This window comes from Ascaphus truei, chromosome 3 (assembly GCF_040206685.1).
Source record: "Ascaphus truei isolate aAscTru1 chromosome 3, aAscTru1.hap1, whole genome shotgun sequence".
Classification (NCBI taxonomy): domain Eukaryota; kingdom Metazoa; phylum Chordata; class Amphibia; order Anura; family Ascaphidae; genus Ascaphus; species Ascaphus truei.
The window spans coordinates 356,728,322-356,800,410 of NC_134485.1; positions in this window are offsets into that span (position 1 = coordinate 356,728,322).

Below are 72,089 nucleotides of genomic sequence, written 5' to 3' on the forward strand. Positions count from 1 at the left end.
CAAGCTCATGTTGAACCCCAAAAATAACCACAACATATATATAAGCATATAAGTTTCACAGAGGAGTGCTACTGAGCATGGCAATATATATAATTAAAACCAGAGACATAACATAAAACACAGACAAAGCTCAGTGCACACCCAGAAAAACTTATACACGGTACAGTGCCTAAATATACATGTATAAATAACTAATAAATAAAATGGTCTTTTAGTTTAACATTTTGGCCAAATTGTTGTAAGCCCTTGAGCCAACTGCACGGCAGACCATGTTTCAAGGGTCCCTAACACTAATATAGATTCTTAATAACATGTGCATTGCCAGGAAGAATGATTTATAATAAATCTGTCAAAATTAGTTGCAAAAGTTCTATGATTCAAAGTCAGCGATTTTTTCACACATTAAACAATTGATTTAAGTCTTTCATTCAAAAATACACACTTACTGTATCTGCTGTTACAACATCTTTGCACCAAGCAATCACTGCTGAGGACTATTCACAAAATGCATCCCACAATGCATTTCACAGCATCATTCCACTTTTGCAGAGGAACTAAGAGATAAGAGGTTAATGCAGACTGACATTTCTTATGTGTATCAGGGATTATTTAGTATAATAAATTCATTTGGCCATTCAGTTTCTTTGCTTTTTAATAACGGGATTACTTTTCGGCACACATTAACATTATACGTACATTAAATCACTTCAGGTATGTCTAATAGTCAGGGATTCATTGCTGTTCACTCATTACTAGCAACCCACTTGAGCCGCGCAATAATTTCATCATAATTACAATGCCGTGTCATATTACCTAGTTTATTACTGAAAGCAATTAAAATATGGCAGTTTAATTAATGAAAGATTAAGATCATAAAAGTTTTTCTTTTACAGCGTAAGAGGCACAAGATGAGAGAGACTATGCTAACATATTTGCAAGAGGGAGCAGACATCTTAAACTTGTATCTTTACTGTAAGCGCCCACCATATTAGTTTGAAGTGGGAGCACGATAGATTAGGGGTGCTCAACTCCAGACCTCAACCCCCCCCCAAACAGGTCACTGTCTTTGACAGAGCCTCTGTTTGAGCCACCTGTGCTGAAGCAGGGACTAAGCCCCCTGTGCTGAAGCAGAGACTGATTGAGCCACCTGTGCTGTTGAGGTGTGGGACTTGAGGGCTGAAGTTCAGCACCCCTGTGATAGATCATTCACATCATTCCAGGGAACTGGGAGAAGCACTAGCGAGATTAAACCCTTGGCAGCGAGTTTGCACATAAAAGTGGTCCATGCTAATTAAATAAATATATATCCTATTGCTTTCTAGTGGATGTAGCTTTTTTGTTCTGGACCAGGTCTGCTGTTTGGTGACTATAATGAATAGACCCTTCCTGGGGTCTTTCAAATGAATGAGGAAAGAAAAGAGGCGAACATTTAAAATAGGTTAAACTCCTTCAATGGAGGGCAATGTGTAACAGGCTCCTCCGCTAGGAACGAAGGGTTTCATCGCTTGTAAAATGCATGTGCAAATATCTAACTAGAAAATAGAAATTCCACAGCGCAGAGCAATGTATGCTGCTTTCATTAACCCTTTGTGTCGTGCGCATAATTATATTCCCGATCTTTGGTCTCAATTGCTCTGTTGGAGCTGTGGGAACCCTCCTAATTGGAAGAGAAGGAGTGAGACTTATTTGCCGGTTAGGGCAGGCTCAGACTGGCCTATAGGTAAATCCCCAGTGGGCCTCAGGAATCACATCGGCCTACAAAGACCAGAATGGCTGTCTCCTATAATGACTGTGAAACTCCTAAAATCGTAGGTATAATTAGGATAATCTCAATTTTTCCCATGGCACCCTGTCTGTGAGTGCAGCGGCAGGGAAGGACAGGCTGCTGTTTCAGTGCATGTGTCTATCTGAGTCTGTTTGCTTTGCATCTATCAATACATTTGAGTGCATATATGAGCCTCTGTATGTATGCCTAAGTGCAAGCCCACATACATTGTTGGGCTGTAATAGTCCCTATACTCAGTGCATCACTGGATCAGGGAGAGGGATTTGGAGTGATCGCTGTACTAGTGATGACATTTTGCCACTATACAGATTTTAAATAGCTGTTTTATACAATGAGCCGTGTACATGAAATGCTTTCAACTGCTTTATAACAAATGCACAGTGCTATAAATGTTTAGTTTCTCACCCCTGGGAGTAAACAGATAACATATAATGACAGGGTTATGAGACGCTCAAGCTGCATGTATTGTAATAAATGTCTGTGTGACGTAGCTATAAAAAGCATCCGTCTGCAGGTGTGTCGCTTGCTAATCTCTCCCAGAGGAATAGAAGTTCCCGGGTAGCATGCAGATTGCTCAAAAATGTAAAGCATGTTTTTCAGAGATATGTCAGTGTGGGGTTGGAAATCCCCAAGCCATCTCCTTTCAGTCTTTATATTTTGTAGAATCAAGGTGAAAGGGTCCTCTCTCTCTCTCCTTTCGTAGAACATAAGAGCAAACAAAGCTGCCGCCATGGTGCAGAACACTTTAAATTTATAAATGAAAAAATGTACGCTGTAAGAAGTACACTCACAAACGTTGAAAAGATACCACATATAGTGTCTTTTGATGGCTCTACTCAGAACGGATCCTGTTCATTAGGGATTGGCAAGTTTTTTGGGTTGACTTGGATCTGCTTCAGATCGGCTGGTTCCTTGGGTCTGTGTATTTCCCTGGATCAGTCTCAAAAAGGCCAAGCTGCAATTTTTTTTACAGACGGAGAACATGGTGGGTTTTTAAATATCCGAAGAGCGGAGAGAGAGAGATTCAAATATAATAAGTGTCTCCAGGTGTATATACATCCTCTCCAAATAAATTAGGGAGACATGCCTAAAGAAGCACACCTGAGATACCTGGCTGAGAGATATGCGAAGGACAATGCAAAGTATATTTAAATGAGACCTATCCTGCACTTCCTAAAAGTATTTCCATACCAATTACATAATATAGCGTTGATAATATGCCTAACATACCAACCTAATAGCTGGACTGATGACAGACCCAACAGGACTAAAACCCAGAACCGCGGCTTTTCTAGGCCACAGCTCTAGCAGTGTGAGCTAAACTAGTTGATGGGTAGTATCACTGTCTCATCCTACTTTTGAGCTGCTCCCTGCTCTTACATGTAGCTAATTCAGCTATTAGTGTATCTCACAGGTATCTCAGGTGTGCTCCACAAGTAAAATTAAACTGTCATCTAAGTGAACCCGATAGGAGACTCCATGAACACCCAGACCACAGCCTGAAGGATGTTAGGGTCAGCGGGGCGGGGAAGGCACACCCTCTCATCCCCCACCCCCAAACCCCCTCCCCCCCCATACCCTCTCCCCCCCCTCTCTTTTTCAGACCTCTCGCTCCCCTGGTCACCCGGTGACCCAGAGGTCGCGCCACCCTTGGCGGTACACACCCCCCCCTTCCCAACACGGAAAACCAGAAAACCAGATTGTATTAGGAAAGTGTGACGTGATACATGCCTGTAAATTTGCCTGTTTCCTAATAAAAAAAGTTATAAAAAAAAAATTAAACTGTCAACCAGGAAGTGGAAGGGATCTGCTTTAAAGGAAGCCAGGGAAGGAGCTACTGCAGGTAATGTACTCATGTTGGTGCAACATGAAGGATATGCACACAGGTGGCTACGTTATAAGAGACCAGGGACAAAAATATTCACTTTGCTATCTGCCAGAGTGCTGGAAACATACTGAATTAATACTGCAATACTTTATTTTAAAATAAATACAGCTATACAAACTGCAGGAAGTGATTCCACTTGCTTCCTACAGCATACACAGTATTTTTGGGTTGACAAGTCTAAGGCACCTTAGGAATGGCATATGGTATCAGACCCAACCAGGTCAGAAGTTGAACCCACACAATATCTGTTATTCAGAACAACAGCTCTAGCAGTGTGAGCTAAATCACCTGACGGGTTGCAGTGCCCACTGTCTATTAACAGCATACCTCCAAGGCATATCTATGTTGTGGATTGTAACCTTGAAAGCACTTTAAGCTCAAAGTAATATGTACTTAGGGCTATGAGTTACTGAGGCCAGGGGACATTAAAAAAAGATGAACAGAACATGGGTAACCTCGCTCTATTGGGTTAAAAGTACATTTGTACCTCCACCGCTGCTCTAGGGATCACACAGTTATAACAGCTGTTCGACAAGCAAGGACTATTATTATTTGTAGATAAATATTCTTAGTACTATCTGGATGTTATACATTTTCATCTTCTTAGACCAGATCTGTGCAATCTCATTTATAGAGATTGCACAGGGGTCATTAATTTGCTTCTATGTACCTATCTATTTAAGCAAATAGGATCTCTTACAGGGTGATTGCACCTGTAAAGAAGTCAACCTGTGATTTAATACATTTTGATCTGCACTATCAAACAAGTCTTTTGTTCGGCAAATATAGATGTACAGACTTCGTTCATTACTTATTATTTTGCTTAAATTACTACTAAGTACTAGGTCTCAATACTACGACTAGTATACATTGTAGTGTGTTGATCACCCTCAGATCTTGTGCTTTTTATAATTATGTTTTCTTTTATTATTCTCTTAATTCTGTCTAAATATATTTGACTTTTTTAACTCACTTTTTAACTTAGGTTATTACATCATGGATACATTGTATTATGTTACTGATCCTCTATTTTGCAGCTCTTTGGAGGTCCTTTCTCATTCTGTATTAAAAGTTACTTTGTCCAGGTCATTTTACATCTCTACGGGGTATTGTACCCACTTGGAGTATTTAGGAGTATACCTCCTCTAAAGGATTGCCTTTTCTCTCTCTTCATATTTTAATAGAGATTAAATAAAACGCAGGTTTTCTGACACACAGATGTAAAAACAAGGTGAAGCACAGAATATAAAGCTGATGCAGGGAGAAAGTGCAATAAGAAAGTAATCTGGTGATTTGAGTTAGTACTTCTAATCTTATAAAGAATAAAGACAGTGGGCCATACTTACTAAGCAGTGATCTGACATAACATTCAGTGCTGGAATACATTAAAGCCTATTTAAATAAAAGGATAGCAAGGTGTTTCCTATGCCAGAAGGTGTCTCATGGCAGAAGACTGCTTATTAGATATTCTTCTCTAGCCCTGCTTTATACAGGTCTGAGCACTCAATGAGAAGTAGAGCTCAAAACTAAGTACAGCTAAACCCCGTTATAACGCGGGTCTCGGGGTCCACCCCGAGACCACCGCGTTACTAACGGGGTCGCGAAAAAAAAAATGGCCGCCGCTTTAATGCAGATTCATCCCGCGGGACAGGAGATGGGAGCGGGCATGTCCCTCCGGTCCCCGCTTCCCCCTGTCACTGCGTGACAGGCCGCGGGGCAGGAGATGGGAGCGGGCATGTCCCTCCGCTCCCCGCTTCCCCCTGTCACCGCAGGACAGCCCGCGGGGAAGGAGATGGGAGCGGGGATGTCCCTCCGGTCCCCGCTTACCTCTGATCCCTCCACGTGCCTGGTGCTCCCGCTGCCTGCACGGAGGTGGTAGCAGGGGGTTTCTTCTCCCCACCGCTGTCCCTGGCGCTCCCGCTGCCTGCGCGGGAGGAGGGGGGGGAGCGGGTGGTGGTGCTGGTCGCGGCCTTTCCTCTGCTCCGACCCCACCCCCCGTCTGTGTAGAGTGAGAGAGTGTGTGTGTGTATGTATATATGGGAGAGAAAGTGTGTGTATGTGGGTGTGAGTGTGTGTAAGTGTCTGTGAGTGTGTGTAAGTGTCTGAGTGTGTGTGTAAGTGTGTGTAAGTGTCTGTGAGTGTGTGTAAGTGTGTGTAAGTGCGTGTGAGTGTCTGTGAGTGTCTGTGAGTGTCTAAGTGTGTGTAAGTGTGTGTAAGTGTCTGAGTGTGTGTGTAAGTGTGTGTAAGTGTGTGTGAGTGTGTGTGAGTGTGTGTGAGTGTGTGTGAGTGTGTGTGAGTGTCTGTGAGTGTGTGTAAGTGTGTGCAGTGTGTGTGCAGTGTGTCAGTGTGTGCAGTGTGAGCAATGAGCAGTGTGTGTGCAGTGTGCAGTGTGTGTGCAGTGTGTCAGTGTGTGCAGTGTGAGCAATGAGGAGTGTGTGTGCAGTGTACAGTGTGTGTGCAGTCTGTGAGTGTGTGTAAGTGTGTGTAAGTGTGTGTGAGTGTCTGTGAGTGTCTAAGTGTGTGTAAGTGTCTGAATGTGTGAGAGTGTGTGTGAGTGTGTGTGAGTGTCTGTGAGTGTGTGTAAGTGTGTGCAGTGTGCAGTGTGTGTGCAGTGTGTCAGTGTGTGCAGTGTGAGCAATGAGCAGTGTGTGTGCAGTGTGCAGTGTGTGTGCAGTGTGTCAGTATGTGCAGTGTGCAGTGTGTGTGCAGTGTGTCAGTGTGTGCCGTGTGAGCAATGAGCAGTGTGTGTGCAGTGTGCAGTGTGTCAGTGTGTGCAGTGTGAGCAATGAGCAGTGTGTGTGCAGTGTGCAGTGTGTGTGCAGTGTGTCAGTGTGTGCAGTGTGCAGTGTGTGTGCAGTGTGTCAGTGTGTGCCGTGTGAGCAATGAGCAGTGTGTGTGCAGTGTGCAGTGTGCAGTGTGTGTGCAGTGTGTCAGTGTGCGCAGTGTGAGCAATGAGCAGTGTGTGTGCAGGTTGCAGTGTGTGTGCAGTGTGTGTGCAGTGTGTCAGTGTGTGCAGTGTGAGCAATGAGCAGTGTGTGTGCAGTGTGCAGTGTGTGTGCAGTGTGTGCAGTGTGTCAGTGTGAGCAATGAGCAGTGTGTGTGCAGTGTGTCAGTGTGTGCAGTGTGAGCAATGAGCAGTGTGTGTGCAGTGTGTGTGCAGTGTGGCAGTGTGAGCAATGAGCAGTGTGTGTGCAGTGAGTGTGTGAGTGTGTGCAGTGTGCAGTGTGAGCAATGAGCAATGTGTGTGCAGTGTGTCAGTGTGTGCAGTGTGAGCAATGAGCAGTGTGTGTGCAGTGTGCAGTGTGCAGTGTGCAGTGTGTGTGCAGTGTGTGTGCAGTGTGTGTGCAGTGTGTGCAGTGTGAGCAATGAGCAGTGTGTGTGCAGTGTGTCAGTGTGTGCAGTGTGAGCAATGAGCAGTGTGTGTGCAGTGTGCAGTGTGTGTGCAGTGTGTGTGCAGTGTGTGTGCAGTGTGTGCAGTGTGGCAGTGTGAGCAATGAGCAGTGTGAGTGTGTGCAGTGTGTGCAGTGTGCAGTGTGAGCAATGAGCAGTGTGTGTGCAGTGTGTCAGTGTGTGCAGTGTGAGCAATGAGCAGTGTGTGCAGTGTGCAGTGTGCAGTGTGCAGTGTGTGTGCAGTGTGTGTGCAGTGTGTCAGTGTGTGCAGTGTGAGCAATGAGCAGTGTGTGTGCAGTGTGCGTGCAGTGTGTGTGCAGTGTGTCAGTGTGTGCAGTGTGAGCAATGAGCAGTGTGTGTGCAGTGTGCAGTGTGTGTGCAGTGTGGCAGTGTGAGCAATGAGCAGTATCGCGGTATAACGAGGCGCGTTATAACGGGGTTTAGCTGTATATTGTGACAGTGGTGATCCTGAGGAGGGAGAGATAAAACTAACTACCAATAATATGCACTCAAGACACCTATGGATATTGGAGAAAATCTAAAGATAGAGCCTTAATAGGGCTAACCCCTTAATTACAATAGCGGTTACTAACCACTAAGGTAATGAAGGAGTTAGTGGCCAGTAGTGCAGTTTTTATTTTAATGTTGCTGCCCACGGAGGACCAGGAGGACGGTGATGAGAACGAGGATGGCCTTCATCCTGGCAGGGGTAAGTAGAACTTTCATTTACTTTATGCTGGCTGGATAATGTTTTATTTTTAATGGGTAAATGAACTTTTATTCAGATCTGATAATAGGGATTTTGCCCATTACTATACTGTATGTGTTAGGGGTTGGGGGGGGGGGGGTTGATGGCGGTAGAGGGGGTGGGTAGTAGGTCACTATCATTTTATGCATTAATATATATGGTGATGCTATATCTAGCCAGCGGTTTATAGGGACTCCCTTTTTACTCATTCGCACTCTCCCTGATTGACCCCTTATTATAGGGAATAGATACTAGGTGCTATCTACTCAACCACATTCTCCTATCCATGCATTATATGTGCTGATGCAGCACTTAACCTGCAAGTATTGTGCTATTGGCTCTTACTCGTATCTATAGACACTACTGGTTTTAAGCTACAGTATGTGTTAACACATAATTATTTTGTGTTTGTTGGCTGTTATTACAACTAGATCCCAGGTACAGCCATGGGCACAGCCTGTGCACCCATGTATGCCAACCTGTACCTAGGCTGGTGGGAACAAATCCATGTATTCTGTGATGAATACTGAACACATTGATATGTGGATCAGATACATAGATGACATTCTTATTCTATGGAATGGTTCGAGTACGCTATTCTCAGCTTTTGTTGACTGTCTCAATAATAATACGCTTAATTTGAAACGTACCACTGCAAATAGTCGTACATCAATCACCTTCCTAGATCTAGATATCTATGTCAATCAGGACCATAATTTAGAAACAAAGGTCTTTAGGAAGAGCATGGCTATGAACAGCCTTCTTTTGGCTCAGAGCCAGCATCCTCTATCACTGGTAGCAGGTATACCAACTGGACAGTACCTCCGCCTGCGCAGAAACTGTTCTACCTTACAGGAGTTTAAGATCCAATCCAGAGAATTGAGGGATCATTTTCTGGCGCGTGGTTACAGTAGCGGTTCTCTCAAGCGATCTTGCCATCGTGCATTGCTCAGTAATAGGGAAGAGCTACTATTCCATAATACTAAAAAGAAGAGCGAAAAAACAATAAGATGCATTGGTACTTACAACAAAAGATGGTGAGCCATCAAACATATTTTGTCACAGCCATGGCATGTCTTGCATTCTGACTCAGACCTCAAAGAAGTTCTGGGACCAACTCCGATGATCATGAGCAGATGATCTAAAAATCTACGGGACCATTTGGTCCATAGTCACCATCAGTAGCCCAAAAGCCTAAATTGGCTGAGTATCCCAATTAAGGGAATGTTTAAATGCCAAGGCTCTAAAGCTTACAAACATGTCCTTCCAGCCAAGATATTTGCTAGTCATGACAGTACACAGCCATTCTTGGTTAATACATTTATTAACTGCCGTACCACCAATGTCATCTATCTTATCAAATGCAAAGTGGTAAGAGATACATGGGTAAAACCACACGACAGTTGCGTAGACGTATCCTGAAGCATGTTAATTCCATCAAGCACACTACTGACACTCCAGTAGCTAGGTGCCAAGGGTTGATCAATGGCTTGAGTGGGTCCCATTGGCAGGAACAGCAGGGAGCGTGGTCAGGGTCACAAGCAGAGGTCGGAGGCAGGCAGCAGCAGATAGTGTTGTTGAGGTCACAAGCAGAGGTCGGAGGCAAGCGGCAGATAGTGTTGTTGAGGTCACAAGCAGAGGTTGACAGCGAGGAGACAGAAACAGGACAACAGCAATAGCAGCAAGCTGGAGGAACTAGTATAAACAGGCACTGAAAGACACGAAGGGGAAATTTATATAGGCATGCTGAGAGGTAGAACACAGGTGCAGAGGTTTCAGGGTCTGGAATGTTCCTTGAGAAAGCTAGCAGAGCAGCAGCAGTCCTGGTGGAGAAGCATGGGTATTGCAGGCTGGAACATGACACTAGAACATGACATGTTACAGAACGACATAATGGTGACGTTAATTGCCTCACCTTCATGGGCATCTACCACCTAAAGTGCCCGAGTAGAGGAGGTAACATAAACAAACTGCTTCGGATTGAGACCAAATGAATTTATAAATTAAAGACACGTAGTCCTAAAGGCCTCAATGAGGGGTTCACTTTCACTCCCTTTATTGACTGATCCTTGCTCAGTCCATTGAGATTTGTCCATTTACACTTTACAAATTTATGTTGATCATGGACGTCACATTAACCTTTTACCTATGTGTATGTTTGTCATACACTTGTGTTTTACACGCCATGTTATGACCATTGAGTATTTATACAATTATCTATATATATAAATGTATGTTTTCAACTTGTGACTATATCAAGTATTATATAAGATATACTGTTTAATATATACTTGAAAGGGTAAACAGGGGCATACTAATATATTCGGTGTTCTATTGACCCACACATTCTGTTGATGCATATGCTCAGTAATCGTGTTATACATTACAATAGTTATTTGACACCAGAGGGGTACATCCTTGAATACACTGGTATTCAATGTTATTATTACATTTGTTCTACACTATATCAGCCAGCGTAATTAGATCTTTAGCCTTAACAGTTGTTGTGAAGTAATATACTCTACTTATACTAAGGACTTTTGTCTTCATTGCAAAACAGTTTATCTTCCTCAGTGGCTTAACACCATGACTATGTGAACTCAGTCATGTTGTGTATTATACAGCTATATGCCAGCCCAATCTTACCAACATACAGATTTATTGCAATCTAATTGGGTGAGCTATGCCACATCATCTCTGAGTTATGATGTTTATTTATTCATCATGATCTTCCTAAATTAGGTATTATTTCAACCTTAAATTTAGGACGTTTTTGAAAGCGATACAGCTAATACGCCTAATATATTTTTAATCGGTCTTTCTAAATAATACAGCGATATATGTTTTATGTAACTCCTTTCACTCAATAAAATGTATAATTATAATTATTTCATTTGGTGGTGTGCTACACAGTGGATTCTTTTTGAGAGCTTCTCCTTGCTCTCTAGTTTTGGCCTAAGTATAAAACCTACTGATTGATAATTCGATTAGACAGACTAACATTCAGTGTACAGCTTCCGACAATACAATTCAGAGGCGGGTAAGATACAATAGGATTGCACACACAGATCAAGTGCACAGCTAATAGCAGAGAGTATACTTCAAATATTTAGCAGTTATGCTACATGGTGCACTAGGCATTAAAGTATTGTCTGCAGATAGGAGTAAGAACCAATAGCACTATACTTGCTGGTTAAGTGCTGCATCAGCACACATAATGCATGGCTAGGAGAATGTGGTTGAGTAGATAGCACCTATTAGCTATTCCCTATAATAAGGGGTCAATCAAGGAGCGTGGGAATGGGTAAAAGGGAGTCCCTATAAACTGCTGGCTAGATATAGCATCACCATATATATTAATACATAAAATGATAGTGACCTATTACCCACCCCCTCTACCCCAAACAACCCCTCCCCCCCTAACACATACAGTACAGTAATGGGCAAAATCCCTGTTATCAGATCTGGATAATAGCTCAGTTTCCCATTAAGAGTAACTCTTTGACAAAGTCCCGAACGGGATGAAACGCGTGAGAGTGCGCTTGGTGATGTAAAGTTTTTTCATTAAAACAAGCCTTTTTTATTTAGTTGCGTTTGGAACTCTTTTGCTGTGCACCGCCTTCTTTTTGTTTCTCTCCATACTATCTAATACAGCTGGAAGCACGCTTCAATTTGCAGACAAACCATGGCCGTCTTCATTTTCATCAGTGAATTCATTGCTGGAGCCTAAAAGCACATTGATCCTCGGTCTCCGCGTGACAGCAGGTAGCGTGGGTTTAGGGGTTACTTTGGAGTGAGCCAGGTTGCTCTTTATCGGGCGGTTGGCGGCTCCTGGTTATACCTCAGTTATCCCCCCTCCCCCTAGCCTGCATACTGGTCCGCTTTGCTTTTAGACCGAGGTATTTAGGATGAGCCATTTTTTGTGTGGTGGGTTGTATACCCTCATTTAATACAAGGATTTTACATTCTATTGTGCAAGCAGCCCTTGAGCACTGGCTGTGGGATCACTAGCCCAATTTTTTCTATTCATTTGCCCATTAAAAATAGAACATTATCCAGCCAGCATAAAGTAAATGAAAGTTCTTCTTACCCCTGCCAGGATGAAGGCCATCCTCATTATCATCACTGTCCTCCTGGTCCTCTGTGGGCAGCAACATTAAAATTAAAAAACGCACTTCTGGCCACTAACCCTTTCATTACCTTAGCGGTTAGTAACCACTGTAGTAATTAAGGGGTTAGCCCCCCTCCACAGATACCCACCCGGAAGGCCTAACCACCCTCCCCGGGGCAACTACCCCCACCCCCTGTATCCCCATCACCACACATACAAATGGGCAAAGGCACTAGTAGCTAAAAATGGCAAATAGCCCGTTTTCCCATTTGTTTGTAAAACAAAATAAATACACAATAAAATAACATTGACATAACTGTAAAATACATTCACTTGATAATAAACACGTTGATTGCTACTGTGGTAAACCATGCCCACAATATAGGCATGGATTGCCACATGACAATGAATGGGCAAGCTAAAAATAATATAACAAAAATACAATACAGTAAAAATTAAATAAAAAGAGGCATTTGCCAAAAATGCATTGATTATCACTGTGCTTATCTATACACAGAAAGTGGCATAAATAAGCACTTTGTCAGTCAATGGGCAACCAAAAAAAAAATGCACAATCAAATAAAAACCAATCAATGTGTTTCTTGCCATTGCCGTATTCACCCCTGTCCTTCTCTGGCACCATCTCTTTACCCTCGACGCAATGCTCAACAGCCTGATGTCTTGGTGTAAACATTAAACACTATCTATTTTACTTTTAATCAGGCTCTTGTTGTTTTGGGGGTTCCGTGTTACCTCTGAAGGTTCCATACTCCTGTTACAGCCAAAGAAGCTATCCAAATGCTTAATTAAAGAGGTGTGTTTTAATATGTTCCTTAAGGATTTAGAGAGAGAGTTTTAGAGAGAAGGAGCTAGTTACTGTGGGGCAGTAAGTGAACGGTTTTAAACGGGAAAGGGATTTATCTACAAAAGGGGTGGACAGAAGAAATCCTTGAGCAGAACACAAGCAGCAGAAGTAACCTGATAGGCTGCTGGGTCGCGTAGGTGCGCCCTATTGTGCAGCCTGATTAGAAGTGAGGGCGGAACTCCGTGTAATATATTGCACCCCGCGGGTCACCAACGTCAGAGCGTGGCGACCCGATTGGAGGCCACTTACGCACTGCGCATCACCGACGTCAGAGCGGGAACGAAGTCTGGGGGCGGCCCCGAGGGAAGACTGGCAGATTGCACACTGTCCGCGCACCGCACGCCACAGACATCAGAGCGGGGCCGGAGTCTGGAGGTGGGACCCGCGGGGGGACAAGCCGATCTCGCACCGTCCACGCACGCACGTGAAGGAAGACCGCCGCAATGTGGCGCATCCTGGGTGTCTCCAGAGGTTGAAGGGTAGGTATGAGATGATGCGTTTAAGCCGCCAGGATGACGAATCCTCACAGGCACACTGAACAGGGCGTGACTGACTCCACTCTGGAGCAGTCACAGTGCATGGGCGTGGCTCCGGTTTTTGAGCCGAACCCTTGCACAACTTTGCAACGAGGATGCGCGTAACCTTTTTGCAGGCAGCACGCGCGGTCTCCAGCCTTGGCGGGAGCCGCCATCTTGAACATCGAAAGTGGGAATCTGTTCTTTGTAGGCCTCCACAGCACATGGTTTACCGTCTACCACACATAGATGTACCCCAGGCTAGCAAAGCCCTTTCCAGCCTGGTAGAATGGCGTGTCTCATGTGTCTCATCATAAGGTGTGCCACGGGGACAGAGCCTGGCCACGGTGCGTGTGGTGTCCCCCAACCTGGCAGCGCGACGTGTGTCAGCCGTCTCGTCACTGGACATGCCACAGGGCGCGGCCGAAACCCAATCCTCACATTGTGATACTGGAGTAGTTCTTCCAGCAGAGCGGTATAGGCACCTTCAGATCAGGCACCCCTCCTAAAACACCACCCGTCAGCACCTTTACGCCACCCGTCTGACCCTGACACCATAGTCTCCTTCAGGGGCTCCTGGCTCGCGGCAACTAGACACCCCCTGAAGACGGCCTATGTATCAGCTGGCTGGGTGACTAAGAATCAGTAATAGCCCTGCGTCTTACACAGCTCGCCCTGTGGATCAGCATAGCTGCAGTTCCGTTGCGGGGAAGGTGGCCCCGGTAATGATATGCCGGAGTCCCTTGGACACTACACCTAGCCTCCCTCTTCTCTCAATACTCTTTCTGGAAGTGTGCTTCATAACTTCCAGCCTTGCGTCGCTGAAAACCTGTCCTGTTGCTGATCTCAGCAGCGCCTCCAAATGTAATGCTGTTTCCCCCATCATCTGGGAGATTCGCACATTACATGGTGTGTGGTTCATACAGTAGACCTGAGTTTCTGCCGATGTTGTTGGGGAGAATAGGACAGGTTTCTGGCGTACATTACCTTTGTCTATTCCTGTGTACACAGCACAGGCTCCAGATATATGGAGGCAATCTCCCACAGAAGAACGTATTCCTCTCCCCCAGTAAAATTACACACTAGGCAGGACGTGTAGATAACTGGAACAGGTTTATTGGTCCTCTGCTGACACAGTATCACAGACTCCTGCCCATTACAGTCCACTGCAGGTCTCCAACTTCTGGATGGTCCCTGAACCTCCACTTCGGGCCAAGGGCACCCGAAGCAGTCCTTGCTCTTCCCTGCCCCTCTAATAGGGACAGGGGAAAGGTAATCACTTACTCTTCCCCATGGGGTCTCTCTCAACGGTAGAGAGACACTGCTAAATATGGGTGGTGCAACCCTTTAACTACAGTGGGAGGAAGGTACAAGGTCTGAACCCATGATTGGGCAGAATTCAGGCCTTGTCCCACCTCCTCCCCTCTCACTCAAGGGAGCTACCTCTGTGGGGAAAACCCATAATTGGTGCTGACACTGTCTGCTTTTACCAGGGCTTGCATGTCAGGAGGGCATACTGGTAGCCAAACCAGACATGGCTACATTCATTTAAATTGTAGTTGCAACAATCTTGACCATTGTTCTAATCATTCATTATTTTGTATATTCCTTTGACTGTCAACACTGTTGATGATCTATGTACCATCTGCAAAAATGCATACTTTCCTTTCCAGACCATCTGTAATGGCACTAATAAAGATATTAAAATACAGATCCCTGATGTACAGTACTTGTAAGGGATGTGTGCAGAGGTACATATAATGGAGACTGATTTGGGTGCAATGATATCTTGGCTTTATTAAGCCTGTTCCTTTATCCAGGCAAAACATACAAAAATAACAACATAAAAAAACCCTATTCCTTTGTAAGGGCTAACTTACTTCCCCAGACCCTTCCTGCAGGACTGGAGGGGTATTCCCATTACCAGCCTATCATCCCAAAGTCTCAGGAGGTACCTTAAGCAGGTGCCCCTACATGTCATGAAATATAGGTCTCTGGGTGTCTGGGTGTCTTGATCTCAGCACAGTCTTTGTGCTCAAGACAGTGTCTGTGTGCAGGCTTCGCTGCTCTCCTTCTGTCAGCCCAAATGTGAGCTAAGGAATCTCTCTACTGTTTCTCAGATCAGGCTTTTCACCTAATCAGCCAGGTGGAGTCCGGTTGATTAACCAGCACACTGCTGGATTTAGAGGCAGTATCTCTCAAACAGTGATAAGTACTTTTTACAGTACTCCACATGAAATGTTGGACTGGTAGGGAATGTGTTACATATTGAGTGCTTTAACTGTATTGCTTTTATCCCTTTCTAAATAATACTGGTGCTATAAGTGTTGCATTCATCTCCCACCAGATAATAGGCCAATGTATTTTCTGAAAATGCTCTTGAAAATGTTCACAGAGCAATTTAAATGTGGCATTGCACACTGGAATATGAACCAGAAATTCTAACACATACGCCCACTTGTCTGAACAACATTGGACTATTATATTGTTTATCATTATCTCTCAGTGGTGACCTGCAATTTACATTTCAAGCCAATCAATTGTGAGGTTTTTCCCCTTAAATATTTATCACAGTTTGAAAGTGTTACATTGAACAAGTAGCTCTCTGAGTGATTTTGGAAGAAAAATTCTAAATTAGACTATACACAAAAAATTGATTATTTTCTTTTCTAAATCATGGAGCATCTAGCCAAACACGTAAGAGCAGAATATGACGGGGGCTGACCACCCCGCTCAGTGAAACTGTTTTGCTGTTCAATAGCTCCAAAATACACACAGCAATGCCTCAATGATAATGGCTGCCAGAAGCCAGATTAGTGCTTCTGTAGAACTCTGAATTTCTCCTCATGTCCATGACTACTTGTGAACTTTATGGGGTTATTTATCAAAGTCCCCTGTCTGAAAAAACTGGGGACAAAATCCTTTTTTTTGTGTGCATTATTTTGTCCCAGTTTTGCAGCAAGGATACTTTGATAAATAGCCCCCAGTCACTGAAACTATTTCAGCAAAAGTAAAAAAACCAGGAATGTCTGCTTTTGTGCATAATAAAAAAATATATATGTATCTGGATTGGGCACAGTCTCTGTGAACTGCAGGCTAAAGTGGGTAGGATTTATGCATCCTCTTGCACAACCAGAGGCACAAACATAGACACAACCAAAAGTCCATCAATGCATAACATTTGGCATATGCTTATGTAACAACTTTTTCCAATGAGTAAAAGCAATTGATAAGCCAGTTGGAACATGATAAATAGGGGGGCTCCCTTTAAAAAAAATACACTTTTCTCAACACACACAATTTTAAAAAAATACAAAAATTGTCATGTATGTCAGTTTTCAACATAAAATTATAGTGTCATTTTTTCTCTTTTAATATCTATCATTAATAATTTATTTATTTATTTATACAATGTTTTTTCCAGGAAGTATTACATTGAGAGTTAACTCTCGTTTTCAAGTATGTCCTGGGCATAGAGTTATGATGACAAATAATACATGGTTACAAGTACATGTTACATAAGTGAACAGGATTATATATTATATACAAGACATTGCATGCACAGTTAAAGATAATATATATTTGTAGCCATGTATAAAAATGGTATACAGTTCTTTCTCATGCTGGCAGTAAATCTGGTAAGTATGCAGGATTGCCAGCATCAATCATGAAGGTTTGCCCTCACACCCTTGTGAGGTGTCATATGTACATAAGGGGAGTGGTAACATGCTCTGTGTCCACTGTTAGTGACACAAGAGGTGTGGCTGTTTTCTGAGCAGAGCACAGCACTGCCTAAAGTTAGGTGGTTGGAGAGATGGTTAATCAGTGGTTCTACAGAGTGCAAGGTTAATGAGTGTCTGCAGCAGTTAGGCTGTCAGATTCAATTGGTAGCATACCCTACACTGTGTTCAGGGATCTGACACAGATGGTGATCTCCCTTAGGGGAGAAGTGACCCAACTCTTTTGGAGAGGCAAGGAACTTCTGTAAGGGATGCACTACATGGAAATGAGCGGCTAGACTGACCGCTGTGAGGGGCAGTCTGCCTGAAGATGCTAATAAAGATGCCCAGTTTCACAAGACCCTTGCTGTGTATGTGTGGAGTCATTACACAGAAGGAGGCACCACAGAGGAGGTCCTCATCAGACACATCCCCCTGCGGCCGCAGAGATCCTGATGAGGTGGAGGCGCTGCATCGGATGTGAGTAAGACTCTGATCACACTACCTCAGATGCCTGTCGTGCTGATATCCCCATACCAACCAAGCGGGAGACTCAGGAGTCCTGTAAGCCAGCAGGTGCACCACACGACATACAGACATGTAATGGGGCCATTAGACCACAGGGGCCAATGTGAGATTGGGTGGGGGCCCGTAAAATCGTTACATATTATAAGCATATGTAACAGTTACAGACCAGATTAAAATGTGAGACAGCTTTACTTTTGAAAGAAATTAAACTGGTGGTAGCTGTGAGAGTCTCCGGTAGATTGTTCCAGTTTTGGGGTGCACGGTAAGAGAAGGCGGAGCGGCTGGATACTTTGCTGAACCTTGGGACCATGAACAGTCTTTTGGAGTCAGATCTCAGATTATAAGTGCTGCATGTGGTGGGGGTGAGGAACTTGTTCAGATAGACGGGTAGCTTGCCCAGAAAGTATTTGAAGGCAAGACAGGAGAGATGAACTTTGCGCCTAGACTCAAGTGATAACCATTCTAGTTCTTTGAGCATTTCGCAGTGATGTGTGCTGTAGTTGCATTGGAGAACAAAAAGGCATATTGAATTGTAGAGGGTATCAAGTTTGCCATGGTGGTTTTGGGGTGCTGAGCCATATACTATGTCCCCATAGTCGATAATTGGCATTAGCATCTGCTGTGCGATACGCTTTTTGACCAGCAGACTTAGGGAGGATTTGTTCCTGTAAAGTACCCCTAGTTTGGCATAGGTGTTGGATGTCAGGGTATCAATGTGCATCACAAATGTTCAATGGGAGTCAAACCATATGCCCAAGTATTTAAAACTAGTAACAGGAGTTAGGGTGGTATTAGCATTGATTCTGATCTGGAGCTCAGCCATTGGAAGCTTCAAAAATTTAGCCTTGGTCACAAGTACCATTTTTAGTCTTGTCAGTGTTTAAAAACAGTTTGTTTTGGGAAATCCAATTTTCAAGTCTTAAAAAATCAGACTGAAGTATGTGTTCAATATCGCAGAGGCTATGGCTGTGTGCATATAGGATTGTGTCATCTGCATACATGTGTATTGAAGCTCCCTTACAAGCTGTAGGAAGATCATTGGTGAACACTGAGAAGGGGCCACAGAACAGAGCCTTGCGGGACACAACAGGTGATATCCAATGGGTTGGAGTTAGAGCCTGAGATAGACACGTGTTGGGATCTACCTGATTGGTAGGAATGAAACCAGTTTAAAACATGCTTCCCTATTCCAGAGCACTGGAGTTTTTTAAGCAAGATAACATGATCAACAGTATCAAAAGCCTTTGCAAAATCTAGGAATATGGCACCAGTGAGTTGACCCCGTTCCATTCCACACTGGATTGCAAACTTTTAGCAGGGTAGTTACCGTGGAGTGTTTGGGTCGAAAGCCAGATTGGAATTGGCTAGGGAAATTTGTCTTGGTATAGTAATAGCTTAATTGAGAGTGGACACATTTTTCCATGACTTTGGATAGTATTGAGAGAGGAGAGATTGGCCTGTAGTTGAGACAATGTTTTTGTCCCCACTTTTGAAAATTGGGACAACTCTGGCAGTTTTCTAGGTCTTAGGGATATGGCCTGCAGACAGGATAGAGTTGACTATGGAAGCAATTGGGTTGGCAGTGACTGGGGCACCAAGTCTTAGGAACTTAGATTGCAGTAAGTCGGGTCCACATTGGCTGCTTAGTTTTAATTTGAGGAGCGCTTGTGTAATCAATTAAATTAATAAACAGCTATTGTTTGTATCACATTTATTTTACTCAAATACAGCAAACCAGGCTGTAAACCAAACTTTGTATATTTGTACATGTTTTTACTTTCATTGTAGGCAAGGATTGATGTACGTAGCACACTGAGAGAATCAAAGTATCAGGGCAGCGTATCAGGGCAGCGTATCCGGTCAGTGTATCAGGTCAGCGTATCAGGTCAGCGTATCAGGGCAGTGTATCAGGGCAGTGTATTAGGTCAGCGTATCAGGGCAGCGTATTAGGTCAGCGTATCAGGGCAGCGTATCAGGGCAGTGTATCAGGGCAGTGTAATCAGGACAGCGTAATCAGGGCAGCGTAATCAGGGCAGTGTAATCAGGGCAGTGTAATCAGGGCAGTGTAATCAGGGCAGTGTAATCAGGACAGCGTAATCAGGGCAGTGTAATCAGGGCAGCGTAATCAGGGCAGTGTATCAGGGCAGTGTAATCAGGGCAGTGTATCAGGGCAGTGTAATCAGGACAGTGTAATCAGGGCAGTGTAATCAGGGCAGTGTATCAGGACAGCGTAATCAGGGCAGCGTAATCAGGGCAGTGTAATCAGGGCAGCGTATCAGGGCAGCGTAATCAGGGCAGTGTATCAGGGCAGTGTAATCAGGACAGTGTAATCAGGGCAGTGTATCAGGGCAGCGTATCAGGGCAGTGTAATCAGGACAGTGTAATCAGGGCAGTGTATCAGGGCAGTGTAATCAGGACAGTGTAATCAGGGCAGTGTAATCAGGACAGTGTAATCAGGGCAGTGTAATCAGGACAGTGTAATCAGGGCAGTGTAATCAGGGCAGTGTAATCAGGGCAGCGTATCAGGGCAGCGTATCAGGACAGCGTATCAGGGCGCGTATCAGGGCAGCGTAATCAGGGCAGCGTAATCAGGGCAGCGTATCAGGGCAGCGTATCAGGGCAGCGTATCAGGACAGCGTAATCAGGGCAGCGTAATCAGGGCAGTGTATCAGGGCAGCGTATCAGGGCAGTGTAATCAGGGCAGCGTAATCAGGGCAGCGTAATCAGGGCAGCGTATCAGGGCAGCGTATCAGGGCAGCGTAATCAGGGCAGCGTAATCAGGGCAGCGTATCAGGGCAGCGTAATCAGGGCAGCGTATCAGGGCAGCGTATCAGGGCAGCGTATCAGGGCAGCGTATCAGGGCAGCGTATCAGGGCAGTGTAATCAGGGCAGTGTATCAGGGCAGCGTATCAGGGCAGCGTATCAGGGCAGCGTAATCAGGGCAGTGTATCAGGGCAGCGTATCAGGGCAGCGTATCAGGGCACAGGGCAGCGTATCAGGGCAGCGTATCAGGTCAGCGTATCAGGGCAGTGTATCAGGGCAGTGTATCAGGGCACAGGGCAGCGTATCAGGGCAGCGTATCAGGTCAGCGTATCAGGGCAGCGTATCAGGGCAGCGTATCAGGGCAGCGTATCAGGGCAGCGTATCAGGGCAGTGTATCAGGGCAGTGTAATCAGGGCAGTGTAATCAGGGCAGTGTATCAGGACAGCGTAATCAGGACAGTGTAATCAGGGCAGCGTATCAGGGCAGTGTAATCAGGGCAGTGTAATCAGGGCAGCGTATCAGGGCAGCGTATCAGGGCAGTGTAATCAGGGCAGTGTAATCAGGGCAGTGTATCAGGACAGCGTAATCAGGACAGTGTAATCAGGGCAGCGTATCAGGGCAGTGTATCAGGACAGCGTAATCAGGACAGTGTAATCAGGGCAGCGTAATCAGGGCAGTGTATCAGGGCAGCGTATCAGGGCAGCGTATCAGGGCAGCGTATCAGGACAGCGTATCAGGACAGCGTAATCAGGGCAGCGTAATCAGGGCAGTGTAATCAGGGCAGCGTATCAGGGCAGCGTATCAGGGCAGCGTATCAGGGCAGCGTATCAGGACAGCGTATCAGGACAGCGTATCAGGGCAGCGTAATCAGGGCAGCGTAATCAGGGCAGCGTAATCAGGGCAGTGTAATCAGGGCAGTGTATCAGGACAGCGTAATCAGGACAGTGTAATCAGGGCAGTGTAATCAGGGCAGTGTATCAGGGCAGCGTATCAGGGCAGCGTATCAGGGCAGTGTAATCAGGGCAGTGTAATCAGGACAGTGTAATCAGGGCAGTGTAATCAGGACAGTGTAATCAGGGCAGCGTAATCAGGGCAGTGTATCAGGGCAGCGTATCAGGGCAGCGTATCAGGACAGCGTATCAGGACAGCGTAATCAGGGCAGCGTAATCAGGGCAGTGTATCAGGGCAGCGTAATCAGGGCAGCGTAATCAGGGCAGTGTATCAGGGCAGTGTATCAGGGCAGCGTATCAGGGCACAGGGCAGCGTATCAGGTCAGCGTATCAGGTCAGTGTATCAGGGCAGCGTATCAGGGCAGCGTATCAGGGCAGCGTATCAGGGCAGCGTATCAGGGCAGTGTATCAGGGCACAGGGCAGCGTATCAGGGCAGCGTATCAGGTCAGCGTATCAGGTCAGTGTATCAGGGCAGCGTATCAGGGCAGCGTATCAGGGCAGTGTATCAGGGCAGTGTATCAGGGCAGTGTAATCAGGGCAGTGTAATCAGGGCAGTGTATCAGGACAGCGTAATCAGGACAGTGTAATCAGGGCAGCGTATCAGGGCAGTGTAATCAGGGCAGTGTAATCAGGGCAGCGTATCAGGGCAGCGTATCAGGGCAGCATATCAGGGCAGTGTAATCAGGGCAGTGTAATCAGGGCAGTGTATCAGGACAGCGTAATCAGGACAGTGTAATCAGGGCAGCGTATCAGGGCAGTGTATCAGGGCAGTGTAATCAGGGCAGTGTATCAGGGCAGTGTAATCAGGGCAGTGTATCAGGGCAGTGTATCAGGGCAGTGTATCAGGGCAGTGTATCAGGGCAGTGTAATCAGGGCAGTGTATCAGGGCAGTGTATCAGGGCAGCGTATCAGGGCAGTGTATCAGGGCAGTGTAATCAGGGCAGTGTATCAGGGCAGTGTATCAGGGCAGTGTATCAGGGCAGTGTATCAGGGCAGTGTAATCAGGGCAGTGTATCAGGGCAGTGTATCAGGGCAGTGTATCAGGGCAGTGTATCAGGGCAGTGTATCAGGGCAGTGTAATCAGGGCAGTGTAATCAGGGCAGCATATCAGGGCAGCATATCAGGGCAGTGTAATCAGGGCAGTGTAATCAGGGCAGTGTATCAGGGCAGCGTATCAGGACAGCGTAATCAGGACAGCGTAATCAGGGCAGCGTAATCAGGGCAGCGTAATCAGGGCAGTGTAATCAGGGCAGTGTAATCAGGGCAGTGTATCAGGGCAGCGTATCAGGGCAGCGTATCAGGGCAGCGTAATCAGGGCAGCGTAATCAGGGCAGTGTATCAGGGCAGCGTATCAGGGCAGCGTATCAGGACAGCATATCAGGGCAGCGTAATCAGGGCAGCGTAATCAGGGCAGCGTATCAGGGCAGCGTATCAGGGCAGCGTATCAGGGCAGCGTATCAGGGCAGCGTATCAGGACAGCGTATCAGGGCAGCGTATCAGGACAGCGTATCAGGGCAGCGTAATCAGGGCAGTGTAATCAGGGCAGCGTAATCAGGGCAGCGTAATCAGGGCAGTGTAATCAGGGCAGTGTATCAGGACAGCGTAATCAGGACAGCGTAATCAGGGCAGCGTAATCAGGGCAGTGTATCAGGGCAGCGTATCAGGGCAGCGTATCAGGGCAGCGTATCAGGACAGCGTATCAGGACAGCGTAATCAGGGCAGCGTAATCAGGGCAGTGTAATCAGGGCAGCGTATCAGGGCAGCGTATCAGGGCAGCGTATCAGGGCAGCGTATCAGGACAGCGTATCAGGACAGCGTATCAGGGCAGCGTAATCAGGGCAGCGTAATCAGGGCAGCGTAATCAGGGCAGTGTATCAGGACAGCGTATCAGGGCAGCGTATCAGGGCAGCGTAATCAGGACAGCGTAATCAGGGCAGTGTAATCAGGGCAGTGTAATCAGGGCAGTGTATCAGGGCAGCATATCAGGGCAGTGTAATCAGGGCAGTGTAATCAGGACAGTGTAATCAGGGCAGCGTAATCAGGGCAGTGTATCAGGGCAGCGTATCAGGGCAGCGTATCAGGACAGCGTAATCAGGACAGCGTAATCAGGGCAGTGTAATCAGGGCAGTGTATCAGGGCAGCATATCAGGGCAGTGTAATCAGGGCAGTGTAATCAGGGCAGCGTAATCAGGGCAGCGTAATCAGGGCAGCGTAATCAGGGCAGTGTATCAGGACAGCGTATCAGGGCAGCGTATCAGGGCAGTGTAATCAGGGCAGTGTATCAGGACAGCGTAATCAGGACAGCGTAATCAGGGCAGTGTAATCAGGGCAGTGTATCAGGGCAGCATATCAGGGCAGTGTAATCAGGGCAGTGTAATCAGGACAGCGTAATCAGGGCAGCGTAATCAGGGCAGTGTATCAGGGCAGCGTAATCAGGGCAGCGTAATCAGGGCAGTGTATCAGGGCAGCGTATCAGGACAGCGTATCAGGACAGCGTATCAGGGCAGCGTAATCAGGGCAGCGTAATCAGGGCAGCGTATCAGGGCAGTGTATCAGGGCAGTGTAATCAGGGCAGTGTAATCAGGGCAGTGTAATCAGGGCAGTGTATCAGGACAGCGTAATCAGGACAGTGTAATCAGGGCAGTGTATCAGGGCAGCGTATCAGGGCAGCGTATCAGGGCAGTGTAATCAGGGCAGTGTAATCAGGGCAGCGTATCAGGGCAGCATATCAGGACAGCATATCAGGGCAGCGTAATCAGGGCAGTGTAATCAGGGCAGTGTATCAGGACAGTGTAATCAGGGCAGTGTAATCAGGGCAGTGTAATCAGGGCAGTGTATCAGGGCAGCATATCAGGGCAGCATATCAGGGCAGTGTAATCAGGGCAGTGTAATCAGGACAGTGTAATCAGGGCAGCGTATCAGGGCAGCGTATCAGGGCAGCGTAATCAGGGCAGCGTAATCAGGGCAGCGTAATCAGGGCAGTGTATCAGGACAGCGTAATCAGGACAGTGTAATCAGGGCAGTGTAATCAGGGCAGTGTATCAGGGCAGTGTAATCAGGGCAGCGTATCAGGGCAGCGTATCAGGACAGCGTAATCAGGACAGTGTAATCAGGGCAGTGTAATCAGGGCAGTGTATCAGGACAGCGTAATCAGGACAGTGTAATCAGGGCAGTGTATCAGGACAGCGTAATCAGGACAGTGTAATCAGGGCAGTGTAATCAGGGCAGTGTATCAGGACAGCGTAATCAGGACAGTGTAATCAGGGCAGTGTATCAGGGCAGCGTAATCAGGGCAGTGTATCAGGGCAGTGTATCAGGGCAGCGTAATCAGGACAGTGTAATCAGGGCAGTGTAATCAGGGCAGTGTATCAGGGCAGCGTAATCAGGACAGTGTAATCAGGGCAGTGTAATCAGGGCAGTGTATCAGGGCAGTGTAATCAGGGCAGTGTATCAGGGCAGTGTATCAGGACAGCGTAATCAGGACAGTGTAATCAGGGCAGTGTAATCAGGGCAGTGTATCAGGGCAGTGTAATCAGGGCAGTGTAATCAGGGCAGTGTATCAGGACAGCGTAATCAGGACAGTGTAATCAGGGCAGTGTATCAGGGCAGCGTATCAGGACAGCATATCAGGGCAGCGTAATCAGGGCAGCGTAATCAGGGCAGTGTATCAGGGCAGCGTATCAGGGCAGCGTATCAGGGCAGTGTATCAGGGCGCGTATCAGGGCAGCGTATCAGGGCGCGTATCAGGGCAGCGTATCAGGGCAGTGTATCAGGGCAGCGTATCAGGGCAGTGTATCAGGGCGCGTATCAGGGCAGCGTATCAGGGCAGCGTATCAGGGCAGCGTAATCAGGGCAGCGTAATCAGGGCAGCGTATCAGGGCAGCGTATCAGGGCAGCGTATCAGGGCAGCGTATCAGGTCAGCGTATCAGGGCAGCGTAATCAGGGCAGCGTAATCAGGGCAGCGTATCAGGGCAGTGTATCAGGGCAGTGTATCAGGGCGCGTATCAGGGCAGCGTATCAGGGCAGCGTATCAGGGCAGCGTATCAGGGCAGCGTATCAGGTCAGCGTATCAGGGCAGCGTAATCAGGGCAGCGTAATCAGGGCAGCGTATCAGGGCAGCGTAATCAGGGCAGTGTATCAGGGCAGCGTATCAGGGCAGCGTATCAGGGCAGCATATCAGGGCAGTGTAATCAGGGCAGCGTATCAGGGCAGCGTATCAGGGCAGTGTAATCAGGGCAGCGTATCAGGGCAGCGTATCAGGGCAGCGTATCAGGGCAGCGTATCAGGGCAGCGTATCAGGGCAGCGTATCAGGGCCGCGTACCGGGTCAGCGTATCAGGGCAGCGTATCAGGGCAGTGTATCAGGGCAGCGTATCAGGGCAGTGTAATCAGGGCAGTGTATCAGGACAGCGTAATCAGGACAGTGTATCAGGGCAGCATATCAGGACAGCATATCAGGACAGCGTAATCAGGACAGTGTATCAGGGCAGCATATCAGGACAGCATATCAGGGCAGCATATCAGGGCAGCGTATCAGGGCAGCGTATCAGGGCAGTGTATTGTGTCAGTGTATCAGGGCAGCGTATCAGGGCAGCGTATCAGGGCAGCGTATCAGGGCAGCGTATCAGGGCAGCGTAATCAGGGCAGCGTATCAGGGCAGCGTATCAGGGCAGCGTATCAGGGCAGCATTGTTGATGGGTAGCTTTGAAAATATAATTTACGGTTGTATTGAAATTTGTAACTAAATATTCTGTTCTTTTCTATACACATTTTCAACTGCTCAATACAGAAGTGCCTTCAAAAAATGGTGTATGTTTAATAACGGTTTCAATTAAACAGTAAAAATACTGCTGATGGCTGTTCTTCAAAGAACAGTTTCTTTATATCCGGTATAATGTTGGTCAGTTTCAGTCGAAGGTCTGGGTCTACGTTGAGTTTTGACCTGTAGTCATTTTTAATGTTTAGAATAGCAGAAAATCCAGTTCTACAGAGGTATGTTGTACTGAGCGGCATTACAAATTAGTCAGCTCTGTCTGAAATTAGAGTACAAAGAGATCTCCTGTTCAGCCAAAATTCACACAGTTATTCTTTCTTGAACTCAAGTTGAAGTGCGCCATCACAGCGAAGTTCTTTCATTTCTTCTTTTTCCTTAGCGGAGAAGGCCTCTGGCAATGTGTCTTTAATAGAAAATGGGTGTCCGATCCAGTTTTCCTATGATACACTATCGAGAAAGTATTTATTAAAACTGGAAATCCAGTTGAAGACCGTGCTCTTTTATGTCATTAATGAGATCAGGCTGAATTGCAAGAAGTGAACTTTGCTTCTGGGGCTACTAGTTTGACAGTTGACACTACACCACCATATTTCCCGGTAATTGTGCATGCTCCATCGGTGCAAACACCAACACATTTTTGCCATTCTTTGCCATTGGCAGTAATGAACTTGTCCATTTTTCTAGAAATATTATTTGCTGTTGTATGAATTGATAGAGCCTCACAAAATAAACATTCTTCCTTTAATGTCATTTCTGATTCAAATCTAACATAAGCATGAGGCGCAGAAAAAAGTGTTATGTCTGTGCCCTCATCTAACTGCAGTAAGAAAAACACTCTGGACAAGTCTACGCTTTACTTGAGAAGCAGTGTTTTCAGTTCTCCAGGACACTGTTATTTGACAGCGAGACAACATCTGGCTGTTGTACAGCTTTATTCCCAAGAATGTATTTCACAATTTATCTTGCTGCAAGTAATATCACAGTCTCCCCAATAGTGCTATAGTACTGCGTTTCTTGGTAAGTAGGACGTTATAAAAAGTTGGAGATAAATAAATTGCATGGGGTTTGCCAGTTGAAGCAATCCTCACACGTTCATGGTACAATGCTTTCATGTAAAGCACTTTTGAAAGATGTTATGTTTTTTTGTTTTTTTTTCAGTGCACTGTTTTCTTTTAAAAATTCAAGTGGTTTGTCTTTTAACGACCCATGTTTTGAATGAAAGTGATGTTGCAAAAGAGAACATCAGAGAGAACGTTTGAGTGATTTGACAGCTATTCATAGCAAATAACACATTATGGTATGGGTGTACTCTCTTCACATGTTCATGTGAAACCAAATTTTAAGTAACTTGGAGCATATAGTCTTGTTATCTTTCGCTTTTTATTACATGTAGTAAGAGTGTGATAATCTTTAATATTATATACATTTTTAACGCTTGTTTTATTAGAATTTTGTATGGGCTATCAGTAGACTTTTTTCCCCATGTGCTTCCTTCTAAGCGTATCAAAACTACTTTACCAAGGTTACATTATCTGGGTTTATATCAGAGACTGATGTATGAATAATAGCAAGACTTTAGAGAGAGTCTCCATTTTAAAATGCAAGTACACCATACCTTGTATTTTGAATTCCTGATTTAGTGCATACCTTCTTGCCTCAGCTGTGTGTGCTCTTCTCTGAATTTGCACAAGATCGGTCTCCTTGCTTTTTTAGGATTCTGGGCTGTTTTGGGCTCAATGTTCCCCTTTTCTTTGATTCTTTGCGCTCTTCTATCTCCCTGCTTGCTCTCTTCCTCATTTGTCTCTGAGCGCTCTCTGTGTTTCTGTCTGAGTTACCACTCTCTCTCTTCTGAGTAAGCACTTGTTTTGTGTGTGACTGTGTTCTACTCTTGCTCTGATTCTGAGCTGTTTTCTCTGTGAATGAGCACTCTATTTTTCTTTGTAATTGAGCTTTTTCCTTTCTCTTTAACTGAGGTCTTTTTTTTCTGACTCCCTTGCTGCGGGCTCTGTGTAGCGAGGTAGATTTCAGTGGTTGGTGCTAGACAGACCTGGTAGTACACAGTCAGAAGTATCAGAAAGGTGCAGGATCCAGTAGGCCTGGGTCAAGGCAAGCAGTAGGCAGAGTAGTCAGGTAAGTATGGGTCAAAGCAGACAGGTTGAGTGGTCAGGTAGACATGGGTCAAAGCAGGCTGGTCTCTGCTATCAGGATACAATAAGTCACAGTAGTCAAACCAACAAGTGAGACCATTTGCCAAACAGGTGAGATTGGCAGCAGGGGCTGAACATACAGTAGCTAAAGGCTATCCTGGAGCAGCAGAGCTGTCCAACAGTGTGTGTGGCTCGCAGCTAGGAGAACTGCCTCCGATAGGAGTTTCTGTGAGTACAAACCCCACTAAGCCTGACAGGCATGGAGGGGGCAGGGGAATATCATGGCATGGTATGGAATTTCAATGAGGTCATATCTCTATTTGTTGTTCAGCATGTTTTGATCGGTAGCTCAGCTCAGCAAGAAATTTATGTTATTGATTGATATTTGGAGACCATTACCCTTTTTTGAGGTCTTAAAATCAATTTTGTCCTCTATTTTTCATTTGAGAACTGGAGAGCTTTTATTATTTCTCTATGGACTTTATTGTGGCTCTTATATGGACCGTTGACAATTCATTTACAGTATATCCTGATAACCGTTGTGCAAGTATGGAGAGGTCAATGAAGATTGTGAAGATTCTCATCCTAGCACCTACACCTTTAATTGTGCTGACAACACTAAACGCAGGAGGCGAGCTGATATAGTCTTTGGTGATGAAACTAATGTGATCTGTGAAGAACCTTCTGATTTGGCTGCACATTTTCTCAAACTGGAAAAACTTTTGACGCAAAACATAAGATATTGGTGGGACATCACCACCTTGGAAACCTATACATGAGTTAAAAGAATTCCAAGGGGTTTGCGTCTAAAAAAAGCACCTTCTTTTGTATTTTTGAATAAGCAGTTTGAAAAGGATTGAAGTCTTATCTTAGATGATTGTTCGTTCAAGCTCATTGATTTAATTATTCAATACAGAGTGAAGGAAAAAAAAGAGTTTAGAAGCAGACATCAAGATTGTACAGACCAAGTTAAACGTTTATGATAAAATGGAACAGTTCTTTAACTATGATCAAATATTGGCTAATAATATTAGCAATATGGAGAAAGAAATTACGATAAAAAAGCAACAAAAGTTTGAACGTGACAAAATTGATTACGAAAAATAACAGATTTACATGTGGCAAAAATCTACTCCCAGATCATTTAAAAATCAGTACAAAGCATCACCTAAAAATATTAAATGACATAATAACACACAAAAGACACCAAGTAAGTCTATTTTGAAGTATAAACAAACAGACACTTCAAGTTTTTAGTCGGAATGGCTCTGATGCCGATAACCGACCCCAGACAGTCTCCTTCTGTGACCCTGATGACATCTCTAGTGGTCATTGCACCCCTTCTGGGCATGGCCGCTCTGAGAGGCCAATAGGAGAACCTCCCGGAAGAGAAGAATATCCCTCTTATTCGTTGTTTCAGCGAGATTAAAAAAATGAAAGAGGACTAGGAGATCCAACAAAAAGAGGGGGTGAGAGGGTGGGGGTGAGAGGGGGGGGGAGGTGTGTGGGTCAAGAGGGGCCAAGAAAAGAAAGAAATACTCTTGAGATGTCATGTGGATAATGTTATCAATCTTTCGAATAAAGAGTTAACCCGGATCAATTATCTGTCCTTAATAAAGGACTTAGTTTTGCACCATATAGTGATTTCAGCCTTTTTGAAACTATTATTGATCATCAAAAATGTATACGTAAATTATCGCTAAAAAAAACATTTTGCAAAACATACAGGTTCCAGGGTTCCTCTTTATTCTATTTCAAGACAAAATTCTGTTGTAGATCCGGTTGTTAATGATGAACAAGTTACAACGGATAATATAACACTTTGTACTTTCAAAGATTACTGCGCATTGTCAGATTTAGAAAGTCTTTTTGAGGATTCAGATTTTGATTTAGAGATTCCATCTCTGGCTGTTTTTTTGGGCCAATTGCATTCTGGACTTGCCAATAAGTCTATCTTTTGCCCAGAGATATCTAACAATTGGCATATAAAAACTTTTGAAAAATTGGTTCAAAGAGATCTTAGATTGTTGGCCAGAGGATTCACTCCGTCAGGAGTACAATTTATCAATCAAGAAAATCTTTCTAATTCAGAATTTTAACAGGTTTTGTCCCTCAGGAAGGATACTTCATTGATAATTAAAAATGCGGACAAGGGAGGGGCAATTATTTTAAGTTATTATAAGTTCTTTTATCTGCAATTGACTATCGTGATGAAGCATTGAGACTTTTGGGAGACCTGGACTCTTATCAGACGTTGAAACAGGATCCCACTGCTGTCTATTCTTCAGAACTAAAAGAATTATTAGATATGGGAAAAATTATTTATGTTCTCAATGCTAAAGAATATGATTATCTTTTCACATTGCATCCTATAGTGCCCAACTTCCACCGTCTCCCAAGGATCCATACAGTAAGTCACTGGTCCACCCTCCTTTGCGGCCCATTGTGGCTAGTATTGGATCTTTGGGAGATGGCTTATCACTATATGGTGATGGCTTTTTGCAGCTTCTTGAGGGATACTTCTGATTTATTATGTGCTATACAGACAGTTGAATGGCAAAAAGATTACCGATGGGTCACGATGGATGTAACATCCTTACTGTATATTTCATCATTACTCATGACCAAGAATTAAAAGCAAGTCAACATTTTCTTCAGTCCTCCTCACTTTCCACCTCACTTTGCACTTTTTTATTGGACTCTATCACTTTTTTACTAACTCACAATTATTTTTTTTTTGATTCACAATTTTATTTGAAAAAAAGGGGCACGACCATGGGGACGTCATTCGCCCCCTCATATACCAACTTATTTATGGGTTTATGGGAGTCTACATTTATTTATGGCGTGTGTAATTTATTTCATAATCATATTATTTTGTATAAGCGTTATATTAATGATTTGATTATGATTTGGAAAGGGGATTTATTATCACTTGAGTTATTTATTAACACACTCAATATTAAAACATTTAATCTCACTTTTACATATGAACAAAACATTAATCACATTAATTATTTAGACATCACTTTATATATTGATCTAAAAGGAGATATACAGACTGATATTAATAGTTTTTTAAGTGATTGTCATGAGTAAAGGGCACAACTCAGATGAGCAAACTGATAATGACTACGAACTCTGCCTTAAACTGCTGGGTGTTTATTAGCATTTAGCTACATTTCTGCAGGTAAATATCTGGCCCTCCTCGATTGCGTCTTCTGTTACATTGTTTGGACGACACCTGTCTTCTATCTTCAGCCTCCTGTGGAAACAGAATTTTTGAAAACATGTTTATCTCTCAACCTGTACGCAGTATAATTGTTTTATAAATTTCTTCTGTTTGGCAACATGCTTAACGTCTCTTTATCGTCTCTGTCCAACGCATTGTGTTACTATAGTGATACTGGAATTGTTCATTGACATAAACAAAGAGCCTATTAGGAGTACTATAAACTCCGAATATGGAACTTTCTTCTTCCCTGTATTTGAACTGAGTTGTTTATCCCGGTTTCCAAGTTGTAAAACGTGGGCAATTGTGGAACAGCATCAACTTAGGCACAGAAAAAAAAAATGGGAAAATAATAATATTTTACAGGTTATTCCATTTATCTCCAGTATTAATCATGGTAAATTGCAGTAGATGCTTCACCATCTATGTTGATTCCCCATTTACATCGATTCCCATTTGCTCTTGTGAGCTTTCTCATCTCCAGGGGCTGATCGCTGATTTTTAGCCTAGGGGGCAATTACAACCTACTGGCCCTTGTACCGATGCTTCTTTCAAATAGAGAAAGGAGACGGGATGTCCCCAACGTTGATGCTGCAAACACTGCAGTGTCTCAATATCATAAATAAATAATGTAAAAATGAGTTCATAAGTTAAATGCCAATATATAAATAATAAAGGCGGTAAGACCATGTATTCCAACCAAGTGTAAAAGAACTGGTGCGACAACCTCCTCACCTGAATCCCGCGATGAGATCACAGTCTGTGGAGGCCCGCCCGTAGGATCTATGTCCCACTGCACCTGAAGAACCGATAGGCCAGATCTTCCTTCTTTCCCTGCGGGAGTGGTAACCCGGGATGTGTGGCCTGATGACCGTGGCGGAATCCAGCGCCTGCAGACTCTCCTACCCGCTCACCGGGTACCTGTGTATCCTCCCGCGATGATGTAATCAGGCTCCGTACAGGGGTGTCGGCTCGTGGGGGACCGAATCAACGGTCCGCACCTCCGTGATGATAATCCTGGCCAGACGTCCTTCTCCCGCGGCGTCAATGTAGGTGGGTGGAACACCGTCACCACACTGGCCAGACAATGGCCACGCAGCTGCTGTGGAGGAAATACTCACGATGAAAAATCCGCTGCATAGCCCATCATATCGGACGGCGTGTTTCCATACCAGTTTTTTGCCTCCAGCCCTTTGTTCTTTTGCAGTGCTCTACTTTCCACTTTTCTATTTCTTTCAAATAGGTGTACAAGACAACCTATATGATTCTAGAATTAAAACAAGCTGGTCACACAATTAACCGCTGTTAATACCAGTAAATAAAGTTAACCAGGATAATTTTTCAAAGAATTAACTCCTTCAATTTAAAAAAATGTATATAAACAGTGTCAGATTTCCCATTAGGCTGTTAGGCCCGGGCCTAGGGGGGCAAAATTTTGGGGCAGCAAAAATGTCCGCCTTTGTATGCTTTTGCTGCGCAGACCTAATGGGGAGGCACTTAAATGTGGCGGCCGCCTCCTTTCTGCTGCCTTCCTGCTCCTTTGGAATCCCAGCGTCAAATGACGCCGCGGACATCCCAAACGGAACACCACACGGCGTCACATTGCCATGGCAACGTGACATGATGTCGCATTTCCATGGCAATGCGCCACCGTGCGACGTCACGTTGTTGACAATTGCGGCATCATTTGACACTGTGATTCCAAAGGAGCAGGAGGGCTCCTTATATGTGTTTAATCAGCGTGCTTGGAGTCTGACATCACTTCCTGCTTCACATATCTGTTCTCCGCTCGCAGTTCTGTGGTCACCCTATGCATATTCAAAGGGGGTCCTACTTCGTCAGGGGGAAATGTCTTCTTGGGTTAGAGCTTGCTGGGATTGGGTGTTTATTAATTTTATTTTTCAACTGGTATCAGTTGGTTGGAGGTTAGTGGCCCCTCCTCCCTTGGTTTAAGCTCACCCCTCTCCACATTTTAAGTAGCATGTTTTTTCATGTACCTGTGCAGGACAGGTCCACTGAGACCATTCTCCCTCCACTGCAGAGGGAAATGAGAATTTTCACTGGTAGTGTCAGGACCTGCATTCTGGTCATGCCGTGACGTGGCTGCAGGCTTATAACGCTTTGGCCAAAGGGTTTTACTAAATGACCCTTATTCATGAGAATACTAACATTAAAGTATTTAACTATGTATTTTGTCACATTGGATGTAGCATTGGGTATTTTTGTCTTTTGTTTGATCGATATGTCGAATTAAAGTTACTCAGATAAGGAATCCACAGTCCCACCACGTTTTTTCTTCTCCAACAGAGAACCACAGTTCACTACTCTGCAACTCCTGTCTCATTGAACAGTAGATTTAAAGTTCGATCAGTGCAGTCTTAGTTAGACATCTGTATCCGTAGTCGCTGCCTCCTTATGTACCCATGTGACCCATGCATTTCGTTACATATGTCGTAACTTCATCAGGGGTGTGTGTGAAGGCGAAACTACAAAGGAGTCCACTATATACACAAATTGTTGTGTGTATATATACAGGAATATTTACAGTTGCTAATATATATATATATATATATATATATATATATATATAAATATATATATATATATATATACATATAAGAAACAAAAAGTAGCGCCAACAGGTATATAGATATATATCAAATGATAATAATGATTGTTAAATAATTACCCTAAAAAGTGAAAAACCCTTAATAATCTGTAAACAATGATCAATGAAATACTAAAACAAACATGTGGATACACAATATGGGGAAAATATATAACAACACAGGAAGAAATAAAGAAGAGTCAAGCACTCTGATAAATCAAGAAAATACAAAAAAAAAATATTGAACCAATTAAACAGAGAAATTAATAAAAAGACAGATTAAGATCAAGCGGGGACATACAGAAAGCCTAGCAAAGTAAGAAGATAACGCCCACTGACACTAAAATAAAAAGACATAAGAAACACAAATCAAATTCTAGTAAAGTGCTAATATCATGATCACAGAATAATGAGAGGGGTATTCCCCCTCACCAACCATAGTTTGAGCTCTGCGCAAGCCCTGGGCTCACCATAGCGATGCTGGTTGTTGAGGACGCCAGCGGGTCACCCACCTTTGATTGTATGCTATCGGCCGCCTGAAAGGTGCAAGGATTAACACATAGAAGCCTGTACAACCTTTGTATTGGGTTTCAGTGAGTACAAATGTGTAGAACTATGACATTATGTGATATTAACATATAGGGTAGTGTGTGTAGGCTTGTAGCTATTGCGCATGCCTTGTACTTGCACTCTGACAAGCAGCATTGATCACACAGCTGCGTGTACTTTGATCATTACTGTGTTGGCGCTTTTGTGTGTAGCCCTCCTATATATTCTGTTCCTGCTTCATGACTGATTAGAGCTAGAGAAAGGATCTTATGGTCTGAAACGTACGTTGCTCTGGAGCATGTTTTATTGCCTGATATATTATATTATCTTTTTTCCAGTGTGCTGCAGATTTCCTGTTTTGTGTCTATATATGTGTGTGCGAATCATTCTGGATATACACTTTAGGCACACTGGCTCCATTTGGCCTTAATGAGTGTATAGACACTAGCATTTTGGTATAGTGCAATCACTATCTTCAGTCCAGTCCAAAAATTATTCCCTCCTTTTCTGTTTTCTCTCTCTTACCACATTTCAACTAGTATATGATTTCATATATCATAGTCCACGGGGGAAGGAAGGGAGCTCCCTGAGTACAGCACCGCTGGTGTCCGGTGGGTGAGGAGTTGTTCAGGACCGTGTTTACTTCTCTCTACGGTTGAGCTCCCAGGTACCTCCCAGTATCGTGACATTGGTATTGTGCATGCCTCTCTGCTTCCACCACACATCAGACTGGTGATTATTCTACTGCTGGTGAACAGACTGCTGTATATCCTGATAGTAACGTCACTACGATTAAGATTTTATCTCATAAATGCTGTTTATATTTGTCCTCTTGTGAGTGCAAGTCCAAGAGACCTTCTTTTTAATTTTTTTACATTAATACATTTCCCATAAAGTATCACGCTATGGAGCTTGTGCTTCTTTTTCTCTTTTTTTTCTTTTAGGTATTCTTGGTGTGGCAACATCATTATTGAAGGTGCAGCCTACTCCTGTCTGGGTTCACCATCATATCTGACATTTGACTATTTCACAGCTTTTCGTCGTTTGGTTTGAATATATTTTATTATTTGCATTATATTTGTTATTAAGTTTTATATGTGTTGTACTATCTAGGCTATATTTATACTGTATGTGGCCCTTTTTGTTCATTTTTCATATACCGGGCACACACCCTATAGCTTACTTTATCACACACATATTTAGGAAGCACTTCTTAGCGCTACTTTACTGTTTCTGTATATATATTATATATATATATCTATATATATATATATAGATATATATAGATATATATATATAGATATATATAGATATATATCTATATATATATATATGGAAACAAAAAAGAGAAAAAAGTGTCCCATATACTGTAGCACTCAAGTATTGTCATGGAACAGAAATACCCATGTCTGCCTTCTCTGTTTCAGCCCCCCTTCCCTTGGCAGTTCCCCCTGCTCGCTGCACTAGGATGTCACTTTCCTTGCAGTTCACTCCCAGTGCAGATAGAATGGATACATTATGTAGCCCTTTTTCCTTCCAGTCTGTCATACGCCTGGTTGCTCTGGCAACATCTCCAGTCCTCCCAGCTATGGGGCTTTCCCATTTTCCCCCCTGTCCTTGCTGACAGTTAGTGCAGTCTCACTGAACCTTTAGTGTGAGCCTTGCCCCTCACTTCCTTTTCCACCATAACCTCTGGATGAGTGAGCACTCTGCTGTAAACTCCTGTACTGGTAGGATTATCTTTTTCACCTGCCTTTAACTACCAAGCACCCACAGAGAGACATTATCCCAACACCTACATCTCTACACAAGTACCTGTTTTTTACCTGCTTTCCACAATTAAAGTAAAGAAAAGAAACAGACTTGTTGTGCTTGGAAAAGAGGGCCGAGTTGACACTATCTGGGCTAAATCTTCTTACATATGACCCTGGCTTTCAGAATAAGAATACTCCAATATAGTATAAACATATACATTTTATTTAAAGCATCACATCCATAAACATATAGGTTAAAACAGTCCCTGACACCAAAACCTCTAAATAGTATTAGGAGGGAAAACACTCAATAATTGATAACATGTATGAGCTGAAAACATGTAGGCATAACAGCCTCAAATACTGATATAAATAAGTGCAAAGGGTTAACAATAAACCCTCCACACAATAAGTCTATGGATTGATCTGTGAACACAGCAGAGCATGTGTGCAAGAACACCTAATACATGCAATCTATAGTGCTAGCACAAACAGTAAAAAAAAAACACATTATAAACCATAATATATCCTAAAATAACAGGAAAACAGTTCCCTCCCACACATACCAATCATGAAGGCAAAAAATGGATACCTCCGTAAATACAGTTAAATGAGAGAATAGTAGACAAGGGAACCTTTGGTATAGAGCAAAGTGTCTGTAAAACACTGGTATGTAAGTGATGTTTTGCTGCACAATATGAAACAAAGTCCATGTATATGAAAGTAATATGCTCAGTTGTAATCAAAGATAAAGTACTGATGAAAAGAAATAAGACCTGGACCAAGGCACCACGAATCAGCTCAGAAGTAAAAGAGGGACATCAGGGAGTACAAACAACAGCCCCAACGACCGTTTCGCCCCTTCGCTTCGTCCGGGGGCTTAAAAACTGTGCAAACATGTGAACTATTTATTGCACAGCAAAAGTGACGCTAGCCAATGAGCTGAACGAGCAGCGGAGGTACTGCACATGCACACATTGTCCCATATTGAAATGCTATATGGGACACTTTTTTCTCTTTTTTGTTTCCACATAATTTTGTTCCAAGCACCGTTAGTGGCTGTTATATATGAGCTTACTCACTAACTATAGTACTCTTGCCCATTTAATCTGTAGCAGGCATCTTTCGTGTGTGTCAGTGTCACTGTCATTGTCAGTGTGTGTGTGTGTGTGTGTGTGTGTGTGTGTGTGTGTATATATAGCAAATAAAAAGATCACTTGTGAGCATATTCACATGTCTTAGGCAGGTCTGCAACCCTGCCTTTCACCATTATCCCCAGCATACAGTGCTTCCACTGCAGCAAGGGATTCAGGGAAATGACATGCAAATGAGCATGATATATATAAAATTGAAATATTACTGTGTGCTCATTTGCATGTCTTAGAGAGGCCTGAAACCCTGCCATTTACCATTATCACCCAGCAAACAGTGCTTCCACTGCAGCAAGAGATTCTGGGAAATTACATGCAAATTAGCACACAGTGCCACCTTTTGCTTCAAATCCATATGATATGGACCCCTATAAGCTTATGCTTGCAGCATTGCACAGCTTTTAAGCACAGCCTGGAGTAAGCAGTATAGCCAGTAAACCTACCCACAGACAGCTGTTTCGACCTTATTACTGTGGAGGGTTTTTGTCACTTTTTTTACCCACCATAACTTAACTAATGTATATATATATATACAGTGTTCAACAATTGTATACATTTACTCGCCCGGGGCGGGTGGATTTAACCCCCGGGCGAGTAAATATTGGCCCAAGCAGCACACGTGTTTTTTTTTTTTAAATTCCCCCATTCGCGCTGAAATTTCCCTGCTCGCGCTGAAAAAAACCCAAAAAAACCCTCCCCTACCTGACTCCTGATTGGCGCGCGCTCCAGGCTTTGTGGGCGCGCGGCCAGGCTCTATATGAGCCCGCCCCCAACGAGCGGCCATTCTGCCTGGAGCTCTGTTGGAGGGTAAGTACTCTCCTTGCTGCGGCCCCTCTGCTCCTTCCCTGCGATCCCCCTGGTCCCCACATGGCTCCCTACTCCCCACCGCGGAAGCTCTCCTGTCCCCTGCTCCTGTCCCATTCCCCTCCTCCTGTCCCCTCCTCCTGCTCCTGTCCCCTGTCCCCTCCTCCTGCTCCCTTCCCCTCTTCCTGCTCCTGTCCCCTTCCCCTCCTCCTGTCCCCTTCCCCTCGATCCACCGATCGAGCCTCCCATGCGTCCCCTACCTTCATGATGGCGCAGCCGCCGCATGAGGTGGGGGGATGTCGGCCTGGCTCCCCCCCCACGAGCTTCATGCCGCCGCGGGCTGGGGGGGAAGAAGCAGCCTGCAGCTTGGCCGTGCACTGTGACATGCCGGCGAGGGGAGCAGGGCAGTGGCGGCCACGGTGGGGCTGACTGTCACCTGGGGCGCCCAGTGGGGGATACCTCGCCACGTGCCTCCCACCCACCCTGCTGATTGGGTGGGGGGGATGTCGGCCTGCCCCCCACACGAGCGGGAGATGGGCGCGGGTGGGTGGGGGATTTGCGTGGTGCTGGTCGCGGCCTTTCCTCCCCTGTGTGTGTGTGAGAATGTGTATGTGTGTGTGTGTGGGAGAATGTGTGTGTGTGTGAATGAATGTATGTGTGTATGGGAGTATGTGTATGTGTGTGACACCAGAGGTCCCCCCCAGTCAGTAACCCCCCCCAGTCAGTAACCCCGCCCCAGTCAGTAACCCCCCCAGTCAGTCACCCCCAGTTAGTAACCCCCCCAGTCAGTAACCTTCCCCCCCAGTCAGTCACCCCCCCTGTCAGTCACCCCCAGTCAGTGTCAGTCACCCCCCACCCCCAGTCAGTGTCAGTCACCCCCCACCCCCAGTCAGTGTCAGTCACCCCCCACCCCCAGTCAGTGTCAGTCACCCCCCCACCCCCAGTCAGTGTCAGTCACCCCCCACCCCCAGTCAGTGTCAGTCACCCCCCACCCCCAGTCAGTGTCAGTCACCCCCCCACCCCCAGTCAGTCAGTCACCCCCCACCCCCACTCAGTGTCAGTCACCCCCCCACCCCCAGTCAGTGTCAGTCACCCCCCCACCCCCAGTCAGTGTCAGTCACCCCCCACCCCCAGTCAGTGTCAGTCACCCCCCACCCCCAGTCAGTGTCAGTCACCTTCCCACCCCCAGTCAGTGTCAGTCACCCCCCCACCCCCAGTCAGTGTCAGTCACCCCCCCACCCCCAGTCAGTGTCAGTCACCCCCCACCCCCAGTCAGTGTCAGTCACCCCCCACCCCCAGTCAGTGTCAGTCACTCACCCACCCAGTCACCCCTGCCCCACCCAGCCACTCACCCAGCAAACCACTCAACCAGCCAGTCACTCACCCAGCCTCTCTCTCTGTGTATCACCCACCCTCTGTGTGTGTCACCCACCGTTTCTCTCCTCTGTCTCCCCCACACTCTCTCTCCCCACACACACTCTCTCTCCCCCCACACACTCTCTCTCCCCCCCACACTCTCTCTCTCCCCCCACACTCTCTCTCTCTCCCCACACTCTTTCTCTCCCCCCACACTCTCTCTCTCCCCCCCACACTCTCTCTCTCCCCCCACACTCTCTCTCTCCCCCACACTCTTTCTCTCCCCCACACACTCTCTCTCTCTCTCTCCCCCACACTCTCTCTCTCTCTCTCCCCCACACTCTCTCTCTCTCTTCCCCCCACTCTCTCTCCCCCCCACACTCTCTCTCCCTCTCTCCCCCACACTCTCTCTCCCTCTCTCCCCCACACACTCTCTCTCTCCCCCACACTTTCTCTCTCTCTCTCCCCCACTCTCTCTCTCCCCCCCACTCTCTCTCTCCCCCCCCACACTCTCTCTCTCTCCCCCACACTCTCTCTCTCTCTCCCCCACACTCTCTCTCCCTCTCTCCCCCACACTCTCTCTCTCCCCCACACTCTCTCTCTCTCTCCCCCACACTCTCTCTCCCTCTCTCCCCCACACTCTCTCTCCCTCTCTCCCCCACACTCTCTCTCCCTCTCTCCCCCACACTCTCTCTCCCCCACACTCTCTCTCCCTCTCTCCCCCACACTCTCTCTCCCCCACACTCTCTCTCCCTCTTCCCCACACTCTCTCCCTCTTCCCCACACTCTCTCTTCCTCTTCCCCACACTCTCTCTCCCCCACACTCTCTCTCTCCCCCACACTCTCTCTCCCTCTTCCCCACACTCTCTCTCTCCCCCACACTCTCTCTCCCTCTTCCCCACACTCTCTCTCCCCCACACTCTCTCTCTCCCCCCCACTCTCTCTCTCTCCCCCCCACTCTCTCTCTCTCCCCCACACTCTCTCTCTCTCTCCCCCACACTCTCTCTCTCTCTCTCCCCCACACTCTCTCTCTCTCTCCCCCACACTCTCTCTCTCTCTCTCCCCCACACTCTCTCTCCCTCTCTCCCCCACACTCTCCCTCTCCCCCACACTCTCTCTCTCCCCCACACTCTCTCTCTCTCCCCCACACTCTCTCTCCCTCTCTCCCCAACACTCTCTCCCTCTCTCCCCAACACTCTCTCTCCCTCTCCCCAACACTCTCTCCCTCTCCCCCACACTCTCTCTCCCTCTTCCCCACACTCTCTCTCCCCCACACTCTCTCTCTCTCTCCCCCACACTCTCTCTCTCTGTCACTCACACTCTGGATCTCTTATTTACCCTATATATCTTAACTGCCCTATACTACACCGAAATCTTAACTACCCTATACTGCTTTCTTCCAGATCTGGCTCAAGCTTCACACGGAAGACATCGGAACCCCCCCCTAACCCAGAAGACAGGTAATGAACACCTCCCCAATGTATAACATTGTGGGATTGAGCGTACCTGGACATTTAGGGACTGCGGATCAGTTAAGATCCCAGGTGGGATTGCTGCTTTAGATATTGTGAAGCGGGGACATCCAGACATTGGTTAAGGGGTTTAGGAAACTAGTCATTCACATCTGGCTTTTATTTCTAGATCCGACATTTACACACACACATGTAACAAGGACTAATTGTAGTATAATGTAATACAATAAATACATTTGTCAAAAACGAATGTTGTTCTGACTAGGAATTTATTAAATGTATTTTATTTATATATTTTATTTTAAAGCGGGGTTGGGGGCGGGGTTGGGGGCGGGACTGGGGGCTGGGTTGGGGGCGGGACTAGGGCCGGGACTAGGTGGCGAGTAGATTTTTTGGTTGAGCGAGTAGGTTTTTGGGTGATTTGTCGAACACTGTATATATATATATATATATATATATATATATATATATATATATATATATATATATATATATATATATATATATATATATATATATATATATATATATATATATATATATATATATATATATGTATAGCTATGGCTGGTCCAGTTATCTCTCTACCTTCCCTGTCATGTAAGTTCTAGTAAGACACAGACAGTGACAGGCTGTCCTATGGGGGTTTCCCCCTCCTCATGCTGACTTCCTGAGTGACAGAAGGGGTGGTGCATATATTTGCACTGATACATTGCTAGTATTACCTAGCATTATATGGACATCAGTAGAGAATGTGCAGCGCACCACGATCCAATGAAGAAGCAGATCTGGCAAAAATCTATCTTTATTAGAAAGTCATAAAAACAAGGGATGCAACCCTTCTACGCGTTTCGTTCCTAGCACTTTATCAAGAAGTGCTTTCACACGGTACACAATACATTTAAATACCAAAGGCTGCCAAATCTCGCGATACCTGTGACGTCACAATTCAACTCCGGCCAATGGAAAATCGCATCCATAGCGCATGCGCCTCACGGACAGGTATAGGGGATTGACTCGCTATATGTCAGTCCTCACATCATCCCTAGAGGAACGCCCACTGGGGAGTACCTTGAGAAGAGTGATTAGCCCTGGCAGCGGCTATACAAACCCCTGTCCCACCGGTATGCGCACGGGCGAGGGCACAGGATGAAATATGTATATGAATTTTTTTTTATATATATATATATATGTGTTAAACGGGCCAATGAACACCCTTAATCTACAAGTCTCTAGTAGTGTCACACTCCCACACAGAAACCCATGAAGGTGAACCAATCACGGACTCTGTGTTCAGATAGTCAACACAAACCATGGCTGAGTTGTAAGAAAAATCTTATACAATAAAAAACGTGTCACCAAAACAGCAAGCTCAACTGGGCAGTCAGTAACAGCATTAACAATACAATACATAAACATTTATTAACTAAAATATACACCACAAAACAATTAAAAATCAAGTAAACAATATACTCGTGTAAAAACAAATGTGCACCCTTATGATGACAATGAGGTCATGAAATAATTTGAATCATCAAGATATTCAATCTATTCTGTGCAGTACCTTTGGAAAATATTAACAAATATTTGTTCTGTATGATATTGATTCACCATAGAGGATGCCAATAGATTCTAATTAGTAAGTATCCCATCTGTAGGCAATAGGTCTTCAGACAACACAATACAATATGACATGAAATGAGTAATAAATTGATAAATTATACCATAAAGAGTTTTAATTATTACAGGGAGAGACTACATCATATAATTACATGTTTGTATTTTAAAGTTATGATATTATCCATAAAAATTTTTTTTTTGTGATTGTTTATTTGGAGTTTACCAATGTTAGGCCTAAATCTCTATCTCTTAATATATGGCCATGATCACTTCAGAAAGTGATTGATGCTCCACTCAACATTGATCCCTTCTGGAAATCTTGTTCTTAAAGTAAATATCCAGAAGGACTCTCTGCAATTCAAAGTGTGGAGGGCCTCATGAACTCGTACATGTTGCAATGATTGCACCTAAAAGACCCTTTGATCAAAAAACGGTTCGGATCACCCACAGGGGTGGAAATAACGCTTGGGGAAATAGATGCCGCCAATGTTTTGGCTCGTCTATATACACACTTTGGGCCTTGCTTAGTATATTCACATAAAATGGGATCCATTTGTAATAATTCCCAGTGCTTATTAATGATCTTGTGAACCTGACCACTTGATTTATTATATTGTGATATGAACAGGGGGCACACTTTGTTGTTAGATCTCACACCATCAATATTATCAGCTTTCCTCCCCTTTCTGCCATCCCTCATTCTGGACCTTTGAGGTAATATCGCTTCTCTTTCTATCTCCACTACTTCTAGCAGAGTGGATTGGAGGGTCTCCCGATCATATCCTCTTTCCACAAATCTGTTAGTCAGCGCCTCAGACTGAGTCATGAAATCACTCATTGTGGAGCAATTTTTCCTCAGTCTGAGGTACTGACCCTTGGGTATACCCTTAATCACTGACCTGGGGTGACAGCTGTCCGCCCTTAAAAAAGAATTTCTTGAATTAGTTTTTTTGTACACATCTGTTTGTATATTTTTTAGCAATATCAATATAAAATAGAATGTCCAGGTAGCTGATGTGATGTGCATGATAATTAATAGTAAAGTGAATATCCCAAGTGTTATTGTTTACATAATCAAAAAATGCTAATAAACTATCAGTGCTCCCGTGCCAAATGAAGATGAGGTCGTCTATAAACAGTTTATAAAAAATAATATTGTGTCTAAAAATATTAGTGCTATTATAGATAAAGTTGTTTTCCCACCACCCCATAAAAAGATTGGCATAGGAGGGGGCAAAACTTGTCCCCATTGCCGTTCCCCGAAGTTGTAAGTAAAACTTGTGCTCAAAAAGAAAAAGTGTGTTAGAAGAAAAAGTATAGATTCCATAATAAATGTTGTCATAGGTAATGAGCTACCAGGACATTCTATGAAATGACGGACCGCTGTCATGCCCAGGTCATGTTGTATGATCGAATACAAGGAGACCACATCCATAGTAACCCACAAAAATTCTTGATTCCATGTAATTTCCTTTATTTTGGTGAGCAGATCACCTGAGTCCAGAATGAAGGATGGTAAATCCCTAACAAAAGGCTGCAAATAGGCATTGACATATCGAGACAGACCATCTCCCAAAGATCCAATACTAGAGACTATTGGTCGACTAGGAGGGTCGACCAAAGTCTTATGGATCTTTGGGAGATGGTGGAATATGGGAATGACTGGTTTAAGATTTATTATAAAGTTTGATTCATCTTTATTCAAAACATGTGTAGCTGTTCCCAAATCAACTAGATTTAGGAGTTCCTTTAGAAAATAATCTGTGGGGTCCCGTGGTAGCTCAGAGTAGGAGGACACATCCCCAAGTTGGCGGAAGGCCTCCTTGAAGTAGTCTGTCCTACTCTGAACCACCACAGCGCCCCCTTTGTCTGCATTTTTGATTACCAACATATCATTTTCTTGCAGTGATTTGATGGCCGCACGTTCTTCTCGATTTAGATTATCATGCCTCAAGTGGGGGAAGGAAAAACCCTGTGCTAGTATTCTGAGATCCCTGATTACTAAGTTCTCAAACATGGTGAGATAAGGACCTTTAATAAAGGTGGGGTAAAAAAACAGATTTCTCTTTAAGTTTAGATCTCCAATCCCCAAGTATATGGGATTGTGATTCCTCCATAACATTACCTTGTATAAAAAGGTCTTCCATATCCCTGAGTGTACATTGATCCCTAAAGGAATTCAAGGATTCTGGCGGTAGAAACGGGTGGGAAGTTACAGGTATAGATTGAACATGATCTTCCTGGGATGTCTCACCTGAGTTAGTCGCTATCAAAGACCCTGCCTTTCACCATTATCCCCAGCATACAGTGCTTCCACTGCAGCAAGGGATTCAGGGAAACAGAGGCATTTTGCTCGTCTGTTTGTTTGGGTTGTGTGAGTCTCAGCCCTCCTCCTTCTCTCGATCGGCGATCTGTTTCACTTCCGCGTCAGATGACTCGTGACGTCAGCGCGTGTCTTCGATCGGGGGTTGGACTACGGGTAGCCTCCAGCTCCCTCTTCAAACTCGGCGCTCAGGAAACTCGGCAGTCTGCGTCTTCTCAGCAGCTTAGTGTAGGTTCACAACACACAATAGCAATAGCAACCAAAGCAATGTCAGCCCTACGCGTTTCAAGGACAATGTCCTCTTCGTCAGGGGCACTTTCATTGCTGGTTCCTTACAGATAGGATATATATTGCATTCATTAATTCTATAATGCAATTAATTAATTAATTCAGTGCCAGTTTAGTGTATGTTTCCAGTGTTACAAAGGGTGGGTAAGGGAGTGGGGGAGAAAGCTCTTGCTACTGTCCTGAAAATGGTGCCAGGGGTTAACAGAACTACAAAGCACAAAATACTTGCAAGGGCAAGCAAAAGAACCCCTTTTAAACAAGCACTCAAGTGCTTGTTTAAAAGGGGTTCTTTTGCTTGCCCTTGCAAGTATTTTGTGCTTTATGTTTCCAGTGTCCCCATAAGAATACAAGTATAAATTAGACAGGGAATACTGTTAATATGAATGGTCAATTGATAAGGGATAAAAGAGGAAGAGAAAAAGGGAAAAAAGGGGAATAATAAAAAATTCCATTCTTAAAAGTTCCTATTTTATTATGACCAAATTAAAATTGACTTCGTTAAAATCTCTGTGAACACTAAAAACAACCACCATTACATCATAGTTAAAATACATATTTATACATATAAATCTTAATAAATAATTTTATATATTCAAGATCTACAAGGATTTATTTATTTATTTGATCATAAAAATGCAGCCATATCAATTTCTTCATTAAGCCCATTGGGGGACAAAGTGTTAAGTTGGTGTATCCAGTAAGTCTCTCTTTGTCTCAACCTTAACACTCTATCCCCTCCATGTTCATTGGGTCTAATATACTCTATTCCTGTGACTTTTAATTTAGTAGGATCTTTATTATGTTTACAATTAAAATGTCTAGGAACACTGTGGGTCATTAATCCTTTTAAAATGTTATTCCTATGTTCTACAGATGAGCTCGGACTTTTAAAAACATAGTAGCACCATCTAAACCTAAAAATCTAGGAACACCTCCCCTCCAGTATAGTACCTTGAGGGACTGCGGATCAGGTAAGATCCCAGGCGGGATTACTGCTTTAGAAATTGTTAAGAGGGGGCGTCCAGACACTGGTTAATGGTTCAGAATCATTCACATCTGGCTTTTTTTTTGTTCAATTAGTGAGGTCATCCGACACACACACACACACACACACACACACACACACACACACACACACACACACACACACACACACACACACACACACACACACACACACACACACACACACACACACACACACACACACACACACACACACACACACACACACACACACACACACGTAACTATGTAACAAGGACTAATGGTAGTAAAGTATAAGTGTACTACAATAAGTAAACTGTTATGTAAAAAAATAAATGTGTCCCTGTTTTTCATTTTTAAAATCTGGTCACCCTAATTATATGCTCTTTCTATTTTTGGGACTTGGATTCCTTACAGTGGATGTTTGGCCCCCTGAGTGTACGAATTCAGCCTGGTCTCCCTCCCATACAGTGTTTAGCTTAGTTCTGTTCCATCAAGTGTATCACTTTCTCCAGCTGCATATGTGTGTTTTGTGGGCTGGCCGGTCATTACTCTTAGGGCTGGGACCCGCTGCGCCCGGCGGTGCGGGCGAACGCGTGAGCGTTCCCCACCAGCAGGGGAATCCTCCCGAGCAGGTCCCAGTCCCCCCTCGCTGCACGGCTCACTAGGCGCTGTGACGCGTCAGCCGTCAGGGGATGCAAGAAAATTGTGATCCCGAGCGGTGACGCGTCACGTGGTGCGCTGATGAGCCAATCCTGCACAAGGTAGGGGGTGGTGTGTGTCTGTGTGTGTGTCAGCGTGTGAGTGTCAGCATGTGAGTGTCAGCGTGTGAGTGTCAGCGTGTGAGGAGGGCATTTGTGGGGGAAGAGGGAGGGAGCTGCTTACCTTCAGGCAGCCCACAGCAGCTCCCTCCTGCAGCCCGGGAGCCCAAGCCCGTGGAGGGAGTGGGGGGCGGGGGGGGGGGGGGTGTAGTGGGTCCCTTCGCTCAAGCCACTCCCCCCCGGCTCCCGCTCCCTACAGACCGCATATCGCGGTCTGTGCCTGTCAGCGCGCCGCCTGTCTGCAGTGCGGGCGCGCTGACTGAGGGAGCGGGGCCTTAGCCTTAGTGGGAATGGCTGAGATCTCACTGTCTGTGTAGGGAATATCCCTCTCATTATTCTGTGATCATGATATTAGCACTTTACTAGAATTTGGTTTGTGTTCCTTATGTCTTTTTATTTTAGCGAAAACAGGCTTATCAGAAAGATACAGATGAATAGAGGACTTTAATAAAAGGCTACACCTGACAAGAACCCTTTATGAGCCTGTACTTACACATGGCCGTGTAATTAGTGTATTTATATTTATTTTTAACCCCCTCACTGCTGGATTTTAAGCCAGTCGGTGTCTTTGCTCATTGAGCCGCTCCCTCTCTGCATCTGAAGACCAGCTTTCTTTTCGCCTGAATTTTTTTTTACAACCAGCAGCAGGGAGTCTCCATAGCTGAACCCCATTAATTTCAGCTCCCCTCACCCCCTGCTTTCTGAGATACTTACCTCCTTATGGGGTGCTGGTATCTAAGCTCAGGTTTACATGTCCCATCACATGGGCCAATAGGAAGATTTATGTGCTTTATTCTGAGCTTTAATATGTGCTTTATTCTGCTATAATAAATTTACTACAACTGTCTTTATGACTCAGTGATGATCTGATCCAAGTGTGATGAGGTGCTTTCTCTGATTACTTGAATAGTAATTAAAGGCATAGATGCGCCAAGGTATTCGCTTGGTGAAATTGCCATTATAAACATTGGGGTACATGCTATTTGTCGGTTATAGAATTAGAAAATGCCAAAAAAATAAAATGACAAAAGTCAAAGTTGCCCTCTATGAAAGATATTGCAGGATTTTTTGCATGCTGTTGGTTTCGAAATTTGCCATGAACATAAATGTCTAAGCATTTTTAGCACCCATCTAATTAAAATGATAAAACTGGGGTAAAATTATCATATTTACAGAAGACAAAATGCCATTGTTTTTAGTGAAACGCTTTCATTGATAAATCTGGTGCTGTTTTTCCAGCTTTAAGAAATTCATTAATTTCAACTTTCCTCCCCAGGTTTTGCACCAGGAAAGCTTGGATAAATACATTTTCCAGCGGTTATCAGTAAAACTTGGGGATATGTGCAGAATTCTCTCATCATTACCATATTGGGCATTTTATCACAGTTTGTGCTGATCAAAATAAGATCTTCAGCTGTAAATCTTAAACGTTATTAAACATGTCTTCAGTTGAGAGGACTAGCAGATTTTGCCCTGTTTCCTTACCCCTCCACCATAATGCTCACCAGTTTCTAGCACTCTTGAATGCAGATTGCCCATGTTTACTAGCAAACTTTGTTCTCAATCAAGCATCATATATCAATTCAGAATGCTATGGTAATGCTAGTCTGACAATGTTTCCACTTGGTGTCAGTATAGCTGTGTGGTTGCATTGTTTGGTGTAGGTCGCACATACCGGTTGGGGATTTTGCATAAGGTTATATTAGTTCCTCTCTTCACAAATCCAGCCACAGTGTGCATAGCGTGTATGAGCGTACATTCATGCAAAACCCATCAATGTTACAAATCTAAAAGCACCAGCTTTCTAAAGAAAAAAGAATCTTTAAATACAAAATCTCCTCCCTGATTGCATAATAAAAACTCAAGGGTTATTACTCATGTAATTTCTGCAATATGGATTCACGTGCACCTACTAGTGTAGGAATTTCGGAAGTAGGGAGGCATAGTGCATAATTAAATTAAGTTGGTTCAATGAGTACAGTTTTATTGTTCTGGCCTTCTGCACCTATAACACAGTTTGCAAAACAGCATTCAAAATAGCTCAAAGTTCTGATAGATATATTGGTTCCGGACACATACATTTTAGCTTGTGATAGCTTTTAGAGAACCAACATTAGGGTTCTTCATTGATTAAATTATAATGTACAGAGCTCTTAAAACCTCGTAAATTTCTTCTACAAATGTTTCTTTCTTCAAGCATTTGAACTTAAATATGTGCCTATGTAACTACTGTATATGTACTTATTTTTTCATATGATTTATTTTCAATTTGCATTTTGGAATAGTTTAAAAACATAAACACTACACCCTTAAGTTAGAGCATATTCTATATGTTCTCTACGTTAATCTGGAAAACAAAACTCCAAACAATAAAGTTATACAATCAGCACAAAATAAAAATAAGTAGTTAAATAAAAGTGAAGTGAAATTAAGCAGATACTTAAAGTAGAAATCCCTCTGTCCAACCTCATCCCCCCACCCCCCAAATCAATGTCCCTTCCAATTGCAGAGATATTAGATTTTTTTTACTTTTGCTTGTACTTACAAGGAAAAACAAAGATGGCTGTGGGTCACCCAATCAGAAGCAGCAATGCCATTTCATAGTGATGTCACGGCTTTCTATTGGCTGCCAGAATGAGGCTGACATTATTGGCTTTGTTTCTCCTTAAAAAAATTATTTTAAAGGAATTATAAATTAATTGTATCAGGAACTGCAGATCCCTGTTGCTTGTAGTGTCATTGTTCAGATGACCCCTAATTTTAAATGAGGTTAAAAAAAAAAAATGAACAGTATGGATTGCTAATTTCATTTGGAAAAAACCTCCAGGCACTGAGAAAATAAGAAAAGGCCAAAAACACAAAAAAGAAAAACATAGTGTGAAATGTGGTAAATATAGTCTTCCCCACTCCAAAATTGGGGAACTCACAAGACAATGTCTTGGATAGGCAAGTAGCAAACGATTCTTGTAGATGGTTTTCTGGTTATTTCTCCCTCCACCAGGATATTGATATTCAGCTGAATTCAAATGGTTATGTGAAGATAGAGGGAACAAATGCCACCATAGCGTAAATCGAGTGTAACCCTCAGAACCCCCCCCCCAGTAGCAGATCGGCCCCCCTAGGGTGTACTGAGGTCTGGCTACATGTGTCTAGGTGGTGCAAACCTGTGTGGAACAGGAGGGCCTTAGTCTCCCGTGATGGTATGGGGGACAACAGGGACAGGTTTCTGGGGCACATGCCTTCATCTGGTTCTAGTGGTGCAACGCCTCCATCTCTGGCAAGCCCTAATAGGGTAGGGTGAAATCCTTCAAGAGAATCCCTCGATGGGGCAAGAGATTTCAGTCTCACACAGTCTCTTATAAAACAAGTAGCAGCAGCTCTTTATTTTCCGCAGCAGCACACAGCACACAGCACAGAGCACACAGCACACAGCAGTATCAGGTACAGCAGGTCTTCTCTCTCCAGACGGTACCCCTTCAGGATGGGCTGTCTGGGGTTCTTTGTTCCCCTGCCACCACCCCAAGTCACAGGCACTCAGGGCGGAGCTAGCTCTTCCCTCACCCCCTAAGCAGGGTGAGGGGCACTGGTCCACCGCAGCTCTATCAGCTCTACTCAGGGCCTGCCTGAGCTCCTCCAAATTTAATACATGACTCTCCAACTCTGCACGCTGAACTGACACACTCCTTACACCACTCAACACCACTAAATTGACTGTGCACTGCCCTTTATGACTTTGGCAGGCCCCTCCCCTATGTCTCTTGCCTCAGACACAGAGTCAGGCAGCCTACCTCCACCACTCAGGGCAGGGCTTGAAGCGGGGAAACCCATGATAACTACTGGCAGCCTGCCCTTAGCAGGACTTACACCAGTAGGAGGATAGACATATAGCCTAATTTCTTACCAGGGCTACACGAGTATAATAAAAATTAAGAACGTGACAGAAATGCACATCGCACTCACATGTTCAGAAATTTAAAAATGCATTGAGGGTACATCCTGACCAAGCACAATGAAGATGTAGAAAGCGGGATATGACCTCACCGCCATGGTGTCCAGATATGCGTCTTGTCCTCCACATGTGGTATAGCTGGTTCCGCATCATGTTATGATCCTCCCTTCTCGCTATGTTTTGCATCTGCCCAGAGGGTGGTTTTTATTTTGCAGAGACTTTGACATTCTCCCCCGGTAGCCCTCCTGTCCTCCCTCCACCCAGCCTGAGTCCTCTGGGCTTCCCGGTCTTTGTCCGGTTACTTCCCCTGCCTTCGCGCTGCATGGTGACGTCACCGAGGTATCGCGAGACCTCTGGTCTGTGTCTAGCACCTCGGTGATTCCCTCGGCAGCATCGGGTCCAGGTTTTCACCTGTGGCACCCCCCACACATCAGGACATCTATCAGTGTGTTAGCAGCGGCAGTCCCCGGCATCGTGGATCTCCAGAGGCTAACTACCAACTACCAACTACCTACCAGGCTTCGGTTCCAGTCTAGGACATTGTGCTACGGGCTTATACCTAGCAGCTTTGCTGTAAGTAGGGTTTCAATTTTATCCCTACCGGATGTCATCGCTTTATTAGTGTCTCTTGCACAACATTCAAGTGTTTGTTGCTTTTTATATTTATTTTAATTCATTTGCATTAAATTTGTAATTATTCTCTCGTTAATCTTATCAGTGGTTATTTGTTTTAGTTGTTTTTAGTTGCACTATGATCTTTTTCTTTTTTCTTTTTTTGTGTGTTTGTCCTATTTGTTTGTTTGTCTTTCCATGAGACTTCATCGAAGATTCTACTCTGGATTTCCACTCAGCCTTATTGGACTTTATATTTGGTCAGGCTTTATTTGTTATTCTTTTTGGAGGCGCCAGTTTTTTTGTTTTTATAATTCACCTAATAGCCCAAGCACGCTGCCTAGGGATCACACTCGACTAGTCTCTCACATTCTCCTGTCACATTCAAAAGGTAGCAAAAAACTGTTGGTTTTTCCTCAGGAATATTACCAAGATACGCCCTTTTCTCTGTTGCTTGACTGCAAAAACTCTAACTCAGTCCCTCATTCTCTCCCGTCTCGACTACTGTAACTCCTGCTGTCTGGCCTTCCTGTCTCTCACCTGTCTCCCCTACAATCTACTTTCACAAAAAAAGTAAACCCAGTTGTGGGCACTCGGATCGCCTAGTGAATGTGTTATGGCATAATTAAAAACTCTTTTATTAACATAATCTATTAAAATATAGTGGTATAAAACAACGAGATGCAGTAATTGATCCCTCAACACCAGTGTAGGTGTTAGAATCTATATATAGTAAAGGAGTATTAGTTGTATATAATTCTCAATCTCCTTTGGTTTGATAACCAACCGGTCCAATCTAATATCCCATCAGTAAGGTCAGGAATTGGAGTGTAACTACACCATAAATACGCGAAGAGGATTAATAGATACACTTTAGTGGTTATAGTCAGTAATTATCAGTAGACTTGGTAAATATTCACACTGAATGAAGCTACTTTGAGGTTTAGGAACTTCTCACCAAGTCCTGCAATAAATGTGCATATAATATAGTCCCTTGGTGATAACCTATTAAAGACGCTGATATTTCCTGGTAATATTAATGTCAGTCTATCTGTACTGTGAAATCATATCCTTTAAGCATAAACCAGAAAAGGACTCCAATAAATAATGGATAATCTAAGTAACATGGGATTCTGCTTATATGAGGGCTCCAGGTTATTGACCCTCAACATGTATTAGTCGTGAGGTAACTCCAGGTCAATACCCCAAGAAGAGACTTACATACCCTGTTCGGATAAAATCATTAACAAGTTTATTTTGAACCACCTATAATTGTTAGTGGTAAAACAACACAGTGACTGATAATAAATAATATTGCCTCTCTTTCTCTATATATACAGTGAGTAGAGTAGAGGTACAAACCTTCTTATACAAATAGTGGACCTTTAATAGATGGCAATACACTGTATAGAATGATTAGAGTATCCTGCTCAAAGATATCTTATCTGTACCCCATTTGTATCTAAAGCCCTCTCCCGCCTTAAATCCCTTTCACTGACTGCCCCACACCTCTAGAATGCCCCTCACCTCAATATCTGACTAACTCATCTCTATCCACATTTAAGACCCACCTCAAAACACAACTGCTTAAGGAAGCATATGAGTAGCTCCATGGCTAATAATTAACACCTCATACATAAACCTTGGTCCCTTGCAGACGCCCTTACCAAAACGCCCTCCTACTGTCTCTGTACGTTCTTCCTACCAACCAATTAGATTGTAAGCTCTTCGGAGCAGGGACTTCTTTTCCTAAATGCTACTTTTATGCCTGAAGCACTTCTCCCTTTTATGTGTTATTTATATTATTTGTTATTTATATGATTGTTAAGTATATTACTGCTGTGAAGCGCTCTGTACACTAATGGCGCTATATAAATAAAGACATACATATATACATACATACATACATACATACATACATACATACATACAAAGTATCATGTCTGTAGGGAGGTAGATAACTATTAAAACACAATTGGAGAGAGGGTGTGGCGCACCACAAATCAATAAAGCAGAGAAAGGGTGACTACCATAAAATAGAAATGTATTGGGTCATAGGACAGGTACAAAAATAGGACCACCTACGCGTTTCCCACCATTAGGCGCTTTATCAAGCTGTCCTATGACCCAATACATTTCTATTTTATGGTAGTGACCCTTTCTCTACTTTATTGATTTGTGGTACGCCGCACCCTCTCTCCAATTTCGCTGCTATCATCTATATGCAGACCTGCACAATGGAGGATACACCCACGGACGAATGAAAACTTCTACAAACCTCCCTATCAGTTACAGCAAGTGAGTGTTTGACTTTTTACAATACATTTAAAGGGCTGTGTGGATAATCAGAGTACTTGGAAGAAATATTTGACGCCATTGTTTCCTGGCTGCTGTGTCTTCCTAAAATTGAAGGAACCAGGTAGGCGCTATCTTTTCTGTAAAACTCCTGAAACTAGCCACTATTATATATTTATCAATGCAGGATTATCTGATGGGAGACCTCCTATTTCTTTCCTGATATCAAGAGAAATATTTGTTTTTTGTACTCTAGAGCACCATCTTCCTCTCTGGACTATTTCTACTTGCAAGATAACTTTAAAAAGCAGGAATCAAAAATGATCTTCCCCAAATATATCTTTGAACAATTGACAGAATTTTTTTTTAATCCATGATGAGAGGCACATATTTGTAACTAATCTTAGTAATTATGGAGTTTGGCCTGGTGTGGATCTATGGCCCAAGAAGGCAACGCAAGCGTGTACTCCCTTTTATTGACTGAGAGCACGCGGGAATGAGCCCAGGGATGTCTCCAAGGTTGGGGTTCCCAGTGTGTGCTAAAATACTGTCCTATTAGTGCAGGCGGAGGTGTGGATCTTTGGCCCGGGCCAGAAACCCCAAGAAGGAGCTGCCAGCATGCACAAGCTGAAATTGGATCAATCAATAGGGAATCCTTAGGTCTGAAAGCGGTTCCTGTCAAAATTGGGAGTACCGCGTGCAGAGTTTGCAAGATGCAAGCTCCAGTTTTGCAAATTATGTGTGGCTTGACGCGAAAGTCATAGCCACACCCTTTCTTCAGTGCCTGGGACTCCTGGATCACACCCAACAAACACACGTGGTGACTGAGCAAGTGAGAACTGTTTTTTTCTTCTGCTCCCGGTTGCACTGCACCAGAGATGGCTGAACCAACTGCTCAACGCTTCGAATTGCCTGTGGGACTACGATTGCTACAGATAAATGGCAAAGACTATTTCCAACTAATCTGCTCACTGTGTGACCATATGGGAGGAGAACTGAACGGCTCTTCCTGCTGCCAGCGTTGCGATGTCTCATAATTGCAGCCGAGGTTGATTGCTCCTGGTGTGCAGTCTATTGTAATGCTTGCGCTCACCACGAACAAGGTGGGACCTGGTACTGAGGTGGGAAAGTATGAAACTGTGCACCCACAGCAGTGTAGGCATGCCTGGCGGGTGGATAGTCAAGATAACCGGGTCTGGATTGGAGAGAGTGGGTTAGTCGTAGTACTTGCCAAGGTCGTAGGTAGGTGCCAGGTGGGTAGTCGAAGTCCGGAGTGCCGTGGTCTAGGGTCGGAGCCAGAAGAGTAGTCAGGTGTCCGTTAGCTGTGGTCAGGGATGGAGAGAAACGGAAGGTCACAGTCAAGCCGGGGTCAGAAATCCAGAGAATGGTCCAAAGTCTATCTGGGTCGGTACACAGGGAGACAAGCAGCAACAAGATAAAGCAGGACACAGGTACAAGGCAGGCACAGGGAAGTGGGAATACAAGATCACCTATGACTATGCTCAACCAAAGTGTGAATGCACTAGCTGAGCATATAAAGCAGGAGGGAACCAAAGTTTATATATATCTCACACCAGCTGTTTGTTGTTATTTAATCTGTTTTTTATCCCTTGTATGTGATTAGTCATTCCAATGTAGCCAATTGTTATCACTCAGATACACTCATTATGGGTGGTTAGTAAATCTATCAATGACATAATTAATCAATTTGGACTTTATAAAGTTTGAGTATGTTCTTCTGATGAAGTCGCCGTTTTACTTGCGACAAAACGCGTAAGGGTGCTAGTGCTATTAGCAGCACAAGGAACCTTTCCACTGTGTCCTTGCTGTATTGGAGGGGAGCTGTTGTGCTGCGGAACAAAGAAAGCATGTACCATTGTAGTCGGGGGGCCGTTGAGTGGACTCACATCACGGAGGTGCCCGGCTGTTGCAACGGAAGAGATTGAGTCGCACGCAGCCACAAGAGTACAGCTCCATAACAGCAGTCAAACAATAGGTCACTGGTGCCTTATCAGATGCGCATGTCCTACCTCATTGCTGTGAGTGAACTAATTTTAGCTCGTGTTAAATAAAACCTTTACTATTTACACTATGGAGCCCGCGCTGTCCCTTTTTGTTTGATAAAAGAATCGAGAAAGGTGGTTGCTCCTGTGGATAGCTGTTCGGGTGTTCCTGTGTTTTATATTATTCTTTTTCCAGGTTTTATTTTATTTTATTTTTCGGCTTTCCCCTCCTCATGTTTTTTCCTTGTTTTCCCATTTCCCATTCCAAGTTCCCTTTTCCTTGTCTTATTTGTTGTTTGTTTGTGTGTTTGTTTTGTATTGCAATTGCTTTATGGTATTGATTACCAGCTACTCACCTTCCATCTATTTAGTTAGAATATACTTTGATCCATCACTAATCTTAAGGCGCTGTGATTTTATGCTTTTGTTGTGTATTAATTAACTCACTTCACAGCTGCCCTTTGAGTTAATATTTATTTATTATTACAATTTTTTTTATTGTGAATTATATATCTTTAACTCTAATTGATTATTGATTCAGTGTATTTAGATCTTTGTTGTGATATTTTGTTTATTGCATTTAAAATGATGAAACCTAGTGAGGAGAGGCTGGCTAGGCTCCATGCATTTGCACAGATTGAAAACAATGCTGCTGGCAGTGAAGTAGGGGTTGATATTGATATCAAGGCACAGTTCTATAAACGTGAAAAATTATTCAGGGAAGAGATGACTCATTGATGGGATTCAATCTCTTTACAACAGTATTTGGATAAAAAAACTAATTCCAAGGGGATTGAGAATCCTCAAGAAACCAAACTTTGAGACTGACATTGAATTTACTACTGAATGGAACTGTACTCTTGAAACATGTTCATTTTCCCTTATTACACTCTTGATTAGATTTAGGGAAGAGAAACTCATCTGTTTGAAGAAAGAAATAGAGGTTGTTCAGAATATCTAAGACCTTATGAGGATACCACTGATTTCATGCATTTGGATGAACTGGTGAAAAAGAGGATAGAGATTTTTGAAAAAGATTATTCAAAGGAAAAATAACAAATCTCTGCGAGATGAGGATGATTATGCCAATGGTAGAACTAGGGATTGGAGATGGAACGCTTACAGGCCTACTGGATGTGGCAAAGATCGTTCTTGATCCCATAAATGGGATCATAAACCTAAGAAACCCCCAGGAGACCACAACCATGTGGATCCAGGGATGGTGCAGGTGCTTCTAAGGTTATTGCACAAGAACATTCTAATAAAGAAGGTAAAAAAGAACCTGTATATGCTTGCTCTTTAGCAAATAGATTCTCTGTACTACAGACAGATAGTAGTGCTCTGATTGACCATGATAATATTGTATCTAGCGCTTTGAAAAGTGGTACTAGACCTAAAGATAGTAGTTATGATGACTATAATATTCTATATGAACTATACGTTCAAGAGGGGACGCTGCACCTGCACCCTCTGCTTCGTTTTCTTCTTCTTTTTTAGGGAAGTACCAGAGCGAGAATTTACACAAGAAAAAATGTATCCACTCTGGGACAAACATCCGATACGGATCACAAGTAGAAATTCCACGAAGAAGAAAGCAAAGTTCAGAGGAACTAGAGCAGGGCAGTGTTGCCAAAGGGCGAAAAGGAACCAGTCAATAAGGTGTGATCCATAGAAATATTGCATTTTTAATTTATCTTCACACATTTTTTCTTTAACATCAAATTTCATTGTTGGCGAAGGGTTTGTCTTTTTCACCTGCAGCCAAACCAGATAGATTCAATTTATATATGGATCTTAACAAATTTATTTGAAAAATTACACTAAAAATATTCTTTAGTCTAAAGGATTTACGTGAGAAACCAGAGCCTGAGTTTAGCACTCAAAAAGGTATGTGTATATAGGCACTGACTTCTTTGCTGAAGGATTCAGATCCTTTGTCGTCTTTACAAATTCCTTTTCTGAAGGAGCATCCAATGGAGGCTCCTTTATTAGGTTTGACATTGGAGCCTTCTCATATTCATTCTGACTCTTTGGGACGAGACAAACAGCCATCTATTGATATTGTTGATTTACATTCTCCTAGTGTCACGCTTGTGCTCCCTACACAAGCGCAGGGAAAGGGAAGGGCCCGTGAGAGAGGTGGGGAGGCCGCAGGGGACACAAAGGGAGTGGGTTGCTGTGCAGCTGGGGATCGAGCACAAAGTCACGTGACCGCGCCACGCGCAGGATAATGCGCGACGCGTCTGGAGGTGCGGTGCCAGGCTAAGAGACACGACTGGTCCAGCTGCATGTGCGCGAATGCTCTGACAGCAGAGCGGGAGTGCGCGCGTTCTCAGGCACCAACGCGGGGGTTGTGGGAAGCCACAAGTGAGGAGCAGGGAAGGTAGAGCCCAGAGCACAAGGTAACACCCACAAGGGAGTTACTTCTTGGAGGACGTCCAGCCTCCTTAAAGGCATAGTGCTAGAAACAGAAATGTGCAGCGAAACTAAATATAACATAAGGGTTCTTAGTCTAATCCATTGGCCAAGGAATTATAAGCCTGCTACCACATCAAGGTGAACCCTACTAAGCAGGTCCTACACTACCCGATGGTAAACTAACCTCAGTAGTATATGAGTGACTGTCCCAGTCTTCCGGAATCCAAAGGAGATGAGTAAAGGTCCCAAGGAGGTCCAGGCAGGAACAGCATGCAATGATAGTACTAGCAGGCACCAGGGCAAACAGCAAATGACTAATAGCAAAGAGAAAGTCAAAGAGAGGCTTACTTCCTGTCAGGAGGAAGAGGGCAGGATTTGCCAGGATGCAAGATGGCGTTGTATGCGTCAGAATCCATAAAGACACAGGATCTTGACTCGCAGCTAGAGCGCGGCGATCAAAGTAAACAGGTACGGAAGGAACACGCCGCAGGGGGCTCGTTACGTGCATCATTACACCTAGCGAGTCTCAGTATTCTGCTTATTCTACTATTTCGATGGATGCAGCTAGCAGTACCAATATTGATGCAGGTTCTCTTAGTGGGTTTCAATCTTCTACACATTCAACAGTTCCTTTGGAATTAGCCAGTATTTAACCTTCACCTTTTGGCCCCAGATCTTTATTCTTTCCTTATCAATCTAAGGGTAGCTTTGTGGACACATTTTACACACTAATCCTACAAGATATTGAGGAATTATGTTCCAGACCCTTAGGCAAGAAGAATTTGTCGGGCCCTGAAATTCTGGCCCCGAGGGAGTTCAGAGATTTACAACATATCGTCATTCGACGAGCGGATAAGGGAGGTGGTATTGTGGTACAGGATAGGGAGGCCTATGTATTGGAAGCCCATCGACTCTTGGGGTACTGTGAGTCATATCGGGTGCTGATGGATCACCCAACTCATGAATTTCAGTCCCTCTATTATAATTCTCTTTTAGAAGCAGACAATTGTCGGGTCATCAATACTTCTGAATTCAAGTTGCTCTACATAAAGCACAGAGGATTCCTATTTTTTACCACCTTCCTAAAATCCACAAAAGCCTCAAACATCCACCAGGGCGACTCATAGTGTTTGGGTGGAGTCGATGACGTCCAGCAAGTCTCAGTATGTAGATTTTTATCTGCAACCATATGTAACCTGGCTCAGATCCTATCTGAGGGACACGCTGCACGTCATTGACCTCACCTCAGGCATTCAGTGGAAGGATACTTATCTGTGGGCCACCTGCAATGTTTCGTCTCTGTATACCTGTATAGAGCATCGCAGGGGCATTAATGCTATAAAGTATTTTCTTGATAAGGACTTGTCCCTACATCTAGATCAAAAACAGTTTCTGCTTTTTTGCATTGAATTTATTCTGCAACATAATTATTTTCTATTTGAGAGTACCTATTATTTGCAGACATGTGGAACGGCCATGGGCACCAGGTTTGCCCCCAGCTATGCTAACTTATACATGGGGTTGTGGCGCACCTCCATGTGTGGAACAATGCTAGGCTGGTGGCAAGCCAAGTGACATTATTTTGATCTGGGATGGAGATAAAGCGGAACTCACTTCGGTCCTTCAGTCATTTAATATCAACAACATGGGACTCAAGTTTACTTTTGAGATTGACCTCACATATTAGCTTTTTAGATTTATAGTTGTTTATTTGTCCAGAGGATACTAATATTCACACGAGAACGCATTTCAAGGAGGTGAATGTAAATAGTTATGTGCATGCCTCTAGTGGACATCAACAGAAATGGCTGGAAAATATTCCGAAAAGTCAGTTTTACAGAATCAAACATAATTGTACTTCAACAAAGGACTTTGTTCAACAAAGTCAACTCTTGATTAAGAAATTTCTTGACAAGGGTTATGACAGAACTCTAGTGTTAAGGGCCTTTGATGAGGCTATACAGGCAGATCGTTCATCATTGTTGGGATTATCTAATGATAAATATAAATTGAGACAATCGGAAAAAGGTTGTCTGGAGTCTGATCAAGATAATTGCCAAAGATTTATTAATAAATACAATTCAGCTGCTTCTTCTATCAAAGGGATTCTTAGGTGTCCACTGGAAAATCCTTCAGAGTGACCCTGTAATAAGCTCCCTTCTCCCCACTCATATCCCCATTACGTTCAAACGTCACAAGAATATTAAAAATGTATTGGCACCAAGCAAGTTAAGGATACTTGCACATGGGAGAATCTAGGAGTATTATTGATCAAGGCAATCATAAATGTGGGAGAAAGCGATGCCTTACATGTAAACACCTGGTCATTACTAGTTCTTTTAGATCACATACCAATGATTCAATCTATGAAGTGAAGGGATCCATTGACTGTTTATCTTCGTTCATCATTTACTTAGTGACATGTTCGTGCGGCCTACAATATGTGGGTCGCACAATTCGTGCCATGAGCATGAGATTGTTGGAACATAGATGTAGTATCATCAATGGCAATCAGGCACACAGCTTGTATAAGAATTTCTCTAATGTGCATTCCAAGGATCCCACCTCTCTTACCATTATGGGTCTTGAATACGGCGAGATGTGTGTTACCTCGCTCAAACCCCCAAAAGGATGTGTAAGGTCGCGTGCTGCCAGGGAGTAGGTAGAATATATCGAATGAAGTGTACAGAGTACACAAAAGATCCCCAATAGTAGCGCACCGCAGACCTTAGTAGTATTAGATCATGGTCCAAGTGTGCATCAAAACAAAAATTTAAAATAATTTTAATACAAATAAATGGATAAAAACGTGAATCCTCCTAATTCTCTAAGTCAGAGAGATGCTATCTACTACCTGGAGAGTATATGTAGGACCAGTGAGACCTAGAAAACAGAAATGTATCTGCTATGGTTGCATAATAGCAGAGTGAGTACAGACCGTGGAACAAACTCCTCTAGTGGTAATCATGGGGGGAGAGATATTAATATATCAATTTATTTGCCCAAAAGGAGTGAGAGGATATGTTCAATCATAATGGTTCTGGTTATGTATCAGGTGGCTAGAAACTAGCTGCTGAAAGATGGCTGCTAGGTCTATGCTCCTAAGAAAGTACTTGGTATATCTAGGGTGAGTATAGGTACCAACAGGTCATAAAAGTACCTAGACAGTACTGTATGTCAAGTTGTGAGTTCACTGTGTCCTATACCTATGACAGTGTGTATACATATTATAGGTAATGCTTGCACTGTTACGTGTGGATCAATGGGTGGTATAGCTGTTTCGTGTGGATCACCTGTATGGTAGATACAGACTGGTAGTGTCTATATCCTGCTGCTGTAGTGGTGAGTAGTAATTATGGCCATATAAATATAGTTGTGTCGCACAGAAGTCTTCGTGCGTCAACCTAATGGTAGGCTATAAGTGATATTCACTATTTAAAAGTTGTTTATTGGTATGGCGTATATCACACAGCAAGTCCACTTTGTGATGATAGTGTCATCATGGATGGAATTCCGGCTGATTTATGGCTGTCTGTGGTATAATGATAAAGCCATATAGAGGCTGTTGCATAGTTATCAGTGATCAGCAAGAAGAGAACACTTTCTAGTTGTTCTGACTGAGCACTTGCTTCATACACTGCATAATTCAGGATAAGTGGTAGTGATCCTGTGGGTTGTCTGTGTGTCATATAATGGTATACAAAGTAGCTTTCAGAGTATCAGTGAAGTTCTCGCGAGAACACGTGAAAGCTCTGTACATAGATCGGCGTCTGCTGTATATTGGTGTATATATGAAGAGCAAAGGTGAGTCCCTGTTGTGTATTTTTATTTTTTTATTTTTATTATTACAGGAGCCCTGAGAGTATCGGTGAAACTCTCGCGAGATCATGTGGTGGTTCCGTGTATCGATCGGCGTCGGCCGTCAGATACACCTCACCGCTGCTCACCGGGATCAACGACACGGTGAGTAAGACCAGCAAGTACCAATCATACCTATGGCTGAAACTAGTAAGATAAATCAGGCGTGCGTGGGTATATCAGACACACTAATCTGGTATGTAGTGTGTACTAGCAATCATGCGAACAGTAAAACTTATTTAATACATGGACTCCTCAGGTAGAGGCATAGATGAAAGCATCAATAGTGACACCATAACGGCTAAAACCCGTTATGGTGTCACTATTGATGCTTTCATCTATGCCTCTACCTGAAGAGTCCATGTATTAAATAAGTTTTACTGTTCGCATGATTGCTAGTACACACTACATACCAGATTAGTGTGTCTGATATACCCACGCACGCCTGATTTATCTTACTAGTTTCAGCCATAGGTATGATTGGTACTTGCTGGTCTTACTCACCGTGTCGTTGATCCCGGTGAGCAGCGGTGAGGTGTATCTGACGGCCGACGCCGATCGATACACGGAACCACCACATGATCTCGCGAGAGTTTCACCGATACTCTCAGGGCTCCTGTAATAATAAAAATAAAAAAATAAAAATACACAACAGGGACTCACCTTTGCTCTTCATATATACACCAATATACAGCAGACGCCGATCTATGTACAGAGCTTTCACGTGTTCTCGCGAGAACTTCACTGATACTCTGAAAGCTACTTTGTATACCATTATATGACACACAGACAACCCACAGGATCACTACCACTTATCCTGCATTATGCAGTGTATGAAGCAAGTGCTCAGTCAGAGCAACTAGAAAGTGTTCTCCTCTTGCTGATCACTGATACCTATGCAACAGCCTCTATATGGCTTTATCATTATACCACAGACTGCCATAAATCAGCCGGAATTCCATCCATGATGACACTATCATCACAAAGTAGACTTGCTGTGTGATATACGCCATACCAATAAACAACTTGTAAATAGTGAATATCACTTATAGCCTACCATTAGGTTGATGCACGAAGACTTCTGTGCGACACAACTATATTTATATGGCCATAATTACTTCTCACCACTACAGCAGCAGGATATAGACACTACCAGTCTGTATCTACCATACAGGTGATCCAAACGAGACAGCTATACCACCCATTGATCCACACGTAACAGTGCAAGCATTAGCTATAATATGTATACACGCTGTCATAGGTATAAGACACAGTGAACTCACAACTTGACATACTGTCTAGGTACTCTTATGACCTGTTGGTACCTAAAATCACCCTAGATATACCAAGTACTTTCTTAGGAGCATAGACCTAGCAGCCATCTTTCAGCAGCTAGTTTCTAGCCACCTGATACATAACCAGAACCATTATGATTGAACATCTCCTCTCACTCCTTTTGGGCAAATAAATTGATATATTAATATCTCTCCCCCCACGATTACCACTAGAGGAGTTTGTTCCACGGTCTGGACTCACTCTGCTATTATGCAACCATAGCAGATACATTTCTGTTATCTAGGTCTCACTGGTCCTACATATACTCTCCAGGTAGTAGATAGCATCTCTCTGACTTAGAGAATTAGGAGGATTCACGTTTTTATCCATTTATTTGTATTAAAATGATTTTAATTGTTTGTTTTGACGCACACTTGGACCATGATCTAATACTACCCAGGTCTGCGGTGTGCTACTATTGGGGATCTTTTGTGTACTCTGTACACTTCATTCGATACATTATGGGTCTTGAGCACATTTCTCCCTCTTTACTTGGAGGAGATAGGTTCAAGAGGCTCTGTCTTCGAGAGACCTTTTGGATCTATATGTTGGGTACATTGTCTCCTGGGGGATTCAATGAGTGTATAGACACCAGCACTTTGGTTTAGTTTGGTGTCTGTATATTGTTCCTGTCCTACCTGGCTTACTTCACCTTTTATCTAATCATGTACGTTATCAATCACAATTGTGTGTATCCATACACATTATTGTTTTTGTAAGGTCAGGGACCTGCGAGCTTAGCTCTGACCCAATCTATATACATGCAAGCTGCGAGGTGCGGGTTAGTGATTTGTTCATGATCCACACCTCTCTTGCATGTTAACCTGTATAATCCATGTTTTAGGTGGTATTGTTTTTCTTAATTTTACAATACATTTACCTACAATTATATATACTCTTGTTCATCCATCTTCAATATGCATGTGGTCATTTTATGTAAATACGAATATACATTTTTCAATATTTTAAGTGTATTCACAATACACCATGTATTCATTAAATGGTGTACATATTTTTAACATGCACCTTTTTTATTTTTACTTTTATTTTTAACACCAGTTTTTATGCACATTTATGTTATTATTCATTGCATTTATTGGAATGTGGCACATTCAATTACATAGAGGTATGTTATTTCCATCATATATCTTGTTACATATACACATAATTCTTATCACATCATGCAGTTTATCTATATTATTACACATTTTCACAGAATCATGGTAAGTTCCCCTATTTACACATTTTCACATATTATTCCATATTATTTCAATCACTGTTATTTATATACACATAACTATTTATACATTCTTATGATTAGTTCACGACTTTTAATGTCAACACATATTTCTCATTTTAAAGTCATATTTTATCAATATATATATATATATATATATATATATATATATATATATATATATATATATATATATATATATATATATTTTTTGGTTATATATTTTTTATATATATATATATATATATATATATATATATATATATATATATATATTGTTATATTTCTAATTTGTCTATCCCTGTGAAAACCAATAAAAAAGTTTGAAACAAACAAACAAACAAAAAAAAAAAATATATATATATATATATATATATATATATATATATATATATATGCAAATATAACTGTATGCTCATCTGCATGTCTTAGGCAGGTCTGCATCCCCGCCTTTCCCCATTATCACCCAGCATACAGCACTTCCACTGCAGCAAGGGATTCTGGGAAATGACATGCAAATGAGCACACAGTGTCACTTTTTGCCTCAATAACCATTTGTAACATGGTTCCCTATAGGCTTAAGCTTGCTGCACGGTCACAGCTTTGAACACAGCCAGGGTTAAGGTGCATACCCAGAAAACCACCCACAGACAGCCGTTTCGACCTTGATGGGTCTCATCAGTGCGGGGTTGATTTTACTGGGAATGCAAGAGAGGCTATGGGATAGGCTAAACCATAATACTGAGTTAAGTTATGGTGAGTAAAAAAAGTGACAAAAACCCTCCACAGGAAAGCAAATATGCAAATATAACTGTATGCTCATCTGCATGTCTTAGGCAGGTCTGCAACCCCGCCTTTCCCCATTATCACCCAGCATACAGCACTTCCACTGCAGCAAGGGATTCTGGGAAATGACATGCAAATGAGCACACAGTGTCACTTTTTGCCTCAATAACCATTTTTAACATGGTTCCCTATAGGCTTAAGCTTGCTGCACGGTCACAGCTTTGAGCACAGCCATAGCCTCTCTTGCATTCCCAGTAAAATCAACCCCGCACTGATGAGACCCATCAAGGTCGAAACGGCTGTCTGTGGGTGGTTTTCTGGGTATGCACCTTAACCCTGGCTGTGCTCAAAGCTGTGACCGTGCAGCAAGCTTAAGCCTATAGGGAACCATGTTAAAAATGGTTATTGAGGCAAAAAGTGACACTGTGTGCTCATTTGCATGTCATTTCCCAGAATCCCTTGCTGCAGTGGAAGTGCTGTATGCTGGGTGATAATGGGGAAAGGCGGGGTTGCAGACCTGCCTAAGACATGCAGATGAGCATACAGTTATATTTGCATATTTGCTTTCCTGTGGAGGGTTTTTGTCACTTTTTTTACTCACCATAACTTAACTCAGTATTATGGTTTATATATATATATATATTTTTTTTGGTTTGTTTGTTTCAAACTTTTTTATTTGTTTTCACAGGGATAGACAAATTAGAAATATAACAACATTTAAAGGGTATTTCTTTTCATTTTCTATACAGAGAGCCAGGAGTGTGTACTTAGACAATATCAGTTGTATTTGTGCTCATTCTAGATGCTCCTTTAGCCATAGATCCTTTTTCAATTATTCTTTGTAAGGTAAAATCTCCTTGCATACCCCTATAGAGACAAATGTAAGAATAGAGATGGGGGGGGGGGGGTGTGTGTGTGTGGGGGGGGGGGGGGGGGGGGAGGATAAGAGGGAAGAGGAGGAAAGGGAAGGGGGGAGGGAGTATATATATATTTGAACTAAAATTGAAAAAAAATGTTTTAACCTATTTTGAAGACATGGGTTTCTCTTTATTATGATTAGAAAATCCATGTCTGGTGATACTTTATTTTCTTATATTGTTTATATCTATCACATGGCAGCTGTTTGTTGTTATTTAATCTGTTTTTATCCCTTGTTTGTGATTAGTCATTCCAGTGTAGCCAATTGTTGTCACTCAGATCCACTCATTATGGGTGGGTAGTAAATCTATCAATGGAATAATTAATCAATTTGGACTTTATAAGGTTTGAGTATGACCTCATCCCTTACCCCCTGATGAAGTCGCCTTTTTATTTGCGACGAAATCCGTACGGATGCTAGCACTATTGGCAGCACCAGGAACCTTTCCACTGTGGCCTTGCTGTATTGAAAGGGAGCTGTTGTGCTGCGGAAGAAAGAAAGCATGTACCATTGTAGCCGGGGGGCCATTGAGTGGACGCATATCAAGGAGGTGCCCAGCTGTAGGAACGGAAGAGATTGATTTGCACGCAGCCATGAGACTGCAGCTCTATAACAGCAGTAAAACAATGGGTCACTGGTGCCTTATCTGATGTGCATGTTCTACCTAACATTAAAAGGGCGCTTAGTGCGTCCTATGTTCTGTATATGGCAAGGACATGATAAAGCATATATAACATGTGTTGTGAGGCAATTAATATTGCTATTAATATTGTGTGTGGAGCCATTAGTATGAGAGGTAAATGAATTACCCAACACAATATGCCTACGCATTAAACATCTTGTTCTGCCGCAACTAAAAGTTCCCTTTAATATCAGAGATGGAGTCGATGACAGGAGAGTGTCACGAAGATATGAGCGTAATTTGACCACATAGGATTGAAGAAAGTGATCAACATATCTGGTCACGCTCGACGTCATCGACTCCACCCCTGATATAATGGGCCTCCCTGGTGGATTAACAAGGCTTTGGTGTACCTTATGGAGGTGATAGAAAACTGGTATGCGTGGTTTGGAATATATAAATATTTAAATTAATTTTTAGTCAGAATCCCATTTGTCATAGCTTCCCTAAGCAAGGAGCAGAGTTCAGATTGGAACACTAACGTGGGGTCATTAGAAAGCACGCTATAAGATTGAGCATCCGACAGTAATCTAATGGCCTCAGACATATAGTCGGTGCAATTCTGAAGAACTATGCTTCCTCCTTTGTCTGCCTGGCATATTATAATGTCATCAATTTTCTTACATTCGTTTAAAGCCGGGGGGCCGTTGAGTGGACGCACTTCAAGGAGGTGCCCGGCTGTAGGAACGGAAGAGATTGATTCACACGCAGCCACGAGACTACAGCTCCATAACAGCAGTCAAACAATGGGTCACTGGTGCCTTATCCAATGCTCATGTCAAACCTCATTGCTGTGAGTGAACTAATTTTAGCTCATGTCAAATAAAACCTTTACTATTTACACTATGAGCCCGTGCTGTCCCTTTTTGTTAGGGCGCTGGACCTCGTTGCCGGGTTTTTCCATCCTGCTCTGCTCCCTCGGTCCTCCTCCTGTAGAATGGGACGAGCAGGGCAGCAGAAGAGAAGGACCTGCAGCCAGCGGTGGAGGGTGAGAATGACGGCATACTGCAGCAAAGGTCAGCAGCCGGCGGCAGAGGGAGAGGAGGAAGGCATCCTGCAGCAAAGGTCTGCAACCAGCGGTGGAGGGAGGACAGCAGCCTGCAGCCGTCAGCAGAGGGTGGTGCAGGGAGAGGAGGACCACAGCCAGTGGCGGTGGGAGAAGAGGACCATGTGAGCAGAGCATCTTTTTTTTCCTTCTCTACCCTATTTTTTTCCTCTGAGTTTTTATTATTAGTTTTATTATTGTGCTTTGCTCAATAGAATTCTAATTGGAAAGTACCTAATTTCCTGCGTCCATCTAGAGCCTGCAGCCCCTACTGCACTAAACTTTCTTTGAAGCATTTCATTGCATTTCATTGCTGCTGCGTCTTTCTCCCTCCGCCGCCGGCCGCAGACCTTCGCTGCAGGATGCGGTCCTCCTCTCCCTCCGCAACTGGCTGCAGACCTTCGCTGCAGGATGCCTTCCTCCTCTCCCTCCGCTGTTGGCTGCTGACCTTCGCTGCAGGATGCGGTCCTTCTCTCCCTCCGCTGCTGGCTGCTGACCGCTGCAGAATGCGGCCCTCCTCTCCCTATGCTGATGGTTGCAGGTCCTTCAAACCTACCCGGCCAAATAATTTTTCTTTATCCCCCGGGTATTCGGTACCCAGTGTTTTTTGAGGACCTGGTCCATCACTAATATGGTTATGGTGGATAAAAAAAGTCACAAAAACCCTCCACAGTAAAGCATATAGCAAATGGAAATATTACTGTATGCTCATTTGCATGTCTTGGAAGTGCTGTGTGCTGGGTGATAATGGTGAAAGGCGGGGTTGCAGACATGTCTAACCTTAATAATTTATGGTGAAGACCTACTCTCAGTCTCAAAGCAGCAAAGCCAGTACAACCAACCTCACACTGAAGAGACCCACAAGGTCGAAACAATCTGTCTGTGAGTGGGTTTACTGGCTTTGCATCTCATCCCAGCCTATGTTTAAAAGCTGTGTTTAAAGCAGCATGTATTGGCTTAAGGGTTGTTCATGTAATGTGAGCTTGAGACAAAAGGTGGCACTGTGTGCTCTTTTGCATGTAATTTCCCAGAATCACTTGCTGCAGTGGAAGTGCTAATAAGGGTGATAATGGTGAAAGGCAGGGTTGCAGACCTGTCTAAGACATGCAAATGAGCATACAATAATATTTCCATTTGCTATATGCTTTACTGTGGAGGGTTTTTGTCACTTTTTTACCCACGTAACTTTAATAATTGTGGTGAAGACCTACTCTCAGTCTCAAACCAGCAAAGCCAGTACAACCAACCTCACACTGAAGAGACCCACAAGGTTGAAACAGTCTGTCTGTGAGTGGGTTTACTGGCTTTGCATCTCATCCCAGCCTATGTTTAAAAGCTGTGTTTAAAGCAGCATGCATTGGCTTAAGGGTTGTTCATGTAATGTGAGCTTGAGACAAAAGGTGGCACTGTGTGCTCATTTGCATGTGATTTCCCATCCCTCGCTGAAATGGAAGTGCTGTGTGCTGGGTGATAATGGTGAAAGGTAGGGTTGCAGACCTCTAAGATATGCAAATGAGCCTACAGTAATATTTCCATTTGCTACATATATATATATATAGCCAGGTCCCCCGAGCCGTTGCTGCCCCCTCCCCCCCTCGGGACACTCACCACGGCGGTAGGGAGGTTAGAGCCGCTCGTGGGGAGGTGCGGGGGCATGTGCGCGCATAGCGCGGCTCTTGTGCAGGCGGCTGGTTGCCAGAAACGCGTGCGGACGCGTTGTCAGGGCTCGGTCGGGTCCCGGTGCAGGGCGCCGCCATAGGGAATTGCGCACGCATGCGCAGAAGGGATTTCGGCGCGGGGACCGGCAGGGAGGTTCGCGCATGCGCAGGACAAGCGCGGGAACCCTAACCTACCAAGGAAAGCTCTTGGAAGGGACTACAAGTCCCATGAGCCTCAGCAGCGCCCCACTTGACGCCAGGGAGCCAATAGGGCTGAAGAATCTCCCTGTAAGGGAGATTTAGATACATTTCGCGGGCTGGCAGCATGTTAGTTGGTGACCGGAGCAGCTAGGGGAAGGAGGTAGGGTGCAGGAGTCAGTGACTCCCTGCACTAGGCCAGCAATCCCCCTAGGCCCCAGATAGCCCTGAGTCACCCTAGTGGAGTGTTGTAGGGACAGGCCCTAGGTTAGGGACTTTGCCCCATTAGCTATTTAATGGTAGGGAACAAAGAACATTGCGTGTCTTGCTGGGAGAGAGCTGGACTATTTTCAGGGTGGGATCGCCCCTGATGGATCATCCTACGGTGGATCACGGATATCGTGCAGGAGCTCGCCTTGACCCTTTGTGAAGCCCATTGCAGGTCCGAGCTCTGGAGTGCTTGGCAGGTAACCCATAACATCATGTGCACCAACAAGGCCTATCACCAGACATAGTAGCTGCGCAGTCACACACACATACCTGTATCTGACTTGGTAGTGCAAGACATTGGGTGGGGTTATCGGACACGGGGTGGGATCATTCATAAAGTGTTAGCGTCCGCCGTGGCGCATAAAGTGTTGGCGTCCGCCATGGCGCATAAAGTGTTGGCGTCCGCCGTGGCGCAAGATAGCGTTAGCGTTGTGAGAGACGTAGTGGTTAGTGTCTCCTCTAGAGAGGGACACCCGTAATTCAGTGTGATAATATATGTGTTGTATGCTGTTCACAAGTAAAAGGTATTTGGTTATCTCACATATCGTGTATATGGTTATTGTATGAGGTCCTGCGAGGAACAATTCCTGCTCTGCTAGGAACCATCACAGGTGGAGGCGCTGCATCGAGTAAGTGGTTACTCATAGTATCATAATTTCCCCAGGTTTCCCTTGGCGGAAGCTCAGCTCTCCTGTGAGCTGTGTAGCAAATAAAAGAAAAAGAAGAACTCTCATAGTATAGTATATAAAATATAATGTGAAAATTTCAAAAGGTGGTCATAAATGCACGAACAACAAAGCAATTCAACAAAAGCAGGGCATGATTGGGGTTCATGTTACCACTACAGCACATCGCGGATCAGCATGCCGCCATCAACATCACACGCGTCCTCCCTCAGTGGAATAGCAGATCTTTACACGCTGACACTCTGGCTCCTCACTCCACCGCGACGTTCACTGGCGCTGTATTGGCACTCTCCCCCACACACAGGGACCTCCCGATGTCGCTGGGAGAGTTCTTATTTGAACAATAATGTATTCAGTCCCGTACTGGTGTTATCAGGTTTACAGGAAGCAAGCTGGCAGCTCTCTCTCTACTCCGGCACTACGGCGCGCTGGCAGGGACGTCACTGAAAGTGCCGAGCTTCACCGTGCACATACACGGGCAGCTAATGCTTAAAGACGGTCCTGTCAGTAAGAACAACACCGTACCCAGGAAAAACAACAGAAGTTGCTTGCTAAAATATCCTACGCGTTTCGTAGAGCTTGTCTACTTTGTCAGGGGTACAGTTTTTTTTTAATAAATCCGTTCTGTAGCATTTGAAAAAAAAAACAACAACTCTGAATTACATTTTTATGTATTACTAGCTGATATTCCTGGCGTTGCCGGGATGTAATGTTCCCGCTCCCCCTCTGTCTCCGCTCCCTCCTCTCTCTCTGCTCCCCCTGTCTCTCTCCGCTCCCCCTCTCTCTCCACTCCCCACTTTCTCTCTCTCCCCATTCACCTCTCTCTCTCCCCCTTCCCCTCTCTGCCCCCTCTCTCTTTCTCCCCCATTCACAGCAATCCAGTCCCCCCTTCACAGCTCCATTCCCCCCTGCACAGCTCCGCCCCCCCCCCTTTCACAGCTCCGGTCCCCCCCTTCACAGCTGCGGTCCCCCGCAGGTCAAAGCTCCG